Consider the following 69,304-nt stretch of genomic DNA (forward strand, 5'->3'; position numbering starts at 1 on the left):
CTGTTAGCCTGTTTAAAGGCCTATTATACTATATGCTCATGAAATAGGCTACCATGTCTACATTTTAATGGGCTTATAGGCTTATTTTTAGTTAGGCCCATCTAATTCTAATAATTAAATTATATTTTTATATACATTTTTATATTAATGTTACACATATATAATAATATTGCTTATATTAAAATAATATAATTTCAACATTCTTATATAATATAACTAAATAGGCCGGCCTGTTAGGCTTTATAGGCCTTTTAGGTGGCCTAAAGCCTGGCCTGTTAAGCTAAATAGGCTTTTTAGAAAGCCTAAGTCTGACCTGTTCGTCAAAAAAGTCTGGCCTGGCCTAGCCTGTTATAGGCTAGGTAATAGGCCCCTGATAGGCGGCCTGGCCTGTTTCCACCCTTAGGAGGAAGTGTGACATGAATGAGTTTTTTTTATTTTTTAATTAATAACATAGAACATTTTAAAAGGGGAAAATGTGAGGAGAGGTGACATGTGGCATGAAGGAAAAAAATGTGAAAAGAATATGACATGTGGCATGAATGAGTTTTTTTTATTATATTGATAATAGATTATTATACTCAAATTCATTTATACTTTATCCAGTTATTAATTGTCTAGATATAAATGAAGTGAGACCAGAATAAGAATACCAAGGTTGGGATAGGTGATTTCCCTCTAATATTACATGACTAATGTTTATTATTTTGGTGATTTTTCAACATTTATAATATATTTCGAATAATCAACGATATTTTCTTTAAATAAGAGAGATATTGTTATATTAGCCATTAGTAAATTTTAGGGCTTATTTGAAAGAGAGAAAATTGACGACTAGTTTTTAAATAAAAAATACTTAAATATGCTTTTAGTCCCATAAGTATATATCTTTTGAATTTTTCCATTTAAGAATAATTATTGGTTAAAGTCCTCATTCACTTCTTGATTTAATTTTAGTCATTGATGTTAGTCAAACACTCAAACTCTACTGTATGTTGACGTGTCAAGAACTAAATCCAAATTTCAAATACATTATAGGGATGAAATCCAAAAAATGAGGATCAAATTTACAATGATCAAATCCAAAACATAACACTTTATAATGGTCAAATCCAAAAAAATACAATGTAACCAAAGGACTAAATGCAATATAAACAAGCTTAAACTTAGTGCTGAATGGTTCGATAAGGATTGGTTCGGTTCGAAACTCGACTGAGTTCGATACGAGTTACATTTTTAGCTCGAATTTGATAAGAGTTACATTTTTAGCTCGAATTTGATATGAGTTACATTTTTAGCTCGAGTTCGACTTAGTTAAAGTTCACGGGCTATTTGGCTCATTTCGAATTGGTTCATTTGAACAACTTAAATAGTTAATTAATTTTTAAAAAATACTACAAAAGATTTTATATATATAAATATAACATTGTTTATATATAATAACAGTAAATATAAAAAATAATGCACGAATAATAATAAATATAAAAATTAGTTTATATATATATCAAATCAAATCATGAATCTAACGAATTGAACTGTATCCAACTCAAGTTTGACTCGTTTATTTAACGAGCTCAATTTCCAGTTTAAGTTCGACTCATTTGGTTCATGTACCAAGTTTGTTGAGCTGAATAACGAATTGAATTTGAACGAATACCGATAAACCGTAAATTGATTGTGGTAAGTATTAGTGTATTACTATTTATTAGTATGTATGGTAGAAAATATTTTTTTTCTGCCAAATATTCTCTCACTTTTAAGTAAAGAACTAACTCCTTCAAGGTTTATGGTTGTTCTTCCCATTAAATGTCGCTCATAGGAATCGAACCATTAACCTTAAGGATAAAGTAGATCTTGGATTTTAAAAATATACAGTGTTCCAAAAATTTCATAAAAAGTAAATTAAATTTGGCCAATTTAACATAAAATTATGATCTTTATTGTTCAAAATTATTATTAACTCTTTTATTTTATTCCAAATATTAATGTGATACAGTTTAGCTTATAGTTTTAAACTTCATGCATTAAAATTTAACCTTTTGAACTTAAAATTTTCAATTTTTTCTGGAAAGCCTCAACTCATGTTATAAAACTCATGTTACAAAGTAGTCGCATGGAGCTTGAAAAGGACTTTGCCATTTTTTTCATTTTTTGAATTGATTGAGAGAAAGATTTTTGTACTTATTTAAACGCCTAGAACCATACACGTAGTACAAGTACAATAATATACGTTACTTACATTTTACACGACATTAATATTTTATACGAATGAGTCACATTTTATATATTTTCAGGTTAACGTTATCTTTAAATTTTTCAATGAAAGTGACTCTTAACAAATTCTGTAAATTAGTTAACATGTTGAAGAGTTTGGAATAACATTTGTTAAAGAATACAAATATATAAAATGTGTATTAAAAATATATAATATTTAAATTGTCAAAATTTTAATTATATCACTTCAAATATAAATTCTGAGAACCATCAAAAAGGTTCAAAAATTTGATTTATATAAACAATACTAAAAGGAAGAAATATTCTTATTAGTAACCAAAAAAATATATTCTTTAACATTTCCATTTATTGTTGATAGCTTAGTTAGGCATGGTGTAGTAATCATGCATGACTGTCTATGTCATATCATTGATCGACATTTCTTTACAGCCAATAGTTTCTTAGAGGAGTTCAACAAATTTATGCCTTATTGTCAAGGATTCCAATACTTTCTTATCCTTTACTTAATTTTTTATTATAACAAAGAAGGATAAGAAAAGAAAAACTCTAATAAGATATATGTGCACCTACAATAATAGGTTCAATAAATAAATATTTTGAAAATAAGGAATGTAAATTGGCCTAGGGCTACTCCAAAGATAAGTTGAACGAGTGTTCCATGCCATCATCAATGGATGAAAATCAGTTGTCCCATTTATCATGTTACATTATGTCATGAATCAATTGAATATTGACACTTACATGCAAAAAAATAAAAAAATATACAATAATATTTTTATACTATTTAATAGCATATGATTGGTTTTGAACATGGGTACAGAGGATCCTGGTTCATCAACAGAATTTTCAATTGCTAATATTATCTTCAAAAAATATATTTTATTTATTACGTTAGAGTTCCAAACCCCAAAAATATCTAGTATATAACTATATATTGTTAATATTCTCTTCTTATAAAATAGGGTTATATTATATTTTAGATCCAAATATATTGGACAATTTATTGTCTTACTTATTATAACTAGTTGCTTTATGGCTATATAGCAGTAAAGTAAGTCTAACCCTGCTTAAATATAATTATATATAGTATTTAAAGTATAAGAAACTATTTATAAAAAAATTGGTGTGTTCTCCGGCATATAGTAAATGCAATATAATTTAGCTAAATTTTCTTAAGAGTTTAAATATCAAGAATCAGATTTTATTTGTTACCATAAGATAAAATATTTAAAAAAAATATGATTATAATTTATCTTATAACATATTAATAATATGGAAAATGAAGTCTGTGAAATACATTTACTAGTAGAGAATAAATATTGTAATTTTTCTTAATTTGTATTAACACCTGACAGGCATATTGCAAGCTAGCTAAGCAAAAGCTTGCTTTGGTTTGTCCCTTGTTCCCATGTTACAAAAAATGAATTAGTCAGCAAATAATTAACACATATTCTTGTTCACTCCAGCTTGAACATCATGTGCATTTTACATAAAAAAGAACATTCATGCATTTAAATAATCAATACCATTGCCACAGGAGGGAGCAAGATAGAGTTTCTTACAATTTTACATGTGTACTCAGCAAAAACAATTGTAGTTTTATGTTTTTTTTTAATTTTTATGGAATCTTGATATAGTGTGGATGCAAGGGTTACTCTTCTTAATTTAATTGTTTTTAACTAAAGGACAAATGATGCTTGAGAATTTAGAGTTGCACGAGTGGTGGTGTAATCAAATCATTTGAAGATGCTGCAATTAAATTTTGGGTTAAATTTAGACTCAACTTTTAGAATTACAACTTGCAAGCTAGCCCTAGTTTGCAAATATTTTATTGTACCAAAAAATATTATTAGTGCATGAATATAGTAGAGATAAAATGGAATCGAATGGGAAATCATTAGTTTCAGTTTTTTTCCTCACAATATAAAGTGAACATTTCCATGGAAGGGTAAAAATGGAAACATCCAATAATAGAAAATGACTTCTATTTCATCCCCACCAAGCCTCCAAACATATATAATATTAGGGAAAAGAACAAAAATCAAACCTTAAATAAGATAAATATCGTGAGGGTTTAGTTTTTCAATGGGGACAATGTTTTAGCCTTTTAGGGTTAGTATCACATTGAAATACAACCAAATGGTGTTTAAATAAATAAATAAAATAAAATTAAACCTAAAACGATGAAGAAATATAACTATACAACTCTAAAACAACATTAATTAACATTTATAATAATATAGACATTGGATTGCTAGTGTCAAGTGAGAAAAGAGCCAGATCATCATGCAGGTTCAATGATGAATTTGTTATTATGGTTATGGCACCAAAAATTTCGGCTAAGAGATTTGAAGTACAGATAATTAGAGACATATACGTATTTGCATAAGGGAATGGTGTGGATTATTGTTGTATGCCAGGATATACATATACCTAAGAGTTTGAACCTTTCAATTAATTAAGATATACTATACATGTACCCCCAAAAAAATTAAGATTATACTATATATTATGCATTTCAATGAATGTCCAGCTGTAGTATGCTGTGAACAACAGCATATGGTTGACTTAAGCAGCATTATTATTATATAAAATTTTGTCCTTTTTGTACTCACCAAAGAAAATAAATATATATGTCCTCTTCTAACTTACTTAAAACAAAGAAAACCGTCCTTTAATTAAGTTGTTTTGTAAATGATTTGTCCAAGTCCTCAACAACTATAAACTATTAGAAAGAGCCATTTAGGCCTAGCTATATGGTTGGTTGATGCATTTCATGATATATATATATATATTTTGGTGGGAATTGGAAAGTTTGGTTCTCTGAGTCAAATATGGTGGTGGAAATTAATATATGTATGTGTATCATTCAATATTTCCTTTTAATTCATGTTAATTATATTTTTATGGTCTCTTTGTAAATTTATTTTTGGAAGAGAATTCAAGATTTGAGAACAAGTGTATCATAGTTTAAGTACTGAAAAATCTACTACTTCTAGATTCTAACACTTGATAAAAAAAAGTAAAAGTTTATATGTTTTTTTAATTTTAAAATTAAATAAATGAAAAACTTATAATGTATTGAATCGTTATTGATAGTGATAAGGATTTTATGACAAATTCTTTAATTAGTAACTCCAAACAAGATTAATATCTCCATTTTCACTCAATGCACGTACACACACATAGATGAACTTATACTCAGATTATTAGGACATTTTGTCTTTTATCATCTGATCTAAATGGACTATTCCCAAGTTTATTACAAAAGTAAAATAAATAGATAACAAATCGATGTCACCGTTCAAATACTTTTTTATAAAGATTGTAGGCTGCCTCATTACCTGTCAGATTTGGCCATTGGAATTGGATCCATGAGAGTAGTTTGCAATAAGAAGTCTTATTGTGTTTTGGGTCCTTTTAAAAAGTGGGGTTTGATAAACTGGGTTTTGCAAATGTGCATAGTTGATAAAGTCATAAAACCAGCCCAACTTTTGATAGGGTTGTCTAGCCCTAAACCACCCAACCCACCAAGAGGAACTGATCACATCTGCTAGACCACAGTTTTATACCACTCCATATGTCAGAAGATGTGTTTGACCAAAAAATATTTAATAGTTATAATTTTAACTTAAATAATTTTTCTTTAACCAATTTAGAGTTAATGGTATATTGAGTGGTACAACAAAAAGTGGGACAACAAATGTAATCCCGAAGATGAATAGACTGATGCTTAAGCCCATGAAATATATTTTGATATTTTGAGTTAATGTTATATTAGACTAATAATTAATTTAAACTTACCTTTAGTTATTTTAGTTAGTTAAACTTTATTTGCATTTATATATAAGTAATCAAATTTGCAATTCAATTCATTGAATAAATGAAATACACAATCTTTTTTCTCACTCCTTTGTTTCTAAATAAACCAATCAGGTCAATAGTTATAGTGGAACATAGAAAATCAATGACTGTTCACAAACACAACTTTTAGTCTTTTCCTTATCCACTAATTTACAGCAAAGATGTTTATATCATAAGCAAAAGAAAGTCACACCCAAAAAAGGGAGTTCTAAAGCATCTACAAAGCTTTTGTCCTATAATTTAGATATCATTAAACTTGTGTGTCATAAATTTATACATCCCTGATCTATAAGTACAAACTTCAAACTGAAGGTATGTCTCAAATTCCATGCATGAAGTCTATATGAATTGGCTTCCTCTGATTATCTTCTAACACTTTAAACAAAGGCACTCCATATTTGCCACTCTTTTTCTTGTGAATTCCAGAGGATACACATGACACACTACAACATTAGTACCCGGCAATGCCTCAAAACTGCGGTCTAATATGAAAAAATCGATGTCTTTGTTTCTAACTGTTGTAGTCTAAGGCGTTGTCTTTGTCATTTTTTCCCCAAGACAGAAAATATGTGTCTACCCAAGAATTGTTGTTACCTAAGATTAACTAGGAGATGCCAAATTCAAAGTTATCTTTCCTTCCAGAGCTATTAGATCCATTACTCCTCCTAGATTGACCACTATGGTGTTCTTGTGCTCCTAATACATTATGAGAATCTGCATAGCCATCTCTTAGAGATGGTATCACCTCTATTGTTCTTGATCCTTTCCCTCCCTCATTCCTTATTTCCTCTATTCTTCTATTAGCTTCTGCCATATCTAAACGTTGGCGAGGGTTACTTTCAGTGCAAGCAACACCAATATGGATTAGTTGTTCAATTTCACCTTGTGAGTTATTCCTTGAGGTTGCAATCTGAGGATCAAGAAGTTCCAATTCCCTTCCCTCAGATATTGCTGATGCAACCCATTGCACTACATCAGTTCCACCCTTTCCATTGCTGAGATATTGAGAAGGGAATTTGCCAGTGAGTATTTCAAGTATAACAACACCAAGGCAATAAACATCACATTTATGTGAGATTTGGCCTTGTGCTGCTTCAGGAGCCTTATAAGCAAATAGTGTTTGTGTTGCATTTGCAGGGTTTATCAAATGGCTAAAACCATAATCTACTATAAGTGGTTCATAATCTGGTCCTAGGAGAATATTACTGGACTTGAGATTTCCATGTGGTAGATCAAAAGAAGCGAGCTCCATGTGAAGATAATGCATCCCTTCAGCTATTCCTTTTACAATCTTTAAACGTGCAGGCCAACCCAGTTCAGCATGTGATGGTCCCCTATCACCTGCAAAATGTATAACATAGAATGCTAACTAAATCAATGCTTTTTCTTTGTTAACATTGCAGTTAAATCTATACTAGGATTCGGCGTGTGGAGAAAACATAATCACATAGAGTTTCTTGTTATGTTCTCTTTAGTTTCACCCTTTTGGCTAAACCAAAATGCCCCACTTTTTAATCTCTTTGTTAATATACATCAAACATGGACCAGAACTCATATTCTACTCTGTATTGTCCTGGCAAGTCAACCAAATGCTACCTAGGTTTTATCATGAACTAAGAAGAAAAGTTATTCATTATAAATAGTACCTCTTTGCTAGCTTATGTATCATTTTGTATACTTATTTTTTTAACAGAATGCTTATCAGCATAATTTGATATTACTATTAATAATGACTGATATTACTATTATGTATCACTATAATCACAATTCTGCTCAATTTTTTTGACTGTAACTAAATTACATTATTTATTTTTCTATTATTTTCTTTTCCAGTTGATGTGTGCTGAAAAAATCTGGAATTGAAAAGGTTAGGAAGAACAAGTCTTACTTACCATGCAGCAAAAAGAGTAAACTTCCTCTGGGAACATATTCAGAGATCACTAGTTTCTCATCCTTTCTGTAATGATAAGCTAAAGGTGTCAAGATATTCCAGTGTTTAAGGCTTGCAAACTTCTTCATCTCAGCATCAAAGCTATCTTTTTCCAATGCATTCATTTCTCTAGTCCTTTTCACCACCACTGCAACTCCATTAGCCATCACAGCTTTGTAAGAAGATCCAAATGCTCCATTTCCTAGAACTTCTGCAGCTGCTTTCATCAAATCTGGTAAGCCAAAAATACCCTTCTCCTCATTTATCATTACAAGTTCTCCAACCCCCTTAACATGATGATGTCCGGATCCACTTTTTCGGCTAGATGTTGATTTTCTCATTGATTCAGCAGGCGCTTCTCTTTTCACTGGTGCAGTTACTTGAACTTCTACTGCATCTTCATTAGTCTCTTTTCCAATTATACCATCAAAATCCTCATCACCCTTCTTTTTCCTTGATCTCACAAACAAATAAGCAACAAGCAAAATAACCACTATGCATGCTGCTACAATGCCAGCAATTGCAGCTGTGCTAATCTTACCCTTATCTGTCTGAGATGCATTACCATTATCAGTGATGATTGTGTTTTCATTCTTTTCGGCCGGAACGGGGCTTGGTGCCTCCTTTTTTCCCTTTTCATCACATTTTGTCTCAAATTTCTCACCACAAACACCAGAATTCCCACCAAAGGAACTCTCATTGAATTTTAATAAACTAGCCGGAATTCCACCTTCCAATTTGTTGTTTGACACATTGAAATCCACCAATGCAGGGTTATCAAGATCTGGAATAGTTCCATTAAACTGATTATTCTCCAAATGTAACTCCATAAGATGAGGCATTTTAGACAATGATGAAGGAATTTGGCCTGTGAATTCATTACCATCTAGCCACAATTTCTTCAAAGACCTCATTTCTTGAAAGTAATCTTCAGGAATTTCTCCTGAGATCTTATTCCCTGACAAATAAATTGCTTTCAAGAAACCAATTTTACTAAGTTTTGGTATAGAACCATTGAAAGAATTTTTCACAAGGCTTATAGTTCTAAGAGCCTTAAGTTCAAGCAATGCATCAACATCAATTTCCCCTTGTAAACCCATATCTCCGAGGCGAATCCCGGTGACTTGGCCATTGTTGCATACAAGACCTTCCCATTGATCATCTTCACTGCAAGGTGAGGTGCTAGCCACCCAAGTATCAAGAGCTTCAGCATTGGAAAATGATTTTTTCAGACTCAACAAAGCTTCAGCTTCTGATATAGAATATGCCATTGGAAAAATGTTAATGAATATGAAAAAGAGATTTAGCTGGAGGATTATTACCCCAGCTATGGCCATTTGCTTTTCTGAGAATTTGGTTCTTTAGGACCTATTACCTACAATGGAATGAGAAAGTAATTTTTGGTTATTTTTTTCTCTGCTTGCTATTTTTTCGTTTTAACTTAATTTGCTCTAACCCCTGCATGCATGCATGCATGGTGTGAGGCTTTTTTTGTTAAGAGTGCAAGAGAGCCTCACAATGAAAGAGATAAAATTGGAACTTTGGTTGAAACAGACAAGAGTAGTTAAAAACCGTTTTAATTCTTTGGTGATAATTCTACTATGCAATTAGTATTGTAGGTGTCTTTTGTACTACTAAGAATATTTCCTCACTTTTTTTGGTAAGGAATTAATTCCTTTCGGGATGAGTGGTTGTCTCTCCCAACAAATGTTGTTCACATGAATTAAATCTTGACATTTTGATTTTTCTGGGATCTAACGAAATTTTATATTATTAGACCAACACTTTATTTATGCATAAAGATGAACTAAGGTCCTATACAAGAGCTCAGTAGACAAAAAGTATTGAGCACAAACACGAGCATGTTAAGTAATGAATATCCTGTTAATCATAACTTCTGCAATGGCCACTATGAAACATTAAATTTAGAATGGTTGATCTCAAAAAAAAATTCAATGGCTAAAAGCCTTTGTTTCAAAATTTGAATATTGTGTTGCCATATTTTTGCTATTTTGTCATGTCATATTATTGCATTGAATTATTGGTCTCTATTGGAGAATGTAAAATGTTTGGTTGATATCAAATGCCACTACATCTCACTAGCTAGGAAGACACCGCTTGATCTAAAAAGACTAAAAAATTGGAGGTTAGATTCTCATAAAGAGCAATCACACACATTCAGAAAAAATTAGTTTATTACGAAAATGTGGAGATTTAATACACTTGGTAGGAACAAATACTACTAAAGCAAAAATATGCAAAAGATTAGTTGAAGTGAGGAACTAATTTTGTTTGAGTGTGTGATTCTTGTGAATAACAATCACATATCTAAAAAAAGATTAGTTCATTACCATAAGGTGAGAAATATATTCGGTAGATGCAAAAAATGTCACCGCAAGAATATGCAAAATAAATTAAAATAAATATAAATACAAAAACTGACATGACACATGTATTGATAACATTATTAAATATAGTAAATAGTAAAGAGTGATTGTTAATTATGCGCCTATATTTATACTATATACAAAGATAAAACATAGTATAATTATTATCATTAACTAATTTTTAAATTGATATTTTGTTTTTAATTTGTACAAAAACTATATAATCATAAGTAATCATCATTAATATAATAATCATTTATCCCACCTTAAATCGGACATTATAAAAAATATAATATAAAGTACGCTCAATATAAAAAATATTATAATTCTAATATAAATTTGAATATTTAATATCATAAAATAAAATTATGGATTGATAAATATGAAATGCATATTGACATGATAATACTATTAATATTTACATGATAATACTATTAATAAAGTTTGTGATTCCTTGTTGGAGTTAATATATTTGGGAAAAGAAAAGATTGAATTCTTGAAAGCTGCAATTACTAAGAATGGAATTGGTTTTTAGAATATAGTGTAGGGTATGTAAAGAAATTTTAATCTATTCAGATTTTTTATTTTTACTTTACTGTTAATTTTATTTGGGTGCTGAAATGGTGACCAATTGAGGGCTGTCGGGAGAAAATTATATCACAGAACATATGTAAAGATATTTTTTTGGGTGCATATAAAGATATTTTTTTCAACAGTAAAAATACTATACTAGTACATGCTATGTATTACAAGAGCCAAAAAATATTGTATTTTATAAGTCATTACAACTAAACTTTATAAAGTCCTTCTAAACCGTATTTTAATATTTTATAAGTAATCCTTTATATGTATTTTATATGTGATATACATTATCACTTTTATTATTATTTAATTGGGAATATATTTGTTATTTTATAAATAGTGTCAATCCATATACTATAGTTAATGATTTGTTGAGAAAATATATTGAAGTTACAAATTTAATAATTAAATATTTTTTTGACCAATCACAAAATAGTATTACATTTTTTTTGGATAGAAAATATAAATTCTTTTCTACTCACATTGTCAATTTCTTAAACAAAACCATATTTAAGTTTGATTGGGCAATTCGTATCATATTCAGTCCAATTTGGTAGCATTGCTTATCACGTATTCACGTGTTGCATTCTTCTAGTCAAGACACGATTACCTATGAAACGTGATTCACCTGCTTATGTGGGTCCACATGCACGTTTGTAGTGTCGGCACGCAACAACGCTTGCCTCACGATGTTACCACCTTCTATGACCAATCCCTAAAATCTTTAAAATAAAAGTGACATAGCATATATTATATTGTTTGAGTTAAATTCTCATGCATTATTCCCATAAAAATGCTTAGAAGTTATTACAATACTGGTAAAAAAGTTAATTGAATTGATTAGTTCACTATCAACATATTGATTATATATCATTAATATTCAAACAATATTTATTGGAATGGGCAATTAAGTATTTCGAGAAAAAAATGATTAGTTTTTCACACTATGTATAAATAATATCCTTAAATAATGTAAAAATGTAATTGAAGTTTAAAATTAAGTTAAGGATAAAACATTAGGAACTAAAGCATTAATTGATTAATTAATTAAGTGTCTAATAAATTAGTTTCCCAGATAAATGCATGTTAAATGATGAGATTATAGTGGATTGTCTAGGACTTTGGGTGTTGCTTTTTATCATGGTATCATCATTATGTAATTTTTTGATAATAAAATATGATACATCTCTATTTCATTATGTATATGGACATGGTAAAAGATAAAAAAAAATGTATGGAGCTTCATTTGATTAACAATAATATGTTTTTTTGGTTGGCTAGAAATAATGCTATTTTTAACTCAATCAAATATTTTCTACAAAAATGCTAAATTTGTGAAGGTGAAAATCATGGTTATAATTTATAAATCAACACACAAGGAAAGGAGCGAGACTACAATAACCTATTCTTAATAAGAATGGAAGAAGTATAGCCAAAGCGAAAAGGGATAGAAAAGAGTGAGAAAATTTTGAACGCGCACTTATCATGAACAATGAAAATACCCTTTAATAATACACTAATATATGTTTATGTATGTTTTTAATAAAGCTCAAATTTTCTAATTAAATAAAATAAACTGCAAAATTATGTGTTTTGTATAAGCAAAATTTCTTCTTGATGGGGTGAGAGAAAAAGATAAATTGTGCTGTTGCAAAGTATGTTAATTTGACTTGCAGTAATGGTAAAATATTAAATATGCCTCTCCATAGTCTCCTACTTCATTCACCTATAATATTATGACATCATAGTCATTTTATCTATCATAAAACTTTACCCATGAATTGAATATACTTGACTAGTCTCTTACTTATCTAATTTTTATAAAAATATATACAAACAGTATATATATTTTATATTATTACAGCATCAATTATTATTAATGTTTATCATTAACTTTTCAAGAAAATAATACAAATAAATTATAAATAAAGAAAAAGATGTATGTAGTGACAGTATATGAGTTTTTTACACTATTATTGTATTATCATCATTAATTTTTTATTATTGTTGAATTTTCAGAAAAGGTATCCAAATAAATTGTGAATGATAAAGTGCATGTGTATAAATAATATATTGACTGTATGTAAATATTTATATCACTATTGCATCAATTTTCCTAGTTGTGAGAGTTTGAACGTATCCGACTGCCTTTTCCATCACAAAAAACACGTGTTTAAAATAAAAAGTAAATCCTTTAACACGATCATATAAAAAAGTTAATTTAAATAAATGAAAAATAATTTAATTCGGAAGATAAAGAGCACATGGCCTCACATCTCTTTGACTCAGAGCAACGCAGATTGAAGGAACATGCTTTGAACTCAAAATTGTTATCAATCATCCAAAATATTTCATTTTTATATACAATCACCTAATTTCATACATTTTTCTTTAACGGGGTTCTCCTAAAAATGACTAGTTCCCCTGACGCGGTGGTGGGTCGCCGGAGGTCCGGTAAGTCACCGGAGAAGTCCAATTTCTCTCAAACTTGTAGCCTTTTGAGTCACTTATTGAAGGAAAAGCGTAGTTCTGGTGCTTCTACCCTTGGAATTGGTGAAGAAAATGAGCATAAAGGTGATATTTTTGCCTTTTTCTTCTTTTTTTGATTTTTCTTTTTATTTGCCTTTTTTATTTTACTTTATATTTATATACATGATATGAAGTTTTTTAAGACATCGTTTATGTTTAGGTAATTGCAACTATTTAATGAGAAAAGACTTAGCCATTAATGTATTATTATTTATTTATGTATGTAAAAGTGTATGAGATTGCATTTGAAATTTGGTGATAGGATCATTAATTGTTTTATGGGTTCTGGAAATTTCAGCCAATAGGGAGGATTTGCAAAATTCAGATGGGGGTTTGAGATTAAATGCTTCAGCTTTGGATTTCCTTCCCCATCTTGTGGAAAACCCCTGCATTAAGAAGTCTAATGATAGGTGTGTGACAAATTTTGATTTCCGCATTTTAGGGTCTATTTGGAGTTGTGTATTTTGAAGGGAAAGATAATGTTCGAAAAATATAAAATATATTTGTAAGATGATTATAAAATATTATATTTCTCTTCATTACCCTTCAAAACTAAATTCGAAAAAACAAAACTTAAAATGGAAATAAATAAAAGCATAAGGTAGATATATTTTCCATGGAATAATTGAGCATGTTCTACAAAGCCTAAGCCCCATGAAATTACTGATATGCCCATGCTTTCACTGAAAAGTTAAGAATATTTATTGGGAACGGAGAGGCATAGGTAGATATTCTATATTCCCTATATACTATTGATTTTGGTGACATGACTGTTATATATATATATATATATATATGTATGTTAAGTATTTTTACCATATTCTGTATATATATATATTGAATATGATGTTTGGCATAAAAAATATATATATGTAATATAATGACAAACTTATTTTTTAGTTGAGTAAATAAAGAAATATTGTTTTTTGAAAAAATAAAATATTTTGCCATAGTTTTAGTAAATGATAAAGGAAAATTGTTGCCTATGCTAAATGACCAAAGGCAACGGTTTTCAATTGTTGGCTTTGTAAATGACCAACGACAACAGTTTTCAATTGTTGGTTTTATAAATGACCAACAATAACGGTTTTCACCCTTTCTTATAAGCAACGGTTTTTAACCGTTGGTATTAACGATGAAAGAACCGTTGCCTATTTAAATTACCAAAGGCAACGGTTTTAAAAAAGTGTTCCAAAAGTCAAAAAACCGTGGCCTAAACAAAAGACAACGCCTCAGACTACCACAGTTATAAAACCGTTGCCTATGACAAAGAGAACGGTTTTTCTACATTTGGCAACGGTTTTTAGCCGTTGCTATAGGTCAAAAATGTTGTAGTGAAAGATAACTTTTCCAAATTATCATATGTTTCACAACTATATGTGCATGACATGATTAAATATGAAAGAACCATGGGTTGAAAACTTGAAATTTCTATACAATTTATAAAATAAAATACTCACCTAATGCTACAGTGTTTAATACACATATGGTTTGAAGGGCATACTTGAACAATTGCACTAGTTAAATGGTATATTATTTAATTATGAATACTATTGCAAATAAACAGTAGTCAATATTACATTATTAATGTACCTTGGAAAAAGAAAAAGGAAATAGGTAACTATAGCATTCTCTTATTTCAACCTATTTGATCATAAATACCATGTTCTTATTCCTAGAGAACTGGTTTTTTTCCCCTTACTGTAGGACACCAGGGCCTGAAAGTCCCCAATTGACAATATTCTATGGTGGAAAAATGTTAGTATTTGATGGTTTTCAGCCTGAGAAAGCAACACAGATAATGGAATTAGCTACAAAATTGGCCTCTGATAATCCCAGCATAAAAGAAAGCCTTCCAAGTGCTCCTGAAATTATGAAAGAGTCCAAAGTGCCTCAAACAAACACTGCCTCTGAAACCCCTCGACCAGGAAACCAAGCTGTTGGCCCTGGTATGTGATTATTCTCATTTTTTCCCCTTTTATTAACCAAAAGGTTAAAGGTTTGATTTCAAGTGCAACACTTGTTAGGATAGACAGCTACACGTAGAAATGATTAATTCTGTCTCAAAAAAGGCAAGAAATACCCTTGATAATACCAAAAAAATAGAAGTTGATGGTGTTTGGCAAAACTTTCGGATAACTTGTATCCACTTATAAGAATATCTTTGTTGACATGTTTATGAAAATAATTTATATCATTTTATATGTTTTTTATATGTTTGTTAGATAAATTTATGAAAATATTTTTTATGATAAAATAAGTGTTTAATTAAGTTATTTGAGCACATCTGAATACATAGGAGACATTAATCTAAAGTCTGAAGCATTTAGAGGTTTACAACACAAATTGAAGGTTACATTTTTTGTGAAAACAGATATGAGATATCCAAGGAGAGCTTCACTCCTAAAATTCCTAGAGAAAAGAAAAGAAAGGTGAGAAGCATGTTGATTTTACTATTTTGTTTTGTCACCATTTTTTTAATTAATTTGTTCTATTTTATTTGATAGTTTATTACTTAGTTGAATCTTGAATTAATTGATACAGGGTTATGGCTAAAGGGCCTTACCAAATAAACAACCCCAACCCCATGCATGAGGGAAACAGTTCAGGGAATGGTGAACCTGAAGATCAGTGTTTAGACCTTACCTTGTAGAGGTTTAGTCTCATCATGACTTTAGGTTATACAAACTCTCCCCTTCTAACTATGCATGTGATTGTAGTAGGCTTTTGCATTTTGTTAGGTGACTTTACAGTTTATACATATTTAGGCACTCTATAATGTAAAGTTGTATCTATATTATTTATCAATGTGGCCCATTGTTGTAGACTAAACTATAGAATCTAGATGATTAGTTTAAGAAAATTCCAAGTATTTGCGTGCATGACTTTCTCATTTTTATTCAATGCAATATTTATTTCAAGGCTTATACATATGTAGTAAGGGACAAAAATATATCTACTGAGTTTGATACACTGTTACTATATCATTCATTGTTTATATGTAATATTATTTACTTTTCAGGAAAAGAAATATAAATTAAGAGAAGAAAATGTAACACTGACAATATATGAGTTTTATATACTGTCATTGTATCATTCACTATTGATATTTAATTATTGTTCACTTTTCAAAAAAATTGAAATGATGTGCATAGATTTTACACTATAAATTAACAGTAAATAATATATTAAATATATATTATTCTCGTATCATGAAATTGTTGTGTAATGACCATACAAATATAAGTTCAAATTCTAAATAAAATTTCTTCTCTTCTGATTACATATATCTATCATTTCTAATTTTCACGAGGTAGGAACTTTATTCACCAAAACACTTTTATTTTTCATTTTGGAAAGGTATAGTGTGGATGAATATTTTTAGAAGAAAATATTATTTTCATTAATCTTTTCAAAAATATTAGCCTGGCAATACTAGCATTAAATTTTGTCTTGTCTTTGGCATTTATATCATCATAATTTAGAGTAAAATGTCATATCTCTCTTTCAAATATATAATGGCTATCGAGTTGGTCTGTAAAAAATAATCAAGTAAATCACTATCAGTTAAAATATCTACCATTTTAAACTTTCATAATTAATTTGACGATCATTTTCTTTAGAGATCAGAATTAACTTAATGATTATTACATCTTTAAAGAACCAATTTAATATTTTTACCCTGCTAAATTATGAGCATACCTCATCTTAAAAGTCACATGATACATCTAAATTTAAACATTATGAATGAGTTTGATTATTGAAGTGAAATTTATTTGTATCTAGAGCCAATAAGTTTTTTCTTCTACATATATCAAATCCAAAAATCTCTGATATGAATATAATGCATTACTATACAGCGCTATTAAAATTGATTTCAGAATGTCATATTTGCCACTTAAATTTTTTTATTTGGTCTACCTAGTATACAAAATAAGTGATGCAGAATTTAAATAGAAGATACTTAAAACAATTAAGCATATAGTTCCATATTTGATTATTATATTTATGTGCAATAATTGTGCATATATAAGAATATAATATTAGAAGGAGCCTCTACATGCATCCGATCATAATATCATATTATCAAGAAAGATTAATCTCTCACCTCTTAATTGTGAGATAACTTATGAAACGAAAAATAATCAAGTAAATACATCATATACAATTTGTTGGGCTCCACTATTTTCTTAGTGGTGTTGAATAAGACTTTTTGGTTTCTAAATCTAAAATTTTAATTTTGGACCCTTTCCTCTTCTTATCTTTCATCATTACTCTCACAACCCATTCTTCCTATCAAACCCCACACACACTAATACTCTTCTCATTATCCTTCTTCACCGTCACTAGTTCACTACACACCATCTTCCCCTAATAATCTTACCAAATGGAGATGGTCTCATTTAAGCGTTTATCCGATTAAAAAGTAATACTTAATTAAAAAATAAATATTAACATTTTTATATTATTAATTAAAATTTGATTGAAAAGTAATAAAAACATACACTAACTATGTTTCTGTTAGGGCTAACAGTGAACCGAACCAACTCGGTATTCGTTCGAAACTCGAATCATTATTTCGTTCGATAAACTTGGTTCATGAACCATATGAGTTGAACTTGAGTTGCTATTATATATATAAACAAGGTTATATATATATATAACACTTTGTAGTAATTTTTTAAAATGAATTAATTATTTGAGTTGTCCAAATGAACCAATCCGAATTGAACCAAATAGTTCACGAACTTTAATCGAGCCGAACTCGAGCTAAAAATACCTCGAGTCGAGTTTCAAGCTTAATAAATATGTATCAAGCTAAATCGAGTCGAACTCTGGTTCGACTCGGTTCGATTTGTTCTAGCCCTAGTCCCCACCTTGACCGGGCTAGGGCACTCGAAGCCAACCAAAGACTAGACAACACCGGGAGGCACACCGTTGAACGAGCACGATCGCATGGGCCAATGATGGGATCGCACGTATGCTTTCCATCTATCACATTGCCAATATAGGAATGTCGTATCGCCTACATCATACCTATTGCATGCCACCTGCAACCCTCACCTAACCATCTGCTCTATGGTAAGGATAGGCCTATACTACAACTACTAAGCCTATTTTATGCTATAAACCAACTATGCATAGAATACAGCTTTGTAAGGCCGATACAACCTTGTAAGGCCGCCCAACATGGATAAAGCATCCCCTGATCAGTCAGGACAGACCGACAAGCCCAAAACGGTTAGTCATGCTAACAACATGTGTTAGAGAGTATTTCATCAACCTTCACTATAAATAGGGAGATCCACATATTGACTTGATTCTCGTATCACCTTTTTAGGTATATCCATTAGCGAATTCAAGCTCGGATCAGACACCCGAAAAAAACCTCTTGACCGACTACTGCCCCACTCCGCCACTCGATACCACACTAAAAAACACTAACATTTTTACATATAAATATGTTTTTTAGACACAAGTAGACAAAGTTTAGAATAAAGATTGAAGTTTAAAACTATCATTAAGGATTTCAAACCCTTTAACTTACCATCACCCATTAGCAAAAAAAAATAAAGAGCAAAGCTCTCTGAGTCCATCTATTTAATAATTAGAGTCAAGCTACGAAAAATTAATGGGCAAACTCTTTGAATATTTATTTTTCATTAATTCATAATATTAAAACCCATGTCTTTAACTCAGGAAGACTAAAGCTTCTATTAAGATGAGTGTTAATATTAATCAATGTTTGTTGGTTTAACTGGCCCAAGATGTTTAACTATCTTAATCATAATTTCTGAATAGGATATTTACATCCATATTTAATACTCTCTTTTTAAAGGTGAGGTTTTATAAAGAATAAAAACAATTAAAATATTAAAAAGATAAAAGTATTAAATATTTAGTTGTTTAATATATATTTAAGAAAACAAAAAAAAAATAGTGTTGATAAAAATGTAAATGTTATAGTACACAAAATTGAATATTATGATCTCATGGGAGAAAAGGAGTAAGAGTAAATTATTATTAAAATATTTTATTTTAAACTGTGATAACCGATTTATTATATTTATGAGAATACTAGGAAAGAGTAGAAAATGCAATTATAAGTTTGAGTAATGATCATCTCACACAATAACAAAATGTAATAACACTTTTATTAATTTATTTATCATAAAACTATATTTTTGTCATAAAAAATATAAAGAGAAACAAATAGTATCAAGAGGAATATTGTTGAATACAAGTGTGATATTCTTTTTTAATACTATCAAATAATCTTCAAACCTTTTTAATACTACCCATTTCAATAAGTGTCAGAATCAAAACTTAACATTTTAATCAACCTATAAATCTAATATATGATAAGACATTATACTATTACCAATTTGGTTGTGATATCTTTCCACTACTAAATTTTTTTGAGTATAATTTAAAATAGTAATTGAAAGAAGGAATAAAATGAGCCTTTTATAAATAGAGGTGGAGAGGGTCTGGAATCGAGTCCTCTGGTTCTATTAGAGGCCTTTCTCTCTCTAAGCTTAGCCATAGTTTTGGGAACCCCCTTTTGAACCCTAATCTTCACCAACACCCCTTTCAATTTCACCCAACAAAACCAAAATGCAGAATTACAGGCTTAAGCAGCAACAGCAACAGCAACAACAACAACAAGCTCTGATGCAACAAGCTCTTCTTCAACAACAATCTCTCATTCAACAACAATCTCTCCTTCAACAACAATCTCTCTACCATCCTGGTCTCCTAGCTCCTCCTCAGGTTACCTTCTTCAACTTCTCTCTTTCTCAATTTTTCGATTTCCTATGTTTTCTATTCTATTTGTTTTGTTGATCTTCGTTTTTGGCTTTTTCCTATTTGGGTTTGGTTGGAATGCTTAGGGTTTGTTGTAAAATTGATTTTTTTTTCGGAGTTGGTTGTGTGGTTGATGTTTTTGTTTTAGGGGAAATTGGGGTTTCGTAAAATTCCCTTTCAGCTTTGTCTGAATTATTTTTTAATTGCTCTTTTTTTGCTCTTTTATTATGTGTTTTAGTGTTGTCTTTGGAAAAATCATTTTTTGAAGTTAGATTGTAGCATTGTGTGCTTTGTCCTGTCATGGTTTTGCATGAGGCATGGAGAAGCTCAATCTTTTTGTGTATATCATTATTACTACATTGAAAATTTTCGCTGCATTTTCTCCCCCTCATTTAAACTATCTCTTGTGGTTAGTAATTAGTAGCCCTTAGAGTGTTTGTCGCGTACCTCACTTCTGTTTATAATAAGTCGGTTATTTACCTGAGTTAGTCTGATATCACATGGAGTGCTACAATGTGTTTTTATGGCCAATCTTTGAAAGAGTATCAACATGCCCCGTGTGTCCTTTTACATTACTTTAAGTTTTTAGGTTATGTGCCTTCTTCCTCATGATCCTGGACCAACTGTCCTGGGCACATCTGAACCATTGATGATATATTAATGAGTTAAAAGTTATACTTGTTTATTCAAAATCAATGCGTAGGATGCTTCAGGACCAATGGTCCGAGAACATGCAATAATTTCTCAGCCAGTAAATGTTTTCATACCACTGTATTAGTATAATACACAACTGTATTAGTATAATACACTAGTTTTATCTTTATTTGTCCCCTTTTCTTTTCTTTTCTTTTCTTTTCCTTTTCACATCTTCCTTTTGCAGATTGAACCAATCCCAAGTGGAAATCTGCCTCCTGGTTTTGATCCAAGTACTTGCCGCAGTGTGTGAGTATTTGTCTGACATTTTTTTACTTTCACTTCCCTATTTTTTATCTCATTTTTTATTTGCTTGTTTTATGATTGTTATGCAAGCAAGCTTAGGCACAATTATTTTATTTTTATACTTTGATTAATCCCTTTCAAATAATGGTTGGTGAGAAAATCATTTGAGTGCTTGGTCTTCCTTATTTTACTTTAAGTAGATATTTGTCACACTTAAGAACCAATTCTATTGAAATAAATGTCACCTACGTGTTATGTGTTGCTTTAATGACTAAAATTAATCACTTGTTGTCTAAATTCTTTTGTTTCTTGTCTTCTTTAAAATTGTAGTTTCTTTATCTTTGATAAAATGCAGGTATGTTGGGAACATCCATACTCAAGTAACCGAGCCGCTTTTGCAAGAAGTTTTCGCAGGTACTGGTCTGGTTGAAGGTTGCAAACTTATTAGAAAGGAGAAGGTATTTTTCTAATATATTAGGCCTGTAATTTAGTGATTTAAACTTCAAAAACTGTCTGGAAGAGCAGTTTTATATTTGATGTCTTGTACCTTTGTTGTGCAGTCATCCTATGGATTCATTCACTACTTCGATCGCAGATCTGCTGCTCTTGCCATAGTATCTCTCAATGGAAGGCATTTGTAAGTGCAGCACTTTATGTTGTGTTAGCTCAGTTTGGATTTGTATTTACATTTTAATTAAATGTACTGCAGATTTGGGCAGCCTATCAAAGTTAACTGGGCTTACGCTAGTGGTCAGAGGGAGGATACATCAGGTTGGTTCAGTGTTTAATTCATAGATATTTATGTTTGAACTGACTCTGGAACTTCGGGAGCTTTTTGCTTTGATAATAGATTAAATATTTCTTCCAATTTGCAGGTCATTTCAACATATTTGTCGGTGATCTGAGTCCTGAGGTCACTGATGCTATGTTGTTTGCATGCTTTTCTGTCTACCCGAGTTGCTCGTAAGCTTCATTATATCATCTTATGATCTAGTAGAATAACAATGATCCATTTTGTGCTTTTGAAATTGGACTGCTGTCTGTACATTCAAAATGAAAAATGTGTTTGTACTATCTTAGTTGTAAACTTATGGTGGCTCACCAACTTTATCTCTTTGCTGTTTCTAGAGATGCGAGGGTTATGTGGGATCAAAAGACTGGGCGTTCAAGGGGGTTTGGATTTGTTTCATTCCGTAATCAACAGGTCATTTTCAGTTTTAAAACATTGTTTTAGTGTAATAATGCAGTTTTGATGTTTATACCTAATCTTTTGTTTGACATTTTATAGGATGCTCAAAGTGCCATAAATGATTTGACTGGTAAGAAAATTATCATTGGCCTAAATACTTGTATGTTTTTAATAATTTAGTTTCGAGCCACCTTTAGATTTGGACAATCTCCAATGATCTTTCATAATTTAAGTTAATGTCATCTGACACAAAATTCAAAGTCTCGACTCATAAATATTGTGCATTAAGATTCTCTTGTATGAATTGATGCTGACTTTATACCATTCCCTGTGTTCCGTCTCTTTCTTTTCCTCCTTAATTCCTGATGTTAAACTGTCTTCAACGATTTTTCCCAAACTACCACTTTTAGTATATTCACTTTGTAATTGAATGTATGACACTCGTGCTCTTTCATGCCTGCCTGTATTACTGTTTGGCCAAGGAGTAATGAATTATTGATGTGCTGCCTATGTCTTTCAGGCAAGTGGCTTGGAAGCAGACAAATACGCTGCAACTGGGCAACAAAAGGTGCTGGTGGCATTGATGATAAGCCAAACTCAGACACCAAAAGTGTAGTGGAACTAACAAATGGATCATCTGGTGAGTAAATTATATCCGTTGTTCCCTAAACATTGGTGGAGATGGTTGAATTTGAATACTTTTTTATTTAGCTTCTACATTTCTTAATTCAACGGTGACCCTTCATGTTTTGTCTTTGATCCAAAATGTAATAGATAATTGGAACTTATAGAATTTACTGTGTTTGTGAAGTGTTCTGCTCTTAGTCATATTCTAACTTGCTTGTGCAGAAGATGGTAAAGAGACACTGAACAGTGATGCTCCTGAGAACAATCCTCAATATACGACTGTCTATGTGGGTAACCTTGCTTCAGAGGTGAGAAAATATCTTTGTAATTTTCAGTTTTAGGATTGAGAACAATAGTAGTTAATCAACAAAAAAGTTGTTGAAAAGTTTTCAATCTTGTTAATGCTATGCAAGTAATATTTCAGTTTAAAACTATTTGTTTGATTACTGAAACTGGCTTCGGGTAAAGCTTAGAGATGTAAGAACATTTGTTTGCTTGTGAGCTGTTTGTTTAATTTCTGCAGTAATTGCTGTACTCCCTTTTTTTTGTTTGTTTGTAATTCCCGTGGTCATTTTAATCATCACGATCTTTGGTGATTCTACAGGTAACACAACTTGATCTTCATCGCCACTTCCACTCTCTTGGGGCTGGAGTGATAGAGGAGGTTCGTGTTCAGCGTGACAAAGGCTTTGGTTTTGTGAGGTACAGTACTCATGCTGAAGCAGCTCTGGCTATTCAGGTGGGGAATGCCCAGTCCATCCTATGTGGCAAACCAATTAAGGTGTGTATTCATTGTTTTATTATTCTTTTGGGGTGGGAGTTACCATTTTTAGTTTTGTATACAAAAAGAAATTCATTGCAGAAGAGAATTACGTAAATAGGATGATAATAAACCCTCCACCCAATACCAAGTTCAACTCAGTTTGTGTTTAATTCTTTAAATATACATGAATTAAAGTTAGTTGCTATGTCGTGTTATAACCTTTACTTGGCTCCTGTAATTGAACAAAAAACTAGGGATTTGGATTAAGAATTTACATAGTGTTATTTATTGGGTATTTAGAACTTGGTAATCAAAATTTTCTTATGGTTTATAATTATAACTAAAAGCACATTTTCTGCTATTGCTCAAGCATTGATACTCAATCTACTCTCAACTTGGTGCGTGTTCGGACTTGCTTACTTGTATTCTAGATTCCAGACAGCTTATAATCGAAACTTTTAAAACTCCCAGAGCTTTCTAAAAAAATGATTGTTTCTAAAAATGTAATCGTTACGAAACATCGTTGTACTGTATGTTTCATTTTCCTAGATCTGAGTTTTTTTATTTGTTACTGTGGGAAAGGAAGGAGTTATGTTCACTTTTGCCAACAGTTTCCTTATGTCCCTCACTAGTCATTTTTAGAAATATATTTTGAATTCGGGTATTTGTTGAATTTGGTCCTAACATTGTTATTCCGTCAAAATATAGTGCTCTTGGGGGAGCAAGCCCACTCCACCTGGAACTGCTTCAAATCCTCTTCCCCCACCTGCTGCTGCAACAATGTCCGGCTTCTCTGCGACCGATCTTTTACTCTATGAGCGACAGCTAGCAATGAGCAAGATGGCTGGTGTCCATGCTTTGAATCCTTTGATGCATCATCCTCAAGGACAACATCCTCTTAAACAGGCACCAATCGGAGCTAGCCAGATATACGATGGCGGGTTCCAGAATGTTGCTGCTGCACAGCAAATGATGTACTACCAGTGATTATATCAATGCAATTCTCCTGATGATGTGGTTTAATGCTATCTTTATATGTCCTGCCTTGTGCACACATTTATTTGTGTTAAACTCTAGGGAGCTCTTTTTTTATTTTTACTTATGTTTGGTGAGGTTTTTACCCCCACCATATTAGGTATGATCAAACATTTGTATGGGTTTGTATCATGTATACGGTTTTCTAATTAGTAGTGGATGAGTGGTTATGATTAAGAGGGGACATTTGTTCTTCCTTCTCTCATTTGGGTTTGTGTTTTTGTGCCATGCAATAATTATCTATATCATCCTATCAATGGAGCTTGTTGCATAGTGTATTAAGTTTAATGCTATGGTAGGAAGGTAACAACTTAACACTTTATAGGTATGGTTGTCTTAATTATGATCAGTGCCCATCATTGTTTTGAGGCTACAATCACCTCTACAATTACAAACTGAATCTAGAAAGATGAATGTAATGTTTCAAGTGAAAGCGATGCCGAGTATAATTAAGCTAAACCTCATAAGTGAATGTAGATTCACCTTATTTCAAACTACATTTCCAATTTATTCACAAAAGTTCAGCATGAGTTAACAAAAAGTTCAGCATGCTGAAAGTTATGTAAGATATCTATTATTATTATAAGGTCTTGAGAAGTGAGGAATGGAAAAGAAGCATGAACAATTGAACACAAGGGCCATTGCATTTCTCCTCTGTACAAAGTTGAAGTGCAATGCTGAACTGAGTGAAAAGATAAATGTTGGGATAACAATTTCTAGTCATTTACAACATTATGATACTATGTACTTATTTACATTGTATCCTATCTGGATTTCTTTCCCTTTTTAATTCTATGGGTTTTGGAACATGTTTGAAAAACTGAAGTAGGCATAATTGAACTAGTAAAATGGCAAAACCTGTATACCTTAGTTTGACTGGTTTAAGTAGTTAGTATTCACTTTAGAGATTTTTGTTGTTGTTCCCAACAAATTTTGATTCCACTAATCAGGATTTGTTGGACAAAACAAGCTTATAATTTGCTGTGTATAGTTGTGTGCTTAACTAAAAGCCATATGAATATAACTATAAAAGTTTATAATTGTGTGGTTGAATTTGAATTGTTTGATAAAAATAATTGTGAAACTGACTTAAATTTATTAAATGACAATCCATTTATTTGTTTGTTTCTTATATTAACTACATAAATATGAGTTGAGTAAACAATCTCATTGGTCTAGTGATGTAAGGTACTATTTTGAATATTTATTCGATCATTTTTATTTAATTTATAAGTCGTATGATATAAATTAAATTATTAGTAAGGAACAAATAAGGTAATAAAGAATTCAACAACAAAAAATCATCGTAACGCCAGCAATCCTCATTGCAACAACTATAATGGCCGCAACCATAATTTAAAATACCGATTTTGTTTGTCACCAACAGAATGGGTGGCGTGGCCTTATAGGCTTTAGCCACCCAATAGGTTTTCTATTGAACCCGTTGAGCCTACACACTCGATTTGACCACTCTTAATGCCTACTAGGATACTAACACCGTTCACGAATCTGGCCCCAACTGAAATATCGCTCGATCCTAGACTTCTTGCTCTATGAATCTCCAAGGTTGATGATTCGATTACTAAAATCAACACTTGTTGGGAGGAACCCAAAAAGTATTAGTTCCCCACCAACCCCAAAAATTATTAGTTTCTTATCCAAAAAGTGAGGAATAACTCTTTAGTACCAAAAGAATAATAACATCATTTGTTAAAAAATTAATATGTGAAAAGTGAGAAAACTCTTACGCCTTTAGGAAAAGTTACAATATTTCTTCTCAAAAGTTACAATCTCTTCTAGTCTATTATCTATATAACAAAAAAAACTCATTGTCATGTTATCATTGACACATATCACCATCTCCTTAACTTAAGCTCTTTGTCATATCATCATTGACATATGTCACTATCTCCTTAATTGTTTTCCCTCCAAAATACCCATATATTCTTATAGTAAACTCTCACACACTATATTTTTCTTCTACTATCTTAATATAAATATATGTAAGAATAAATTGTCCAAAGAATAGCCTATTTTTATCAAATTAATCTTTCATATATGTACTCCTATTTCATTTCAATTTAGTTCTTAATTTTCTTCTCTATTCTTATTTCAATTTACTTCTTAATCTTCTCTTCTTTTGAAACTCACAAACTACTTTTACATTTTTTTTTATTTGACATATCTAATTTCTTCCATCATCAATCAAACGAGGTATGATTTTATAGTCATTTCATTTTTTCATTACTTCATCTTTCATGAATCGATATGACGAGATGTTTATTGGTAGATATAATTTTATTTCATTTTTACCAATCAAAAAGATAAAAGCCTTAAAATAAAATAAAAATTGATATAATTTTGAACATATTTCGATTATCACAACTATCATTAGGGTTTATCCACACATACTAAAGTTCTAGATCTGATCCAAAACATGTATTTTTCAAATAAATGGAGGTTTCAGTGTTGAATCCATTTTCATCACCAAATAACCTCGTAAGTCATTTTGTCATTTTTGTTATGACTTTCTTCTATATTGTTTAATTTTAATATTATGCCTATTCGATTTCGTCTAATGCAAAGCTTCAATGCTCTTATTTCGGTATTTATTTGTAATGATTAATAATGATGTTATAAACAAATGGTTGAAGTTGTGATCTTCATTTCAAGGTGTGAAAGAACTTTGTCAATTTGTGATCTTTAGCTGCAATGCATCCTTCATTTCTTGGGTTTGATACTTTCTATGGTTGATTTGTTTCTACTTTTAAATTTTACTTTCCTTTTCTGGGAAGGCTACGTGAATAATGAAGCGGTCAATATTTTGTTTATTTGCAAATCTTAATAATGATCTACAAATATATGGTCGAAGTTGTCTTCCTCTTTTTGATTAGTCATAGAATGAGTTATGATATTACAATTAATAAGGAATTTTGTTGATATTATATATCGCTTAAAAAAATAATAGATAATGAATTTATTTCAAAATAATCATTTATAATACTAATTATTAAAAAATATCTTAAAACGTTTTCAATTAATATTATTTAATTATTTTTAAAACTAAAACAGTAGGAATTCAATCTTATTAAAACATTGTCAATTACTATCATCTAATCATTTTTTAAATTTTAAAACGCTAAATAGGATATGTTGTAATTGCACGTTTAAATAGTAGATCTTAAAACGTTCTCAATTAATATTGTTTAATCATTTTTAATACTTAAATAAGGGGAATTCTTTGTTACTATTAATAGAATGAGTTATAATATTACAATTAATAAGAAAAAATATGTTGATATTCTACCTCACTTAAAAATAATAGACAATGAATTTAGTTCAAAATAATCATTTGTAATACTAATTATTTAAATAGATCTTAAAACATTTTCAATTAATATTATTTAATTATTTTTAAAACTGAAATAGTTGAATTCAATCTTATTAAAATATTATTAATTAATATCATCTAATCATTTTTAAATTTTAAAATGCTAAATAAAATATATAGTAATTAAAAATTTAAATAATAGATCTTAAAATGTTCTTAACTAATATCATTTAATCGTCTTTTAAAACTTAAATAGGAGGAATCTATTGTTACTATTAATAGAATGAGTTATAATATTAAAATTAATAAGGAAATTTGTTGATATTCTATTTCGCTTAAAAAATAATAAATGAATTTATTTCAAAATAATCATTTTTAATACTAATTGTTTAAAAAGATCTTAAAATATTTTCAATTAATATTATTTAATTATTTTTAAAACTGAAATAGTAGAGATTTAATCTTATTAAAATATTCTCGATTAATATTATATAATCATTTTTTAAATTTTAAAACGCTAAATATGATATGTAATAATTGCACATTTAAATAGTAGATCTTAAGATGTTCTAAATTAATATCATTTAATCAATTTTTAAAATTCAAATAGGAGGAATCCAATGTTACTATGAATAGAATGAGTTGTGATATTACAATTAATAAGGAAATCTGATAATATTCTATATCGCTTAAAAAATAATACACAATGAATTTATTTCAAAATAATCGTTTTTAATACTAATTATTTAAATAGATTTTAAAATGTTCACAATTAATATTATTTAATTATTTTTAAAACTAAATTAGTAGGAATTTATCAATTAAAATCATTTAATCATTTTTGAATTTTAAAATGCTAAATAGAATATGTAGAAATTACGCATTTAAATAGTAGATCTTAAAACATTCTCAATTAATATCATTTAAATAGTAAGAATTCATTGTTATTATTAATAGAATGAGCTACAATATTACAATTAATAATGAAATTTGTTGATATTCTATCTCACTTAAAAAATAATAGACAATAAATTTATTTCAAAATAATCATTTTTAATACTAATTATTTAAATAGATCTTAAAATGTTCTCAATTAATATTATTTAATTATTTTTACAACTTAAATAGTAAGAATTCAATCTTATTAAAACATTTTCACTAAATATCATTTAATCATTTTTTAAATTTTAAAATGCTACATGAAGTATGTAGGAATTACGCATTTAAATAGTAGATGTTAAAACTTTCTCAATTAATAATATTTAATCATTTTTAAAACTTAAATAGTGAGATTCATTACTATTAGTAATAGAATGAGCTATGATGTCACAATTAATAATGAATTATGTTGATATTCAATTTCACTTAAAATAATAGACAATGAATTTATTTTAAAATAATTATTTAATATTAATAATTATTTGAATAAATCTTAAAATATTCACAATTAATACTTTTTAATTATTTTTAAAACTTAAATAGTAGAAATTCAATCCTATTACTAATAAATGAGCTATGATGTTATAATTCATAAAGAAATCTGTTGACATTCTGTTTGACTTGAAAATAAAATTATTGAATAGAGTTAAAAATAATAATATTATATCCATTATATGATAATTTTGTATTATTGTTGTAACTATGCATATTAACTCTTTTTATATTTTTATTTATGAATTTATTCAAATCACAAAGAAAAGAAGGAGTTGTCTAAATGAGTAAGATATTTGAGAAATAATTTTAATGTGATAATAATTTGTCTAAAAGAATAAAATTAGCAGTCTACCCATACTAATGTTATTTTTATTTCACAATGATATTATTCATCTACGTGTATTTATGGCTTAAAAATAATACATTTTATTTGATTATGATAACAAATTCATTTCTTTTATATTTATTTTAGATTACTTAATTTCACGCCATACTCATTATGGATATAAATTTGAAACAATACTCATCATGAATATATATATATATATATATATATATATATATATATTGAAAATGAACCGTATTGAATTTCATTCAAAACAACGTATTGAAAAAGTTCACTAAAATATAACATAATGGATGTTGACAATGTTCTTTAAACTTATATACTATTTTTTTCTCATTTGAGTCTGTTTCAAAATGTTATCTTTTATTTTATCTGAGAAATATAATCAATATCGTTCATCGGAATTGAGTAGTTTTATTGGTAAAAATGTAATCATTTTATAAAATTGGACTTGCATTGGTAATATGGGTAAAACATGTCTTCTTGCGAATGTACGTGTAACATGCGTGTTTTAACTATACGAATGCGCGAGTAATATGTGTATTCTTAGCAATGTGAATGTACGGGTAACATATGTGTTTTAACCATTAAAATGTACGGGTCACATGTTTGTTCTTAACAATACGAATGTACGATTAACATGTATCTTCTTAATCATATGAATGCAAATGCAAATGTAGTATGTAGATTCTTAATCAAATGACAAAAAATAATGTCCGTACAAGACTTGGTAGTTTATATCAAACATACAAGTATACAACCTTACAAGTTTATTAGTTGGTTTAATAAGTTTATAATTTTCTTTTCTGAACCTAGACAAAAAAACATATAACCATTAAAAAAATACATAAGAAAACTCATAATTTATGTTTTATCTCCCCTTTACATTTGATGAGCTAAATGGGTTGAATGGTGCTTCTCTTAATCCTTATTTATGTCGTACCTGAATATTTATAACTCTTGACCTACTTCGGTGTACTTGTTCATTTTCCCTTTCCCGCGTTGAAAAATCCAATCAATCAAAGGCACTAACTAGGGTTTATCCTTCTTCACTCAAACACTAACACTGTGCTGTGAGATCCACAATGGACGTTGAAATGGACACTTCTCCTCACTTATTCGACCCTCACAATCTCACTACCAGAGAGAAGTTCCGCAGATACGGGTTCATCTCTCTCTCTCTCTCCCTCTCTCTATTTATCTATATATATTCCTCGGTTTAATTAATGCCTCTTTCATTCTTTATTTTTAATTTTGATTGCTTATACGCAGCATATGAACATGCATCACCATTTACTTGTTTTCATTTTGCATCGGAGACTGAGCTTCCTCTTCCTAGATTAGGTGTTGTGCATTTAGGGTTCATGGCCTTATTAGTAATGGATGCATCAGAACATGATGTAATGAAGCTTGTGTGTGTGCTGAACAGAGTGTTCTGGATAGAATAGAAGATTAATGGTGTCATTAGTGTGTTTGGGTATACAGCTTAGTTAGGTGCTAATTCAATAAGTTTTTTGAAATAAGCTAAAACGAGCTTATTTCAGAAGTTTCTCTGATAAGCTTATTGGAATACTTTAAAAAGACCTTATAAGAAGGTTATCAACTATTTTCCTGAGCTATTTTCATAAGCCGAAAAAAGCTCCATGTTCTTTCAAATACCCCATATAAAGTAAAACGTTTTGATTCCAGTGAAAGGGGTGGAGCCAAAGAGAACATACTTGCTAAACATTTCTGCCCATGCATCAAATGCTACCTTAATATGAATATGCCAAATTCTGCTACATTTTTTCGTTCTACTATTTGAGTTCTTTTTAACAGTTACTTGCTTTCTTGATTAGCCTTTGTTGTGTAGTTTTTGCAAAAAAATGTGTCAACTTTCAACAATGCAATTTATGCAGGAAGAGGCACTCAAGTTCAGGTGCTTCAGCACATGAAAATTCAGCTTCCAAGCTAAGTGAAACTGGGCTCTTTTATGATGGACAGAACATTCATAGTCCTACTAATGCAGCACTTTTTCTTGAAAATATTAAACAAGAGGTTGAAGACTTTGAAGAAAAGACTCCATATTCCTCTAGAAAGAGGCTATCTGCTGATATTCCTGGAGTCCCTGGTGTGGATGCTGGTTTTGACTCTGTACGTCACTCGTTAAAAGCTTGTAAGCAAGAGGGTGATTCGTTGGGAGATGGTGCAGAAACAATTTTCACTTTGTTTGCATCTCTGCTTGATTCTTCTCTGCAAGGTGCTGCAAGTATATTTATTTATATATATTTGCCACACTGTCTATAAAGATCTATTTCTTTCTTCATCCTTTTTTATTCTTATGTTAAATGTGGATATGAATGATATCTTCGAGGCTTGAAATTCCACACGATATTACAAACATGTATTGCTGTTATTCGTTTCAAATTTCTTAGTGTGTGATGGTTGATACTTTAAGGAGGAGATAATTTCCTTGGGACAGGGTTGTTTACTACACTAGTTCACTTGCCCTCTCTTTGGTATTTAGCTCATGGGTGTATTAGGAGATTTCCCAATATATGCAGAGAGATTGGATGGCTGTATTACATTGTTGTAACCTCTGGTGCTTTTCTGCACTACTCTTTTTTGTTTCTAGAAGCGGTTTATATTATCCTCTGTTGTTATACCTTTTTTTCCTCTGCCAGTAATAAAACTTTGCTCTACGGAGAGAAAAGGGAAAAAATCCTCTCCATTTGCATTTTAGTTGCCCCATTCCATGAAAATGGATGTTAAGATCATCTTCTGTACCCCTTGGTGTGGAAGAAAATAGTTGTTACTTTTGGTATCTTTCTCAGGAAGAAAATAATAGTGTACTTTTGATTTGGTTGAACTTATTTGCAGGATTGATGCCTTTTCCTGATCTGATACTGAGATTCGAAGATGCATGTCGAAATGTTTCAGAGTCTACCAGGTTTGTTTGTTAATTGTTATTTTTCAACATAAATATCTGTTTAGAAAAAGTCTTGTAAATTGTAATGCATGGAGTCATGGATGTATATATACCAACAAAAATTAAGCCTTAGTTCCACTAGGTGGGACATGCCTTGTGACCTGGGGGTCATGAATTCAAATTCTGGAAACAATATCTTCACTTGCGAGTGTCAGATTGCGTATGTCTACCGTCATAAACTCTACTAGATGTTAGTCTCTGGGTTGCTATTTTCAAATACAAAACCTGTTCATGTATGCTTGATGTTATACATAGCCGACCCTAAGCCCGAATAAAAGGTGAATGCTGTGTTAGATAGTCGCCAGCTAATATAAAACTTTATTGAATCTATATGCATGTATATACATGTAACTAATTTTACTTTTATCTTACATTTTACATATATATAGGGTGAGCCTTAACATAACGGTAAAGTTGCTACTTAGTGACATAGATGTCACAAGTTCAAGTCCTGGAAATAACCTCTCCATTTGTGGGGGTAGGTCTATTACATCTCCCTCTCCCGACTTCACTAGGTGGAAGTCTCGTGCATTGGGCCGCCCCTTAGGATTTACACATGGGCCTATATCTTGACGTTTGTGTCTTTTGGTTTTGGAGTTGAGAGCCTGGAAGTCATCCTTTCTTTCATTTTAGGTGTTTGGAGCTCTAGACTTTGTTATTTATTTTGAGTAGTGGGTGGGTTTACTTGGGTTCTTTGGAGAACATTTCTGCCCATTTTAGTTAAGATTATTTTAATGGTGGAGTTGTAGAGAGCTGGAGAATTTTTATGAGTTTTTCTTTTTTCTTCTTTTAGATTTATTTTGTTGGCATTGTTATTAGGACATTAGGTATATTTCTTGTTCAATATTTTTTTACCCTTCTCTCTTTCAATGGAGGTTTTGTTATCATGTAAAACTTAGTTACATTTTTTGCAGTTCATTACATTATTCTGGTGATGCCTTGTACTTCTCAGAAGCTGTCTTTTTTATCACTCTTTAGTTTACTTGTGTTGTCATGACATTGCCAGTTCACCAGAGTAAAAACTGTGAACCTTTTTACCTCGTAGACCTAATTGATTCATATATTATTTTGGGGTTCCTGCTTCATTTTTTTGTTGATGCTTTAGAAACATACAAAACTACTTTGATCGTAATATGATTGTTGCCTTTCTTACATAGGTATGGTTTGAATTTAAGGCATCGGGTGGTTGAAGATAAATTGATGAGGCAGAAGGCCCAGTTCTTGCTTGATGAGGCGGCAACATGGTCTCTCCTATGGTTCCTTTATGGGAAAGGAAATATATCTCTAACTTTAGATGTCTGATTTTTTTAAGAATTAATTATGTCTCTGTCCTCGAGTTTGTTATGATTATGATGTAACTTTAAAGGTTTCGTGTTTTTGCAAGCCTATTTCCTTTAATCAGTTTACTGTGACACACATCCTTCTCATCAATGAACTGATTATTAGGCCTCCCATGTTGATTGGTCATATTTTTAATTTTTTCAAATATATGGAAAAAATATTTTGGTATTGAGTTCCATCTTCATCGCAATCTTGAATATTGTTTGCATGTTTGGAGAATATATTTAATGCTAACTAACTTGTAACTTGCTACAAGTTAGATGAAAATCAAACTTTGCTCTGGAGGAAATAATCTACCCATATACAAATGGTCCATAAGTTGTAAAATCCCTTCTTGAATCATTGTACAAGAGACATAAAACGGAGTATGTGTGTAGCTTAAAGTCCATGTTTTGAGACTTTTAATTGTTCTATTTTCTTTGGAGTTTTGGGGATGCTCTATATCTTGATATTTTAATTGCAGCCTTTTCTGACAGTTTCCTCTTTTTTTTTCTTCTTCCAGTTACTGAAGAACTATCTAAAGATCAAATACTGGTAATATGTGGGTGATGCTACTTTATGTGACCACATAATCTATCTCTCTCTAGTCTTTGGAATAGACTTACTGAAATCTATTGACTTATCATAGGTGTCAGAAACCTCTCATGTAGTGGCTTGTGAGTTTGTTGCAGAGGACCATACAGCTCAGTTAAGCCTTCGGATAGTCCAGTGGTTAGAAGGCTTAGCTTCTAAAGCACTTGACTTGGAAGCAAAGGTGATTTGTTGCTATGTTTTCTGCATGGAACATTGATTTGTTCACAGGATTATTGTTTAAATGATAGCATGGGCACAAATTTTATTACCTTAAACACTGCAGCATGCTACTTTTGATATTATTTTCAATAAAAATATTATTAGAGAGTAAACAAAAAAGCAGAGCCAGGGAGAGAATTAGATCTCCTCAAACAATGAATTAGGGATTGCGAAAAGAAAATCAAGAATGCAGAAATGCTAACCAGTCTCTTTACACATCAGAAATGCATGCTCCTTTGAGGACAAAGAAAGTTCCTTGAAAACGCAAGCATTCCACTCCTATAAAATGTACCAAAGAATTGGAAGTAAAAATCGTAGACTGCCATAAATACTTTGCTTTCTTGTAATAGTGAAGAAGTACAAGTGTTACTGTGCTAGTGAGATTATAATTATGTCATTATTCTGAATTAAAGTAGAAATTTTGCTTTCTATGTGAACTTACTGATTTTTCAGAATAATTAATTTGTTGTGTTTTACAGTCAGTACAAGAATGAGAACCTTTCTTCCCTTTTTGTTCTTGCATAGCTGTACAATATAAATATCCATAAAAATTAAACCTGATGCACTGCATTGTTAAGTGGTATGTTTGAAATAATTTTCAACACATGATGGGTTCAGTACTAGAATGAGTCCACCTTTAATAAGTATTGGAGTTCAGTTGCAATTTTTTTTCTCTTTCCAGAAACAAATCAAGAGAACAATGTGTTTTTTCACGAGTTACTTGTATTATTTTAATTTGGTAGTTCTATATCCATATTTTTGCTTCATTAATTTAATGTTCACTGTTTTAGATTTCTTCTACATATATGCAGGTGCGTGGATCTCATGTTGGTAGTTATCTACCCAGTTCTGGAGTTTGGCATCATACTCAGCGTTACCTAAAGAAAGGAGCTTCCGACACGAATGTTGTTCATCACCTGGACTTTGATGCCCCAACACGTGAAAATGCAAATATTCTGCCTGATGACAAGGTACTTCACACTTGATTGCTTTGCAACTCTTTTACAGCTATCTATTGGCTGCAGGAGTGATCTATATTAATGGGTATAGTAATTTATTTGTGTTTCTTGTGTATTTTAGTGTAACCCTGGGTTTTAATTTAAGTAAGCATAATTATTACTTTTCAAGTTTCAAGTTGCACATTTGTCATAAACGGATGGGCCATCTGTCTGAGCGTGAGAATAGTTTTATGGGTGCATATAGAATTGCCTTCGTTTACGTTAAATTAGATGAGTGAGATTGCACACATACACCTATGTATATTTTAGTTTATCAGTGACAGTTTTTGTTTTTGATACAGAAACAAGATGAATCTCTTTTAGAAGATCTGTGGACTCTTTTAAGGGCCGGAAGACTAGAAGAGGCATGTGGACTTTGTCGTTCTGCTGGACAGGTGAACGTAACTTTGAAATGATAATTCTTTGGACTTCATGAGTCTAGGCTTCCTGCTATTTATACGAGTATTTTTGCAGCCATGGAGAGCTGCCTCTCTATGCCCATTTGGCGATTTGAACCAATTTCCTTCCATCGACACTCTGGTGAAGAATGGTAAAAATAGAACTTTACAAGCTGTAGAGTTTGAAAGTGGCATTGGTCATCAGTGGCATCTTTGGAAATGGGCTTCATATTGTGCATCAGAGGTAGTGTTTTATGTTAACACCGATTTAATAATTCTCTTCATTTTATTGGGGTGGGGTCCTTCATGTTATGTTATCGATGTTTGTGTTGTTAAATTGTTCATTGACTGTTTATATAAAATGAAACTTCTTTTTTGCACCTTTGTTTTGCAGAAAATGGCAGAGCTTGGTGGGAAATATGAAGCAGCTGTATATGCAGCTCAATGTAGCAACCTAAAACAGATGCTTCCACTCTGCACTGACTGGGAGGTCTATTTCCCCCCTACAATTGCAAAAAATATTAAGAAAATGCTTTTGTGATGCATGCTTTCTGCAACTATTTTTAAAACTGACTGTTCACACAATAGAATTCATTAGGAAATACAGACATATAAATGGACTTCTTTAACTTATTTTACTTGGATTAGTGTTATAAATTAGAATCCTAATCCTTTGGGGATTGTGTTGTCTACTACTAATAAACTCTGATTGGATACCTGTACATAAAAATTAAACCCAGCAGCACCCAATTTAATAATTAACCTTATGAGTTTTTGGTGATTACATTTTGGTGGTTTGGGTAGAGAAACAAAGAGGCTAGTTTTATAGTAATGTGCGATTCTTTGGATCAATGGTTGAACTGGGATACCATTAGACGATTGACTTCTATATGGTATAAAGCTCATGGTATTTCTAAGGGGGTTTCCTTAGCAGATATGTAGATGCATCAGACTTTATAATTAAACCCAGTAGCGCATAACTCCATAGTCAATGTTTTCTTTTTGTTTGATACTTTTTTAGAAAAAGAAAGATAATTAGAAAAAAAAAGTACAAAGAGAGAGGATAAGGTATCCTCACAAGCAATCCAAAAGAAAAAAACAACTAGAACGTAAGAAACCTTGTCATCCAACAAAGCATGCCTATCTTTCTGCAACTCTGATGAAGGTACACAAGTAAAGAGGCCACGATCAGAGCAGCAAGAAATAGAAAACTGCAGCAAGATCTGCTCCATCAATGTTCTCTCATTTCCCCCTCTTTATTCTTTATGGTGGATCTGTTGTCTTGTAATTTTCTTTTATTCGTCTTAGGGAATTTTTTTTCGATGATAAAAATTGTATTAAACAGAGCACAAGGGGTGCCCACCCAATACAAGAGGAGATCAATAATTGATCATTTTACAAGCTAAGTCAATATAGTACTTTGGATCAATACATCAATTTGCAAGTCAAAGAAGATAAAGTTACAAAAGAAGATAACCAGATCCAAGATCTAATCTGAATCCTGTCCATTACATGAATATAGTTCACTTCTTTCTCCATAAAGATAACTTTGTTCCTCATGTTCCAGATAGACCACACCACAGCGAACCATAACAACCTCCACAATTTAGCAACCTTCATCTTAGGAAATTTCTTCTATATATATGTTTGCCTGTATGTATGAAGCAAATTGAACGGAATGTTCAAAGATTTTGTTATGAAATTAATTGTTCTGGATGGATGCATCAGCTTGGCCGATTTTATCTCAATAAATATCTCTATATTTGATCAAGTGGCATTAAAATAGCCATTTTGAAGATTCTCTCTTTGTGCTAGAGGTAGAAGCTTAGTTATTAGAATCTGTTTTGTATTACTCCCCCATCAAGTCTGTAAAACTAATATATTTTCCATTCTTTTCATCTTGGAAGCTTGATTTATTGTGTAACCCTTAACATATGCAGTCAGCATGCTGGGCAATAGCAAAGTCTTGGCTAGATGTTCAAGTGGACTTGGAAGTCACTCGTTCACTGCCAGGGGGAGTTGATCAACTTAGAACTTTCAGCGATGCAATTGATGGAAGCCATGGACTTGCTAATGGTTCCATTGACGCTTCAAATGGACCTGAAAATTGGCCAATTCAAGTTTTGAATCAGCAACCACGACATATTTCATCTCTTCTTCAAAAACTTCATTCAGGGTAGCTGTATAATTTTTATCACAAATGTTGTTATTGTTATGTTATCTATTAAAATCCTGTTTCTTTTCAATTCCAGGGAAATAATCCATGAAACTGTTACTCGACAGTGCAAAGAGCAACCGCGACAAGTTCAGGTATCTCTATAAATATTATTTTGTTGCTTTGTGTTTTTTTATCATAACTTTTTTGAAAATTTCTCATTTTAGAGCATTTCAACTATCATAAAAATTGAAAATGAATGACAGTTTGCAATTTTGATTCCGAATATGATGTAAACCTGTTCTTGGTCTGTAGCTTGATATTTTATTCTTATTGTCTTCCTGACAGATGGCTTTAATGCTAGCGGACATACCACATATACTAGATCTTATATGGTCATGGATAGCACCTTCAGAAGACGACCAAAATGTATTTAGGTAAGTGCTGTTACTACTCAGTCTTTCCCTTACTCGTAGTTTTGTGCGTCTTCAGATATAATAAACCTTGTAATGTTTCTTTATATGAACCAGATTTTAAAAGTTCAATTCAATTACTACACAAATGGGGTCCTGCTGCTGCATTTAGAAACATGCACAACACTACACTTTTTTATATTTTTACAAGTGTCCCTGTAAACATTTTATATATCTGTTTCTTTTTAGTTATTTTTGGCTATTATTTGTTGTCATAATATTTTAACCTATAATAATAACATTTAGGATTTGTCATTAAAAGTTTTCAAAGTTTTCCCCAGTTTATAAGTATGATTTACTTGAGTAAAATCTCAGTTTCATTTTACCTAACATGAAGTGTCAGATGAAAATTTATTTTATATATCGATGCTGTAAATTTATTTTCCTTGTCCTTTCCATATGCGAAATCATCTATTTAAAATCAGTAAATACATATTACATTATTATGTTGTATATACAGTAAAGAAGTGTTTTGTAGATTGTGAAACATGGAAAACATTAGAATATTTCTTATCTGGAAACAATTAAGAGGTTAGACAAATCTCAGGGAAGGGATGATGATAGAGGTGAGGAGATTAAGGTTTTTTATTGTTTATAATGTGTTTGGTGCATTTGGTTTGAATATAAGGCAAGTATTACTCTGTTCCTTTACTTTGAGTTTGGGTCAGTTAGGATTTTGTTTCCTTGTTAGATATGCTGATGAATTGGAGGATTTGTTGTATTGACATGCCAATCGTTTTGCTTATTTTTTTTATATTTTGCTTTACTTCAGCACATTATCCTCCATCCTCTTACCCTTCACTTCTTTATGTTACAGAATTTTCTTATTTAATGAAATAAGTGAAGGAAAAGAAAGAACATAGATGCTTCTTCAAATTAAAGAATCAGTGCTGAAAAATCCTCCTAAGTCCTACCTTTTGGATATCTGTAAAAGAACCTCTCTAAGCAAACCCATGACTATATACCAAGGAAATGCTAAAAGTTTTTTTTATCTAACAGTACAAGAGGTGACAAATTTTAATTTTCTGAAAATCAGGTGTCCATAGTGATTAAAATGTTGCTTTGTAAAAAGTAAATATCTTTCCTTGAAAAAAGCATTGTAGTTGAATTGTTGAAAATTGATTTGTTAACAAGGGCAGTTACTGCATTGAAGGTAATGCTTTATGGTAATTATGGAATTTAGATTAAATGCCATAATGTAGGTGCAGTTTATTTGTTTTGTTAAATGTTATGTTTTTCGAAGTGGGACTTAGTTGGTGGGGGAGCTTCCAATTTCTGGTAATCAATTGACCAAAATTCTTTGTGTTATCTCACAGGCCCCATGGAGATCCTCAAATGATACGATTTGGTGCACATCTTGTCCTTGTGCTTAGATATTTACTTGCCGAGCAAATGAAGGATACCTTCAGAGACAAGATTCTGAGTGTTGGTGATAACATTCTGCACGTGTAAGTTATTTTATATGATTAAGTAATAGAGTGAACAATATTATTAAAGCGAAAAGAGAGCGAATTTCACTTAAAAATTAAAATGCCCACTCTGCCTTCAGAAGACTGTCAAAGCTTTCCTTTTTGTTGCATGGCTTACTTGTCCATGTTAAGTAGATCATGGGAGCTAAAAATTATATTGAGTGAAAATTTGCTACATTATTCATTGACTAAATTGGATAATATCAGGTATGCTCTTTTTCTCTTTTCGAAGGAGCATGAAGAGTTGGTGGGCATATATGCTTCTCAGCTTGCAGCTCACCGCTGTATTGATCTTTTTGTGCATATGATGGAACTTAGGCTGAACAGCAGGTATCCTTGATTCTGCCCTTCCAGCTACTTTTTTGCAGTAGACATTTTACTGTCTGATAGAGGATCTAGATTGATTACAGCTAGGGCATAAGTTGACTGATATATAATCAGTTTTATTTATTTGTCTGTGATCCCTGTATTTGTTTTATGTTCAATGATGATTTTTTCAAGTGAACTACTTTGGTTGTTTGCGGCAAAGTAGAATCATATCCCATCAGTGGATCATAGTTGACATGTAATATAACATTTGGAAGTTGACAACTGGCAAGCATGTTATGCTTTGCTTGGTCATGAAATCTAGAAAGTATCAACAGATATCTATTTTTTTAACATTCTTAGATAAAGAGTTCATTAAGAGGGAACTGGAAAAAAATATACAAAGATAGAGCGGGCGGACCTTGTAAAGCAGAAAAAACAATAAACAATGGAAGACATATTGTCAATATGGTAAACCTCAACAGGATCATGAGTTTTTAAACCCGCAATGGCTAAGAAAACAATTTCTTTCTTCTCTATAGGCAATATTTTTGACGGGGAGAGGGGAAATGCGAAGGGAAAGAGTACTGAGTGCATAATGATATAGGATTACTCTCCATCCAAATGCACCAAATACCATCCATATATTACACTTGTAGAATGTCTATATGGAAATCTTATGTCATTTCTTTAATTCAACAGCATACATGTCAAATACAAGATATTCGTTTCGGCTATGGAGTATTTACCATTTTCTTCTGGGGATGATTCTAAGGGCAACTTTGAAGACATTATTGAGAGGTATGTAGGGTTTTTATTTAGAAACAATAAATTTTTTAATTCATAAATGTTCATGTGGAGGTGAAACTTCTGTATTTTATAATAAATCTATTTGAAACAGAATTTTGTTGAGATCTCGAGAAGTCAAGGTCAGCAAATATGATAACCTGTCAGATGTTGCAGAACAGCACAGACTACAGAGTCTTGAAAAAGCTAAAGTCATCCAGTGGCTTTGCTTTACACCACCATCCACAATTACTAATGTCAAAGATGTTAGCGAAAAACTTCTTCTCCGAGCATTGGTACACAGGTAGGTCATGTGTCAAACTATGTGCCTCATCATATTGGATTATCTGATAAACTGTGCTTCTGAAAGTCAGACCAACAAAAGTGATGAAACCTAGGAATGGTGTTGGACCTTTCACCCTTAATTATTGTATAAATGTTTGCCATATCTTGTCAGTACACTATTATTGACTGCCTATTCTCATTTTGTATTCGACATTCTGGAATCTGAAAATGTGAATTTCCTAAGTTTAAATAAGACTGATCTTTGTAATCCTCATGTTGCTAATTGGTGCACATATTTTTGACTTAGCAGAAAATCTAATACATCCCTGCCACTTTGCTCTTGCAGTTTAATTTTACCTCTACTTCTGAATTTAACATTTTTTCTTTCCATTTAGCAACATACTTTTCAGGGAGTTTGCATTGATTTCTATGTGGAGAGTACCAGCAATGCCTATAGGTGCCCACACAGCACTTGGTTTTCTTGCTGAACCCTTGAAACAACTTTCAGATACTCTCGAGATCTCCGAGGATTATAATTTTTCTGAGGATCTGAGGGAGTTCCAAGACTGGGTATGCTAAGTTACACTTACGTTTTCTCAGTCAAATCATTTGTAGCTTGATCATGCTTAATATTGATATTCACTCTGGATTTAACTAGCGTGAGTATTACTCCTGTGATGCAACCTATCGCAATTGGCTCAAAATTGAATTAGAGAATGCAGAAGTTTCTGTCTCTGAGCTGTCAATGGAGGAAAAGGAAAGGGCCATATCAACAGCTAAGGAAACACTGAATGCATCTCTCTCCCTGCTAGAAAGTGAGTTTAGTTGACAATCTTACCCGAAAACCGTGCTGTGCATCAATCGTTAAACTTTTTGTTTATGTGAGTGAGTACAATGACATTTTAGCTATTAACATGTTTCTGATTCTATTTCTTTATGTAGGAAAAGAAACACCCTGGTTGATTTCTACAGATCATATATATGAATCAGCTGAACCTGTTTTCCTCGAACTTCATGCCACTGCAATGCTCTGCCTGCCATCTGGAGAGTGCTTATGTCCAGATGCTACTGTATGCACTACACTGATGAGTGCCCTCTACTCTTCAGCTGGTGAAGAGGTTGTCTTAAGTCGACAACTAATGGTATGGCCCACCATTCAAAACTTAATCCTGCAAACATGAGATTTTTACTTCAACTATTCATTCATACTGAATTGTTGTAGAATGTCTACTTCAATGAAGTATAGTCAATAATATTTATTCTTGTCCATCATGGTTCTAAATTTGAATCACTTGACTTTCTAAGAATGTTTGTAGGTGTTCCTAGCAGGTTAATATGGTAAATGTGCAGAGAGATTGGCATGCTTTGTTGCATGTCCCTTTTGTTTAGTTTCTAGATATTTCTTTTCGTCTTGGAGGATTTCTTATCCTCTTGTATTTTCTCCCTTCTTTCTAATAACATTTCTTTAAATATAAAAAATGTTTTTAACTGATATGGAAGCTACTTTTTAATCATGTAGTTAAGGTTTAATTAATCTATAACCCCCTGTACTAGTTGTGAATTTTTCAAATTGGTCCTTAAGATTGAATTTTTCTAATCATATACTTAAGATTTAATTAAATTTTCAAATTGCAGCTTATTCAAATTGGTACTTATGGGAGCTTACTTGAGATTGAATCCTTAGAGGCTAGCTAGACCTGTAGCTCTGTCCTTTAAAAAGTTATCTTAACTTGAATCTTTTAGTTTAAGTGATTCTTTAAATTACTACAAGAAAAAATATATAATCCAATGGATTTAAATAATGATTTTAAGTACCAAACTAACAATAGTGCTAGATAAGGTATTAGCTCCAAGTTAAAAAGCTGAGGCAATGATTTAGATATAATTTATTAGTTAGTTAAATAAAAGTGTGCTGTTTTATTATGAACAGACTGCTCTAAATGTTTATAATTTGATTTATAGGACTCCAGATGACATGAGGCTGGTCTCATTTAAAAGCTAAAAAGGGTTACTATCTTATGTTAAAATTTCAGAATTTTTACTCAATTGGTTCAGTGCCAGTTTTATCTTCTGAGAAATTCATCACGTGAAAACCTTGTGAGTGTTGTGAGATGGACATAGTTTTAGGGATAACTACTATTCAGGGATTCTTTTAAAATTAGGAAGATTTAACCAAAGTCAGAAATAATCGCAAATTGATATTCGAAGAATGACTGTACTGTACATTCTTACTGATATCTTTTATCTCAAATAGTATTTCTATTTTAGCATACAGTTTTCTCCTTTTTCAATTGCACTGCATATTAAACAATGAAGCTCTCTTAGCAAAATCATATGCTGAACACCAAAAAACAGGTCATAAACATAACTTTATCTCAAAACATATACAATTTTCAAAATGTGACCTTTGAAGTGTGTGCATTCTCTCTTAACCAGATACAAACAGCAGCATAGATCTCAATTTGCCACAAACTTCCCTCAGATTGTTATATTATTTTGATGATTTCCTTCTATTTCTGTCATCCATTTGCTTATTTTTCTGCATCTTTCGATTGAGCTCCTTAGTCCTTCTCTAGAAAACTACAAAGAGAAAACTATGAAAGATAAGGGACAAACTTTTCTGTAAAAAAAAATATAATGCTCTGTTTCTTTAAGAGAGAAAAAATTCTGAGAAAATAATTTAATTAAAATTTTGCTTGAGTCAGAATTAAACTTATCTAATATGTTTTTCTAATTTGTCATATGTTGATGGTAGTTTTGTTATATGGAAGGACTTTGCCAATCTTACTCTTGATGCATTATTCTCTTACATAATTCATTGTCTTCGCTTACAAGATAATATTTTGCAGATTAATGTTTCGATATCTTCAAGGGACAATTATTGCATTGACGTTGTTCTTCGTTGCGTAGCAATAGCCGATGATGGACTTGGACCAAATGATCTCAATAATGGTGGTATTCTTGGCACAATTATGGCTGCTGGTTTTAAAGGTAGCAATGTTATTAATGTATACTATGCTCCTTTCCTTTGAACCAAATAATGTGTGTTAGTTTTGGTAGTATCAAAGCCGGTAAAGTTATTTGCAAAGTGCACTGGATTTGGGAAAAAAAACTTAGGTGGTTGGGTTCTGTATGTGCAAAGCACTGCACCATATTCTTTGAAGGGAGTTTCCCTAATAAAATTAGTAGAAGACCCAGTAAGTAAATTTATTTCCTTTGCAGGTGAGCTTCCTCGGTTTCAAGCTGGAGTTACAATGGAGATATCTCGATTGGATGCTTGGTATTCTGACAAAGATGGCAATTTAGTGTGCCCAGCAACATACATTGTGAAAGGTCTTTGTCGTAGGTGCTGTCTCCCAGAAGTCATTCTTCGCTGCATGCAAGTAAGTTAAAAGGACTTATATTTACTTTTTTATGGAGAAAATTAATATAAAAAATCTTGATAAAGAATTCGATGTAAGAACATCTAACCACTCAAGAATAGTTAACTAATCAAGTGGTTAATTGTTTCTAAACTCTATTTTTAAAACAAAAGTATTTTTTTTCTGCATTTTTCGGGAATCTACTCAGATTTATTATTTGCAATTTTTGTCTCACCTACAGGTTTCTGTCTCCCTCATGGGATCAGGAGTTCTTCCTGATTGCCACGATAAGTTGATTGAACTGGTTGGCAGCTCTGAAACTCACTTTCTTCACTTGTTTAGTCAACAACAATTACAGGCAAGTTAATAATTTATTGTCTCAAGCAATCTTTGGGTGTTAATCTGTTTTAAGCTTTTTCGAAGAGTCATGACAAACTGTATTCTTTTCATTATTGTCTTCTCTATTCTCACTAACATCGTAGCCGTAAACCAGCAACACAGCCTGCAACACACATAAGTAACCAAGTGAAACTGACTGGAAATATCTGTGCCAATTTTATAATTATTTTGGCTACTGGGTTCAGGAATAGCAACACAATGTATCTCAATTTTAACTATTCAGTTATCAAGCCACTGGGGCGGGATCTATTTACATGGAAAACTATTGGGAGGGGATGTGCATGTTAGCTGATGATGAAAAATCAATCTACCTCATACAAAATTGGAACTTGGATAATGCATATTTTTATGAATTTAAGCACTGACTAGATGTTTTCCTTTTCACCTGCAGGAGTTTTTATTGTTTGAGAGGGAATACTCAATCTGCAAAATGGAACTTGCAGAGGAATGATTTTTATTCCTTAGCAGAACTTGATCCTGTGCTTTTTCTGTTGCTGAAGTTTTTAAAGGATTGACTACCTTAACAAAATGCTTACACATTGTTATATAGTCAATTAGTATTTTACTTTTAGTCTAAAAGGAGGGAGGGTGAAAGTGCCTTGAGCTTGTTGCACAAAGCATGTGTTGTGAATTTTTTGTATTACTTTGTCTGAAAAAAAATCATTTTCTGTATATAATTTCCGTATTTATATCAGATTTTTAATTTTTTATCATTATTTTAGGCATTTCCTCTGCTTAACCTTGATCTTCCCTTGAATATAGCAGCCATATACAATGGGCAACTCAATATGCATGGTTGTTATTATTTTCAACATGTATACGCCTAAAATTATATAGATGTTAGTTGTACTGTTGTATTCATATATGAAAAAAGGTTATTGGGTAACCATGGGGTCCACTTTATGCTTGATGGTTGATAATTGGTGAGCCGAAACTCCTATAAAAGCATACAATAGAAACTGAAACGTGTTTTATAGCATAGCATTTTATTCCTGCAAACTACGTGCATGAATGGGGAATTAACAAGATGTGTCGTGGGTTAGAATTCATTACAAACATGGTATAAATCATTCTATAGTAGAAATTTAAATACCCTACTAGCATCATTGAGTTTTCATTCACCCTTATCACAACGTGTTAGTATATGGGTAAAGAATTATGTCACTAACCCTTATAAGCTTCAAAGAAATAAATGTCACTAATTCACCCTTATTATCCTTGCAATAGTTGGGATCAAATATGCATGCTCCTCCACATATGATACATCTATGTGAAAGGATCCACAACTACATTCATCGCAACCCCAAAAAAGTGTACAAAAACTCACAAACACATAATCAAATTAGGACCATGTTTGTTTATATTATCAATGTGTCAAGATTTGTTTTTTATAGGTAAATGTTAATATGTTAGTTTTTTGTGGTGGATGAAATTTGAATTACCAATCAGCGACACGGCTTGGTGAGACAAGATGGGGCAACTGCCCCCAAGTTTCTTTTTCAATTTTTTTTATTTACTTTTTTAAAATATATTTTGTTACCTTATACAATTTGTATTGTCCTTCTAAAAATTATAGATAATAGATATTGGTATCACTTATAATGCTTTTACTTTATTTGAATTCATAATGATTTTATATTTATGAAATATATTATAGAGGTTGTTTTTGTCAAACTTTTCAGCAAAAGTTCTCAAATTCTATAGATTTTTATAAATCATTTAATATTGATAACAAATATGCAAAAATTATACCCTTTTGATTTCAATGCGACTAAGAAAAGATTGTTAATTTCAACATTTTATTATTAATGTCTTAGTCATTCATGTTTGAAAAACTCTCAAGTAGGGTTGATAATGAACCGAACCAACTCGGTATTCATTTGAAACTCAATTTATTATTTAGCTTGATAAACTTGGTTCATGAACCAAATGAGCTGAACTTGAGCTAAAAATTGAGTTTGTTAAATAAACTAGTCAGACTTGAATTGGACATAGTTCATATCATTAGGTTCATGAGCTGACTCGATATAATTATATATATAAAAACTAATATTTATGTTTGTTATGACTCATATATTATTTTTATATTTATTTTAATATATATATATATATATATATATATATATAGATAGATAGATATAGATAGATAAACAATATTATATTGATATATATAATATTTTTGGAGTACTTTTTAAAAATGAATTAATTATTTGAGTTGTCCAAATGAACCAATTTGAATTGATCTGAACAACTCGTGAAGTTTAACTAAGTCGAACTCGAGCTAAAAAATAACCCGTATCAAACTCGAGTCGAGTTTTGGGCTAAGCCAATCCTTATCGAGTTGAACCGAGTCGAACTCCTCAATTCAACTCGTTTCCAGCCCTACTTTTAACCATCTCTAAATTAAGTATAACTTTGATGATACAGAAAAATGAATGTATATTATTTGTTTGATCAGTTATTCGTTTTATCTTAACTATTTTGATTTAACTACTACATGAATATCATTTTGAGCATCAAAGACAACCAAATAAATGAATTGAAGTCTTTAACAAAAAAGATATATTTTAAATAAATGCATATTTTTCTTTGATGTCTTTAATTGTTAATTTTTATTATTTAAAATTAATATATTATTTTGATATTCCACAATTGAAAGTTGGACAATGAATAAAGTAAATCAGTCAAACAAGAAATGAGAAAAGGACGACGAATTTCTATAAAAGTAAACGAGGAAATGATGAATAAAGAAAAGAAAATATTAGGAAAAAAATATCAGAAAAGCGCTTTTCCTTGAATAAGAAATTGAGTAAATTACATCGCCATCCCTGAGTTTTAACGAAATTATATAAACCACCCCTAATTTTTTTATACTTATACAGACCCTCCTAATTTTTATACTTTCATTACACTGACTACCCATGCATGAGAAATAAATGTAATTTTTTAAATAAAAAATGTGATAAATGCAATTAAGTTAAACAAAACATGGAATATTGTGGAGACAAGTCCAAATAATATATGAGTTGATATCTCTTTATTATTTTTGGTTCGTTACGATATAGTATAACAACAATTCAAACAATATGTCTTTAAAATTGTTGATGCATTTTATAACCAAAAATAATAAAGATACATCGGTTTGTATATTATTTGCATTTTTCATCACAATATACCATGTTTGGTTTAACATAATTGCATTTATCACATTTTTTGTCTAAAATATTACACTTATTTATCATGCAGGGGATGATAAGTGTAATGAAATTATAAAAACTATGAATGTTTATATAGGTGTAAAAAAATGAGAGATAATTTGTGTAATTTCACTAAAACTCAGGAGATTCAGTGTAATTAACTCTCAGAAAATTGAATTGAATCAAATGGGTCTTCCGTGTACTCTGTTCAATATACCTGATGAAAAAAATATTTAATTATTATAATTCAACTTAATTTTTTTTAACTAACCATATATAATGATATATTGAGTGATGCAGTTTTTGAGTCAGTAAGCAGTAAGCACATCTAAGTAACCCCAACACAATTGTGTGTCTTATTTATTGAGTTGACAGCGTAGCAAAAAGTCAACGTCGTTCCTTCTGTGCTTTTTCTAGGGTTTTGCGTTCTTCCAAAAATCCAAAGAAAACTGTAATGGGGTTGTCTTTCAAGGTGTCAAAAAATGGCACCAGGTATCACCCCAAGCCCCTTTCTCTTCCTCTTCCACCAGACACTACCGAATCCCAAAATTCAAAGTCCAATTCACGAGAGCCCCAGGTAACAAATCTCCAATTCAGCTATAATTCACTTCAATTTCTAGACTAAAACCATAAATTGAATTATGGGATTTTCTCTTTGATTTCAAAAGTTTATTACTTTGCTGTTACATGCATGATATTGTTGTTTGGAGAGAGAATTGTAAATGGTGAATGCGGTATCTTAATTGTGTTGAACCTTCGCTTCTATCAATATAATTTTCTTTGTGACTAAGATTATGACACACCACAATATGCTAGATGCACTAGGGTAGTTATGAGGAGGAGACTATATGTGAGGTCTGATATATTTAAAAGGTTTATTTTTTCATTTTGAAATTGTTTTCTTATATCACTCAAGCTTCTAAATTGCGGCTAAAATATTGTGATTTTATGGCGTTGATGGCATTTACCCATGCCGCATTTTCAACTAACTGCAATAGTATAGGCAATTTAGAACGTTTCGTTGATCTTATTTTAAATTTCTCATACGTCATGTTCTTTCGTGTAAAGTAAGTGCAACCGTATCCGCAATACAGAACCTATCAATGATTTTTAATTTCTACCATATTCTTGTGGCTGAATATAATGATAATCAAACATAAATCTAACTAGTTTGAGTCGTCTTTATGGATCGAGCATAAACATTAATGCCTAAATATTTCTTAATCATTTAACCTATGGTTTTTTCTTGGCCTCCCCTTGCCTTTAAAATTGGACTATACTTCATTTGATTTGCTCTCCTTATTGAGGCTTATAATGGCCTCCTCAACACATGTTCAAATAGCCTAAGACACAATTCTACATCTTTTCTACAATAGAAGCTACACCTACTTTCTTGCTTATGCATTAATTCCTAATCCTGTCTTGTCTAGTGTGACCACTTATCCAATGTAACATTCTCATCTTTGTTACATGGAGTTTGTTCTTTTGTTGACATTTTACCATCCAACATTCAGTGTCATATAACATTATGGCTCTTATAGTTGTTTGATCAAATTTCCCCTTAAGGTTCAGTGGTACCTTTCTATCACATGACACCTGAAGCACTCAAGTGAAATCCATTGTTTTTTTAATGTTGTGGTAGTGTCAGAGTTTAAAGGCAGGAAAACAAATTGCATAGACTGACATAGGAAGGGCATATACAAATATCCAACTAATCCATATCACTTATTCTTGTGGGGACGAGGTTTAAGAATATATAAGAATTGAAGAAGCCCATGGTGTTTTGAGTTTAATTGGTGAATAAGATGACGAGGTTGGTAGCTTGTTATTTTCTTTTGCAAAGGAGTGTGTGCTTTATCTTATATTTGAAATCAGCTGCCACATCATCTTTAATTTGACTAAGTTCAATCAAAATGTCAATGCAAACACTGGGACTTGTTCATGTAAAGGGATAAAACTGACGAGAGAGAGAAAGAGTAAGAAACTAATTTGTGAAGTTCTCTTCTCATCATGAAAGCTTAAATGATCCTCAGTAGAATGAGGTCTTATACAGTTAACATGAGAGATGACAGTTAAACAAAGTGTGATAGCGGTAACATAACAGCTGTGCAATAACTAACTAACTAGCTAACTCTCTGTTATTATCTTAACTGCTGAACCGTAAGCTAATCTTCTATTCTCCCTAATCTCTAATTCTCTAATGGTTCAATATTTTGGTATTTAGCTCGACTTCTTGATTGATTTAAGTATCCTTTTTATGCAGAGTGATCTTGTTGAGGCTGGTGAAAACATTGCTCTGAATCCCAATTCATCTGAATCTCTGCCATTAGCAGGTCAGTCATCAAAGTATATTGGCTACTTAACTTGTGTATAGATCCTGATTGTTATGGTGTTTTCTTGTGTTGGCAGAAGGGGAAGCTTCTTTCACTTTGAACCTGTTCCCAGATGGATATTCTATTGTGAAGCCCTTTGTGGTTAGTTAAAACAAGTTAAAGTTGAATGACTTACCTAAGATAAACAATCTTCTAGCTCCTTCTTGTATGTTTCTAAGTTATTTAATCTGTAAATTTCAGAATGAGACAGCAAATCAGTCACATTTTCCAAAGTTGTTAAACCCATATGATAGATCATCCGAAAGCCTTTTCCTGGTAAGTCTCTCAGTATTCTATAGTTTTCTTGTTCTTTCAGTTTTGATTTTTACTATCACGCGAAACACTTTCTACATGTATAAAAGCAATTGCTGTATGTAGTTGAGAAAAGTCTCATACTATGTTTTCGAGGTTGGTGGCATGGCTCAATCAATGCTAAATTACTAGCGTAATTGAGTGTCTTAGTTTGAGTTGAGCGTCACTGGCCGGAGCCACTTCTTTCCACCAATACACTGTATACCTGGATTCTGAAAATAGAATAGGGCCAGAAACTGTGCTTTTGTCTGTGCCATTTCCTTGGGTGGCTTCAAATTCTTTGATATATTCATCATCTTAATTAATTTGTTAGCATTTTTTGGTTTGTCTACATATGTTAAGCATTGCATGTGCTTACCTTCATGTTTTTTTATAATGTTGTATTTTGGAGGCCATTGAGTCAGGTCATTTGCCTGGAGATATTCTGGATGACATTCCTGCCAAATATGTTGATGGAGCACTTATATGTGAGGTGAGCTTTATTTGTTTTTGTTATGCTTTACTATTAAAGGTAATTTTTAAATTTCAATTTATTTTCTTGTAAAACTATTACGGGCACTTTCTTCTGGTATTTGCTTTGAGATACATTATTTACTGTTCATGAAGATAGCCTCTGGGTAGTAATTAATACTCCAAGTGCCTGAGAACCTCTTTCGTATTGACATCTCTTTTGCTTTTCTTGCTTTTGATTGTGGAAAGCTTCTATGATTTATGTGCCGTTTTGTATTCTCGCCATCCTTTTTTCTTTGCAAGTTGCTTGTTCTTCATGGAATTTTTCCATTCTTTTCTTTTAGCAAGTTGCTCCCTCTCCTTCTCCTTTCTTATTTTGGTTTCCTTTCTTTTGTTTACAGAGATCTTCATGTCTTCCATTTTGCATTCTTCCCATGTTTTTTTTTTGTTTTATTTTTACAAATTTCATCACCATTCGATATCTACTTCTATTGGCGTTGTCCTGACTCTGTAACTTTCCAGGTGCGTGATTACCGAAGATGCTCTTCTGAAAGGGGGGCAGGTGTTGTGTCTGCTGACAGTTCTCCAACTGTTAATAAAGTGTGCCTCAAGATGTCATTGGAGAATATTGTGAAGGACATCTCATCAATTACTGATAAGTCTTGGACATACGGTGACCTAATGGTGAGTATCATCTAACATGGATGAAATGTATTCCTATGCTTATGATTTCTTGGGAATTTATGTCACTTATCTATTCAAGTTGATAATAGGAAGCTGAATCGAAGATAGTGAAAGCATTACAACCAAAACTTCATCTAGATCCTACTCCAAAGTTAGATCGGCTATGTGAAAGTCCAGCTCCTACTACGGTATAAATAATATAGATTCTCTTGATGAACTTACTGTTTGGCCATATGCATCTTAATGATTTGAACTTCATGTTGCAGCTCAGTTTAAGTCTGAGTAATTCGCGGAGAAAGCGATTAAGGCATATGCCAGAGTTTTCTGTTACTTCTAGTAATAAAAGTCATGGGAAGAAAGTATGCATAGATAGAGTGCCTGAAAGCTCAACTAATAGGTTGTCTGATTCGGGAATCCCTGCACCTAATGCTATTGTGCAGCAGACTTTTGCAAACTCAGTTATGCAAAATTTTAGTCCAAGCATTGCAACGGATTTTAGACCCAGGAGTATATTACCAGATTCCTCTGTCCCAAGCTATTCCATGATGTCCAATCAATCAAGTTATCAAATGGAAGCTGGAAACCCAAGAAGTGTGCAGGAGCATGGATCAGTTTCTGCTACGAAATCATCCGTAGCTTCTCCTACTGTGCAGGATGTCATGGTTTCATATACCAATAATGCAAACTCAAATGGATTTCTTCTTGAGAAAAGGGAGAATCCAGATGGACAAACATCACCTTTATCCAATATTGCAAAAAGAATGAAGCAGGCATCTACAGGTGTTGATGCAATGCAACAGAAGCAAGTAGGATCACATGTTGAAGCTCTTAAAGGGTCAGATATGAATTGGCAGAGCACCCTGTTACAACAGCAAGCAATGGCCAGAGGAATTTATGGAAGTGGTTGCATTCAGAAGTTTCCTCAGCATGTTTTTGAAGGGGGCATAAATCAAGACACAGGAGCTATTCAGTTTACTTCTAGTAAGCAGGGAATGAGATTAGTTGCCAAGGAAGAACAGTTTGAAATGGAAAAGTTAGATGCTGCAGAGATAAACCGCAATAAAAGTGAGATGAAAATGGAGACAAGCAATTTGGACCCTCAACAATTACGGTTTCAGCAAAGGTTGCCACGGGATGGATTCATGAGATCTAATTTCTCTCAGACAACATGGAATAATGTGGGTCAGCATATGGAGAAAGAAGCAAGAAAAGATGATCAGCTTCAGAAAAGGAAACCAGTACAGAGTCCCCGCTTATCTACTGGGGCATTACCTCACTCCCCGTCATCTTCAAAATCAGGGGATTTTTCCAATGGCTTGGTTGGACCATGTTTTGGACCATCTTCGGTGACTAATGCACCTGGAGTGACACAAAAGGAGAAGACAGCAATTTCCTCAGCTCATGCTGCTATTGGAGCTCCATCTTTGCCTTTTAACACTAATGATTCTACACAAAGGCAACACCAGGCACAACTAGCTGCAAAACGGAGATCTAATTCCCTTCCGAAGACCCCAGCTGTAAGTGGAGTTGGTTCTCCTGCTAGTGTTAGTACTGGTGGCACGTTGAATGCAAATAGTCCCTCACTTGGGACCTCAGCTGTGGTTGATCAAGGTCTACAAATAATGCTTGAAAGGTTCTCAAAAATTGAAATGGTGACAATGAGGTATGTTTTAATTTTTTAGAGGTGTGCAAGTCATTATCATTTTAACTTTTTATTTAATATGATTTATTTTTACATGTTAGCCTTTTGCTACCACTTTGGTATGGATTGGAAGTCTTATCTTGTTCTGTTTCCAAATTTCATGAAGTCTAGTTTTCTGTTCTTACATATAACATATGGACTTCTATCAGGCATCAACTTAACTCAAAGAAGAACAAGGGTGACGATTATCCCATGAGAAAGCAGAATACCTATTCACAGCAGCATTTGGTGGCCTGTCTCTCCAATGCAATGAATAGTGATGGAATAATAGATGAGACAGTTTCTTTGTCAAAGTCACTCATAGGTGGCAGTACAAACGTGTGCAAAACGAGACACTTAAGTTTCTTTTTTCCGGAGCGTGTAGTTCAAGGTTTATTGAAATTTGTACTTAGTCTTTTTGTTCTTGCCAATATAAAGTTCTCTTTCTTTGTCGTCAAAAGTTCTATTTTATTCTGCAGGAAATGTTGTTTCTGTAGTTCCTAGGTTGCGAACTAGGATGATAATGTCTGAGAAGCCATTTGATGGTACTGTGGCTATGCATTATGGGGACATTGATGATGATGATTTTGTTGATGCAGAGGATCATCTTCCCACATTACCCAACACTGTAAGTTTCACTGTAGCGATAATCTTTTTCCTGATAGATATTAAGGATTAACATTTGAAGTTAATTCAATGCATAATGCTTCTATGATTTGAGCTATTGTTCACCTTTTATCATATTATCCTCTGTTAAACCATTCAAATATTCATTTCAATATATCATAGGTTCTTTTCTTTCTTTAATCAACTTTTTAAATCTTGTGGCTGGGACCTTTTTGGTGGGATCCTTTGCCATTTTATCCCATTGCTACTATTCCTTCATGTACAATTTAACCTTCTGTTACTGTCATATATCAACATTGAGTTTCATTTCCCCAGCACACTTATCTTGTTCATCTTCTACAGCCTCTAATTTTCCCTAAGGCACAACTGTAATCCCCGTTGTTATTTTGATTTGGAAAGATTGTTTTTGTGTGGATATTTCCTTTATTTTTCAGCATTGACTTGGCGTTTTGGTCATCATGGACCAATAAATTGCTAATCGCTACTAAAAGTTTTTGAACTGTCAGTTAGTATCATGGGTATTTCATTTTCCTATCATTGAAATACTATATAAGAGAGTTTCTGAAAGTTTATTGCTCTAACTTATTTTGCCAATTTGTGGATTAGCATGCTGCGGATTTGCTTGCTGAACAGTTCTGTTCACCGGTAAGTTTATTTATCTGAGTTGGGACCACGTTAAGAAAGGTCTTTGTCTATTTGTTTCCTTTTCTTAATACTTTAATCTCCCAACTGCAGATGGCACGTGAAGGATATGTGAAGGAAGATGACCAAGTCCAAGTCAAACAAAACCGGGTTAGCCTTCCGTCCGGCAATCAATCTAGTCTCCCTGCTAATAACTCTCTAGGTGAAATGCAGCAGTATGGTGAAAGATTTCCAGGTCAATCTTCCAATGAAGTTGGAAAAGCAGCCAGTGCTAGTAATGTTTCTTTAAACATGCCTCAGAATCTTGTAGCAAACCAGAGGATGTTGCCACCTGGAAACCCTCAGGTCTTTCAAATGTCTCAAGGACTTCTCGCTGGTGTTTCAATGGCGTCGAGGCCGCAGCAACTGGACTCGCAACAAGCAGTACAACAACAACAGCAGCTGCAACAGAATCAACACAATCTCCTTCAACAGCAGAATCCCCTCCAGAGATCTATGATGCTTGGGCAGAATCAGGTTTCACACTTAAACGCAGTTGGGCAGAACTCCTATAGTCCATTGGGTAACATGTTCAACAAGCCTTCACCTCTCCAGCTTCAGATGTTACAGCAGCAAGGGCAGCAACAAATGCAGAGGAGAATGATGATGGGTCTTGGAACAGCTGTGGGTATGAGCAACCTGAGAAATGGCATAGTTGGGCTTGGCCCAATGGGCAATCCTATCGGAATTGGGGCTGCAAGAGGATTAGCAGGAACTGGAATCTCGACACCAATGACGTCTATGTCTGGCATGGGAAGTATGGGTCAGAACCCAATTAATCTTAACCAGGCTTCAAATATTTCTAATGCATTAAGCCAACAACTTAAATCCGGAACCATGACTCAGTCACAGGCCGAATTATTGGCATCTAGGATTAGAATAGCACAGAATCATGGAAGCATGTTGGGGTCACCTCAGTCTAGCATAGCTGGCATCTCAGGGGCCAGACAAATGCATTCTACCCCTGCTGGTGCTGGTTTTTCTATGTTGTCCCAGTCTCTGAATAGGGCAAATATTAATACGCTGCAGCGAGCAATTGGACCTATGGGTCCACCAAAGCTAATGGCAGGGATGAATCCTTATATGAATCAACAGCAGCAAGATCAACAGCAGCAAAACCAACATCAGTTGCAATTACAGCAGCAACAACAGCATTTACAACATCATTTGCAGCAGCAACTACAACAGCAAGAAAGAAATTCACAGTTGGATGCAGTTGTTTCGACACCACAGGTGGGATCACAGTCTACAATGGGAGTTCCACCAATGAACCAACAAGTTCAGCAGCAAGCAATCCCTCAACAGATGAGTCAACGAACTCCGATGAGCCTGCAACAGATGAGCTCAGGAGCAATTCATGCCGCCACGAGTGCTGGTATTCCGGAACCTTGTCCAGAAAGTCCACAGTTGAGCTCTCAGACCTTAGGTCCTATTAATAACATAACAAACTCCCCTATGGACATGCAAGGCGTTAACAAGAACAATTCTGTCAGCAATGCACAATGAAGTTATAATAAAGCCTAAAAAGTCCTCAGATCACCCTGCCAGCAAAGTTGTTGAAAACTCTGCCGAAGTAAATGGTGTTGAATAGTTATGCACCAAAATCACCTATAAAATGACTGAGTCTTGAGATGAGATTGAAAATAAACATATAAATAAAGTGTTTGGTGTGCTAATGCGGCTACTGGTATACACTGTGTCAAATTATAAATAGCATGTGGTTGTTAACATTAGAGAAATAAGAAGGGGAACTATATGGGTAACCTGGTAGTGAACATTAGAGAAATTTTGGGATATTTAGGCCAACATTAGCATGTGCTTGTGGATATTTTATGATGAGAACTGCCGGAGTACAATTTATTACTTTTTATACCTCTTGGATATTCTCCATCACTTATGCATCTTTAAATACTCTTGGTTTTATTGTAAACAAGTGGGTTGATGATTTTTTGGTGGGTAGAGAAGTGTATGAACTTTGAATCGGACAAAAATTGTAGCACCTTTTTAATTGCTTTAATTAATTGATCTAAATACTTTGGTAACTAAACTGGAATTTAATTTTAAGATAAGATTGAAAACACAATAATATAAGGATTTAAATAAGGTAAGGACCAACAATGTGTGGGTTTAGTAGTGCGAGGCTTAGCTAGATCTCAATGTACATCAAAAGATCAATGATTTGATTTTTGTAAGCGACATTTATTGGGAGGGATAATCATGTACCTTGAAAATAACTAGTTCATTGTAAATAAGATGAGGAGTTACATCGGTTATACCAAAAACTCATGTGAATAAAGCTTTAAGATTTTCAAACAATATAACTTATACTAGAGCATTATGACGTTGTTCGTTCAATGTATCCAACTCTTTATTGAAAAAAGAATTTAGTTATTATTATTATAATAGTCTCTTATGTTTTGATTTTCCTCTTGTAACTCCCCAACACACATAAACACACTAATAACCATGTCACAAGTCAATATAATGAATATGTCATTAAGTACTTATCACTGAAGGAATTATTCACTTTTTAAACTATCTAAAAAAATTGTTTAGCTATGATAGCTAATTATGTATTTATACAAATTCTAAGTAAGTCTAAGCCAATAAAAAAGTAAGAGAAAAATGGATACAAAGAGGTGGCAATCAAGCCGTGAATCTCTTCAGCTTGAGAAAATGTAAAAATTATGAGGGACCACTTCAACAACTTTTGTGGGTTGTAGGCTACAGTTATCTTTTGTTAGTCCAATTTGTTTGATATTGTATAATATTTTATAACTTACAATTTTACAAAGATATAGAATAGCATTAAATTGTAAAATGTGTTGGCTTAACTAATTAAATTGGTATAGACAATATACAATTTTAGATTGATATTACTCGTTTCCTCTGACATAGTACAACATTCATTAGTTTTAATATTTTAATTTTTAGGTTTAAAATGTATATATTTTTATACATTTAGCCTATATATTTATCGACCCAAATCATTATTAGGTGAACTTTAGTAAAGTCAAAATGGTGTTTAAAAACATTTATTGGTCAACATATTAGATTAAACTTACTATATAGTAGGCTTAATTTATATTAATAAACATATATTATGCTTAATTTATTTATTCTTATGAAAGCATCTCCTCAATATTTCATTACATATGTATGTAAAATATTGAATTCAAGAAAACATTTCAAGAAATGTTTTCCCTAACATTTGAAGATAACTTTGAATTTATTCCATTAACCGGACATATACAATAATTTGAAGTGCAACGACAAACATAAGCAATCAAAATCGGATTGACATCAAGTCTTAAAATTATTATTTATTACGACTACATCATTAGTTTCATAATTCAAACCTGTAAATGCATCTCATTAATATAAATAAATCACAACAAGATTTCCAATCCAATATGATTTGTAACTTTTTTTTATAAACAAAAATGTATTATAAGAGAGCATATGGATACTCTATTACCAACAAATTGTTGGTATAATAGTGTAAGGTCCCATTGGATTCTCAAGGTTGAGAGTTCAATTTCTGGGAGCAGTACTTGTTGAGAGGGACAATCACGAATCCCAAAAGATATTAATTCCTTACCCAAAAAGGTAAGAGGATATCATTGGTAATACAAAAAATATGGATATACTCCATTCAATTATAAGACATCAACATTAACCATTACTCCAAACACATATTAGCATTGAAATTTATTAAAAACAAACAATCCTTAATTATGTTAATGAACAACTCAAGGAAAATACAAGCATCCATTTCCTACATTTATAAAAGTTTTATATAACTCGGTTAAAATAAGAATGTGATGAAACTTTGATAGCATCATTTGTCTGAGAATAATTTAAATCATAATATATAAATAAGACATCACATGAAGTTTTCAACGAAAAAGAAAATTACTTGAAGCGCATACTAACAGAATGGCAAAGAAGCTAAGTATAACAAAAGACATCTTCATATATTGTTGGTATAGTGATACTGTTTTATTATCAGCGTTCTCGTGTGAACTTTTATAGATTAAATAATACATATGATTTGTGGGACAAAACTCATTTATTGAATAAATTTAATATGCATGAATCTACACTATATTTGATGCTGAATTATTAATTAAATACAATGCCTCAATAATTTATTATAACTTTTTCCGGTAAATGGTATCATGTCATCTTTTTGGATAATGAACTGATCTCTCTCTCAGGATGAGTGATTGTTCCTCTCAACAAGTGTTGCTTCCGAAATCAAACCTTTGACCTTTTAGTCGCCATAGGGATCATGCGGGGCCTTATTGCACTAGACCAATACTTTGTTAGTATAATTTATTATATCTAATGGTATATATTAATTTTGTTTGACTCATACATTAAAAGGAAATAAAAAAGGAGCTGAAAAGAGATAAAATCAGATCTTTTTCTATAATAAGCATATATACTTTCATCATATGGGTATGAAACTAATATCTTCAGGATGTGTAACTGTCCATTTCAACAAATATTGTTCTCAATAAATAGATCTTTGATCTCAAACTAGTATAATTCATGGGGATCTAGTGTGACCTTACAACATAAGATCAACACCTCATTGATAAATGATACTTAACTATTAATTTTGATTTGTGAATGAGTTAAAAAATTTACAAGGAAAATATGACAAATAGTTAGTATTTTTAAGATTAGATATATTATCATTTATTAGCAATATATCATTTCAAAATTTATTTAATATGCTTTGAAACAAAATCTAAATAACTCGATGTATGAAAAATAAATATGGTATGATTTTGCAATTGTAGTAGAAAATTAATGTATTTTGAGAATAATATCAAATTTGATTTGGTAGATAGTAAAGAATAAGAATTGTGCCATGAATGACAACCATAAATACACTAGAACCTAGTTTTCTACTTATACAACCATAAATTACAACCAAATTTTCTACTTATACAACAATAAATAACAACCAAATTTTCTACTTACACACATAAAAATGCACTAGAAAATATTAAAGAACCTAGTTTTCTACTTATACAACCATAAATGACAACCAAATTTTCTACTTACACACATAAAAATATTAAAGAACCTAGTTTTCTACTTATACAACCATAAATAAATGACAACCAAATTTTCTCTCTAAAAACTCACACAACCAATCCATATTAGAGAGAATAAGAATTGCACTATCATCCATGTTCAGACTCCTATTGGTATGTTGGATTCCCCAAGCTCTATTAACCATGCTGCCAATTTTGTGTTCCCCTAGTATTTGTCTCTCTTGTTCTTTGTCAATGTTATTTCTATCACGATATGTAACTTTTATTCATTAAAATGTAAAATCAAATAAATAACAATATACTCTTAACTAATTTTAAACATATGAAACGTAATAATCATATTAAGGATGAAAGAGAACTCTTACATATTTACTTCTTTTCTTCAATTCATCTTTTGAATGAGTAATAATCACATTAAGGTGTAGGAAATTCATAAGTATTTTTCTTATTTTCCTTAACTCATAAGTGTATTTATATTACTATATAAACAAAAATATAGCTTTTAAAATGAATAAGTTCAATATGTAATATTATATTAGTAATTACAAAACATTTTTTAGTATATACTATATGTGAGTTTCTATTTAATATTTATAACATAAATATTATAGATACTACTGTGTTAATATACACTATCATGGCAGTTAACCCATATTTCTACTATTTGATATTGAGTGTAGAGTATGTTAGAGATATTTAAAAAAAAAAATCTTTCAAAAAAGAATAAGTCAAAAATATTTGGTCTGAATTTGTTTTAATAACTCTCCAAAATTGTGAATTTTTTGGGTCAGAAAGTTGGTGGGAACTATCATTGCACTGATTGTTTTTTTTAATACATTGAACATGAATGTAAGATAGGTTTTGGGTAATTAATAATTAGTTTTTCATGTAGTAATGTACTTTGCATCCTTATCTTCACTCGTGGTCATCAAACCTCTTTTTATTTATACAGACTAAGAGCGTGGATGAGACTCTAGAAGAAATGAAACATAAAGAAAATAAATGATATATCCTAAGTTAAAGCAAAGAAGATAGTAAGTGACTAAGTCCAATTCAATCACTGGCAATCAAACGAATATTTAAAAGATAAAAAAGAATAGAATAATATAAAAGTATAATAATGAAGAAACAAAGAGAAATTAATTGAATGACATTTATATATGTTTTCCCTTTACATAAATTTTTAACATTTAAAAAGGGAAAAGTTGAGATATATAAATTATACATGTTCAATTACTTAAATGTCTTATATTTATTTAGGCATGTTTTATTTTTATATTATAGTATATAAATATCTATGTATAAAAATTGAGTCATTGCATGAACATAATGAGTTGAATTATGCTTAACTCAATTTTAATTTATTATTTAACAAGCTAAATTTCTAGCTCAATTTTAATTCGAGTGATAAATTCATTTCCAATCCTAACTATAGCATGTACATGATCTTTAAAAGTATTATTAGAGTCCGCCAGAAAGTTAAAAAAAAAGTTAGCCCTACAATACAATTTAGTGTTGGTCTTGCATCGAGTAGGCTGATGCTACTATTAATAGTACCTTATTCTCAATGCTAATTTTTTTGGGATCCAATTCATGATTTTTAGCATTGGGTAAAACTTCATATATTATTTTTTTGTATGACCTTTTCGCATGGACAATGATCCATTCTAATTTTTTGCAATAGTAGTGACAAGTCTACACAAGGTTGTAAATGTTTTATAATTTTTAATCCGCGTGGGATAATGAAACTCACACCAAGATAAATGAAAGAGTAAATATTCATTTTAGTCTCTAATATTTTTTGACTATACCAGTTTGATCCCTTAAAAGTTGAAAAATCTAAAATGATCCTAACTATTTGAAATGTGGGTCAAGTTAGTCTTTTTAATATGTCTTACAACATTTGATAGAGACTAATTTGACTCACATTAGAAATTTTTAGAGACCATTTGGGGGTTTTTATTTTTTGAAGGACCAAAGTGGTAAGATCGAAAAACATGAGGGACAAAAATTGACATTTACTCTAAATTAAAAAAAGTAATGTTTTTTTCCAATATGAAACTGAAATTAAACAATGTAACCTTGTGTAAAAGCCTTTTCCACAAAGCTAACTTAGGTGATTCACATTTTTTGATACTATCATGGGTATCCCCTCACCCTAGAAATAAAGAACTAATTCCTTTCGGTGTGTGGTTGTTCTTTCCAACAATTGTTGCTCAAAGGAAAGTGATTCACATTTGTTGTAGATGGTAATGTGACTAATATTATATGGCCTGTAATAAAACAAGAGTTGGGATCTATTCATAGTGAGTGCCAAATTTTTTCTTACACTAAATCTCATCATTTAATTTTATTTTCTTTGAATGGATGATATATATTCACACACAAAATTAAACTTCACATGTATTAAGTGCCAAATTTTAAATGAAATGTACATGAATTTGGGGTACTTAGTGTGTAGTAGGGTACAAATTGTGTACAACTCCTTACAACTTAGTCTAATTTTATATTGTTTAGGAATTTACAAATTTTTATGTCAATTGCAGAATAAAAAGTATGAAAAAGAGAAGAAAATGGAGAAGTTTGAAGTTTCTGAACACTAACACTCTACCTAGCACTCGGCCAAGGGAGGAGCCTCACCCAAGCAAAAAGGAAGTCCCTCGCTCAAGCGAGGGACCGTCGCTCAAGCGGGTGACTGTCTCTCAAGTGACGAAGGAAGAAAGAATATGCTAATTCTATGGCTGCCCCTCGCCTAAGCGAGGGAGGCTCCCTCAAGCGAGCTGTTCATGATTCAAAATGGTACCTCTCTCGCTCAAGCGAAAATCTCTAGCTTGAGCGAGAGACTTGAAGTTGGAACATATATAGGCAGTTAGAGACTAAAAAGTGGGGGTAACACCATCATTCTACCAAGCTTTTGTACGAAATTAGAGAGAGAAACACTAGGGAGTAAGAGAAAAGTCTTGGGAATGACTTAGATCGATATTTTCTTGTATTTCTCATGAGATGAATGTTGTAATATGAAGGATGTTTGGCTAAATCTTCAGTGTTGGGATTGAGATGTAATCTTCTAACTTTTGTTCTCCTGGATTCAATTCTTAAATGCATTTTAGTTATTTGATTTTGGAAAGTTTATCATGTGTTTAATGCATGAAATTACTTTGCTACTGAATTCATGATCTTAGATCTAAGTTTAACTGGAAAGTTGAACTTTGTAACAAATCTGGATTATCTTCCTTGCTACATCACTGTTCTAAGAATGAGCAATGATGTAAGAATTGCTTTTACGTTGAACTTAATTCTAGATAATTAGTTAAGTATCCAAGGAATTGGAATTTAAGTAATAATCTAAGGATTTTGTACTCATGGAATTGATACAAATGATTCGAAGAAAATGTGCATCAAAATCTATAACTTCACAAGTTATATGAAATTGAATCTAAGGATTGCAAAGGGAAAGAAAGATGAACTTCAATCCCAACACATTTAATTTCATAGTTTAATTTTTACAGTACAATAATTATTTTTAAAACCCAAATGATCATAAACACCAAATTTTGTAACTACATGTTCAATCTACGTTCTAAGGAATTGATCTAAATCCAATCTCCTCTCTGAGGACGATATCCCGATATTTACCGGTTATTACTTGAACAATATAGTTTACTTGCCGTACAAAAATAGTTAACAAGTTTCTGGTGCCGCTTCTGGGGAGCAATAAGCTGTTTATATTAGTTCAATAGCGAGTTTATTGAGTATTGTTAATAACTATTTTTTATTCTTTGTAGTATAATTAACTCTTGTGCTAACCCTTGCTGTAGTCTGATATTTATGCTTTTGTGAGGTAAGACTATTGAAGAACAAGTATAGTACAATCCAGAAATCGAGAAATCAACCAAAAGCAACAGTAAGAAAGAAAAAGAGAAGAAGCAAGGGACTCAACAAGTAAAGGGTAGCTCTGAAAAATCAATACAGTCAGAGTCTCAGTTAGAGAAAATGGAGAATACCAATCCTGCTACAGGGAATAATGAGTGGCCTAATCCTTGAAGGAGGACGTTGGGTGAATATTGTAAGAACATGATTGCAACTAAGGGGGGGGGGGGTGAATTAGTTGACTTAAAATTTTAGTAACTTTTTCTGCAAAATGTAAGAGTTAAAGTACAGCGGATAATATTGCAGCGGATAATATTGCAGAAAATAAACAAGTAAAAAGTAAAGAGGAAAGGGAAAGGAGATAACACAAGTATTTTATACTAGTTCACCTTCTTGTCCACCGAAGGCTACGTCCAGTACTCTTGCAACACAAGAGATTTTCCACTAAATATTAAGAGTTGTAATTACAATATCTCACCTCGAGATCTCTCTGTTCCTTACACACTTACTAATATTTATACCTTGGAAAAAATACTTTCCACGTCACTCTATCCCCTTTCTATTCACACCTTGTGAAAGAAAGATTGTTTGCAATGAATGAAGAATTACAACAATGGCTTTGGATTGCCTTTACAAGTATGAAATATTATATCCCTTGCAATCCAATTAACTCTCTTTATATGCTTTCTAATAATGCTCAATATATTTGTGAAAGCTTTTGAAGCAATTACTCAGAATAAATTCTCTATTGAAAGTTTAAGAGCTTGGTGCAAAAATGCAGAAAAACAGTGAGAGAATTTATGAGAGTTATATGAAAGTTGTGTGTAAGTTGTATTTTTTATGTTGTGAGAGTTAGAGTCTTTATATAGGCTTTCCAAACACCCAAGGTACCTTTATGAAGTTTTAAGAGTTGTTTGGAGTGAAGAGATTTTGTTTGGAGTGAAACCATTTCGTTTTGAAATCTGAAATCTCATTCAACAGTCCTCACTAATCGATTACTGAGATTGGGTAATCGATTACCCAAACATACTGTCCACTTGATTTTTAAATTCGAATTTGAGTAATCGATTACACCATTTGGGTAATCGGTTACTCAACTTTTGTAAAACTGGTAATCTGTTACTCAATTGCAGTAATGGATTACTCTGAGCAGTTTTAAGTTGGATAACTCTTTTTCTCTCACATGTAACTTGTTACTTGAATTAAGTAACCCGTTACACATCTTTTCAAAAATTGTTTTAAGTATTTTCAAAGTGTTTCATTATTCTTTAAAAATGGTTTTGAGCATTACTACTTTGCATAAGTAAGAGTTTTAGGATAGAAGTACCTATAAAGACTTAATCTAATCTTCTTGAAGCTTTATTCTTCTTTGTCTTTATAAGTATTCTTCCTTTTCTTCTTTTTGATGATTTTGGTGTCTTCATCAAAACCGTGCCAAGGTCAGGAGCAAAGATCTTCTTCACAATCTCCCCCTTTTTGATGATGACAAACCAATATCTTCTTGACAATGTAGTTTTCTGAATTTACTGAGAGTAGCATAGTTTGTGATATATCTTGACTTGTCATGAGTATGCTCCCCCTATCTTGTATGCTCCCCCTTTCATTTGGAGTTAAGTACATGGAATAAAGTTTGACAGAAAATACACTCTCCCAACTTTTCTCCCCCTTTTGACTTCATCAAAAAGTAGAAAAGCCAAGAGTCCAACACAAAGATATATAACATATATATTATACAGGATATATAGCACAATATATGAAAATTAATGTAGTGCATAGTTAAGATGTTTTAAACAAGATAAAACATAAAGCACCAAAACATAAATTTGTCCAGCAACAAGAACATAAAAACAAGCAACAACCAAGTAAAAATGTGTTCGAGATTAAAAACAAATACAATCAGAAAAATCCTTACAATAGGTATACTAAGATTCAGGCTCTGAGTTATCTTCATCTATATCCATACTGTCCATCCTTGAGGAGAGGCAATGAAGTTCATATCAGATTTGTTGATTCCGAGAGTCGAGATCATCCATCCGGTTAGTGATATAGCCTCGGAGAGAAATCAACTCATCCATAATCATTTGGTTTGAGGGCATGGCAGTAGATGAGGATGTTTGAGCGTGAAACTCAGATGGTTGTGGTTCAGGAGGATTAGGAGCTTCAGGTTCAGATGGTTCAGCATCAGTGGTCAGCTTGTCGGTTCTATGAATATAAGTGCGGGTTCTCATGTCTTTGGTAAATCCCATTTTGTGGATTACATCTACATCAATGTGGCTTTCTCGAAGATTCAGAGGCGTCTTTATTTCACCAGATATAGAAACTCCGAAATGCTGAAGAATTTTGGTTATAAAGATAGCATATGGCAAAGGGCTTTGAGTACCTCTAACGGTCCACATTTGTCTCATTATCATGAGAGTCCAATTGATTTTGATATTAAACTTTATGGCATACATCAATTGGAGTTCTATGTCACTTATTTGAGAATGATTTGAAAATTTAGGAATAATGACATAGCTCAAGAAATAATGAATCAAACGTTCCTCTAGTTTGAGATATCCAGCAGATAGGATGTCTCGGTGTTTGACAGTCTCTCCAAAGCCTTGTTGCTTACGCATTTCTATTTCCATTTTCGAAAGTCGACATAAAGAGAGATAAAAATCCTTTCGATCATAAGTATCCCATTCACATAGAAGGCCGAAACCTGTGATGTCACCTTGATAGGGTATGTTACATAACAATGAACTGAAAGTTTTTAGATCTAAAACAATGTCTTTTCCTTTAACATATGATGTAAGATGATTTTTCTGAAAGTTCATGTTACAATAAAATACTCTCACAAGTTCGGGATAAATGTTGTTTGTTTGAGAACAAAAGTCAAAAAGTTTTTGTTGACGTAAGAGATAAGGGAAAAGAAAATCTTCAAACTCAAAATTATCAACATTACCATATTTAGGAGTAAAAATGGTGCGACCATGGAAGTGTTCCTCAAATATCTTGTGTTGCTCATTGTTAGCAAGAAGCCTTGTTAGATCCAGAGGGTTGCGTTCCAAGGATGTTGTTCCTTGACTCCTTTGAGTAGTATTGGATCGTTGTTTCTTTGATTTAGAAGAGGAAGCCATGAATTTTGGATTTTGAAATTTTAGGTTTTTGGTTTTTGGGAATTTGGGGTTTTTTGATTTGAGCCACTAATCAGGAAAATGGTTGGTTAGAAGTGTTTAGAACCAAGAATGTGATATAAATGGACACAAAGATCACTCAAAACGGATCAAAAACATGATTTTTAGAGGTTGGGAAGCTTTAAGAAGAAGAGAACACGAGTTGAGTGAAGAAGATGATTTGAAAAATGCAGAAATTATATATATAACAGCACAGAGTAATCGATTATCCTCTTTGAGTAATCAGTTACTCAAAAACAAATTTTTTAAAAATTTCAAACAACAGCTTTGAGTAATCGATTACTCACTTTTGGTAATCGGTCACTGAAACATGCTGTTTCACCCTGTAATCGGTTACTCTCCAGTGTAATCGATTACTTACCCCAAAAAAACTTATTTTTAGGCAAAATTAAGTTATAAGCATGTTAAGACAGGTAAGCTTCATCAAGAATACCTAATTCAAGTCTAATTTTGTCAAAAATTTCTTTTGCCAAGGGTTTAGTGAAAATGTCTGCAAGATGGTTATGAGTATCAACAAATTCTACGGATACATCTTTCTTTTGAACATGGTCCCTTAGGAAGTGATGTCTTATATCTATGTGTTTGGTTCTAGAATGCATAATGGGATTCTTTGTAAGGTTTATAGCACTAGTATTATCACATTTCAGCGGAGTGCAGCCTAAGTCTAAGCCATAATCTCGTAATTGTTGCTTAAGCCACAACACTTGTGCACAACAACTACCTGCTGCTATATATTCAGTCTCAACAGTGCTTAGCACAACACATGCTTGTTTTGTTTCTTGCAAGACCAAGAAACTAAAGCATTGCCTAAAATGTGACAAGTATCACTTGTACTTTTCCTTTCGGATTTACATCCGACAAAATCCGAATATCCAACCAGTTCACAAATACTTCCTTTAGGATACCGTAGTCCAACTTCAGTTGTACCTTTTAAATATTTTATAATCCTCTTAACCGTAATTAAATGTGATTCTTTTGGTTTAGACTGATAACGTGCACACAAACATACACTAAACATAATACCAGGTCCGCTGGAGGTTAAATATAGAAGAGATCCGATCATACCTCGATACTTTGATATTTCAATACTTTTTCCACTTTCATCGGTATCGATGTATGTGCTAGATCCCATAGGAGTTTCTATTGGCTTGCAATCATCCATATCAAATCTTTTGAGTAAATCCTTGCAGTACTTGGTTTGACTCTCAAATATGCCATTATCAAGTTGTTTGATTTGTAATCCCAGAAAGTAGTTCAACTTTCCCATCATGGACATTTCAAATTCTCATTGCATCATTTTGCCAAATTCACTACACAAATTTTCATTAGTAGAAAAAATAATAATATCATCTACATAAATTTGAACTAGTAAAGTATGATGATTTATTTTCTTTATAAATAGAGTAGTGTCGACCTTCCCTTTGGTAAAACCTTTTTCTATCAGAAAAGTTGTTA

The 69,304-nt window shown here is 31.8% G+C and overlaps 6 protein-coding genes across 7 annotated transcripts in view; 5 read left to right on the top strand and 1 right to left on the bottom strand.

Moving 5' to 3' along the window:
* Window positions 1-2,281, top strand: part of LOC109360545 — a 15,714-nt gene extending 13,433 nt beyond the window's left edge. Inside the window, exon 6 of the mRNA XM_019605512.1 lies at window positions 2,271-2,281. The gene's annotated coding sequence lies outside the window, so the exon portion shown is untranslated. The remainder of the gene's footprint in view (window positions 1-2,270) is intronic.
* Window positions 6,234-9,558, bottom strand: LOC109359481 (pollen receptor-like kinase 3). The gene is made up of 2 exons (XM_019604163.1): window positions 7,989-9,558; window positions 6,234-7,437 (listed from the first exon to the last, which is right to left on the bottom strand). Exons 1-2 carry the CDS (start codon window positions 9,361-9,363, stop codon window positions 6,701-6,703), a joined length of 2,112 nt encoding a protein of 703 aa, XP_019459708.1. The 5' UTR covers window positions 9,364-9,558; the 3' UTR covers window positions 6,234-6,700.
* LOC109360371 (protein TIFY 11B-like) lies at window positions 13,265-16,406 on the top strand. The gene is made up of 5 exons (XM_019605208.1): window positions 13,265-13,569; window positions 13,823-13,934; window positions 15,232-15,473; window positions 15,899-15,956; window positions 16,069-16,406. Exons 1-5 carry the CDS (start codon window positions 13,407-13,409, stop codon window positions 16,175-16,177), a joined length of 684 nt encoding a protein of 227 aa, XP_019460753.1. The 5' UTR covers window positions 13,265-13,406; the 3' UTR covers window positions 16,178-16,406.
* Window positions 20,011-25,089, top strand: LOC109360370 (oligouridylate-binding protein 1B). The gene is made up of 12 exons (XM_019605207.1): window positions 20,011-20,298; window positions 21,212-21,273; window positions 21,626-21,728; window positions 21,831-21,907; window positions 21,980-22,041; window positions 22,146-22,233; window positions 22,399-22,474; window positions 22,559-22,589; window positions 22,980-23,099; window positions 23,309-23,394; window positions 23,691-23,867; window positions 24,558-25,089. Exons 1-12 carry the CDS (start codon window positions 20,143-20,145, stop codon window positions 24,834-24,836), a joined length of 1,317 nt encoding a protein of 438 aa, XP_019460752.1. The 5' UTR covers window positions 20,011-20,142; the 3' UTR covers window positions 24,837-25,089.
* Window positions 30,956-46,539, top strand: LOC109360369 (nuclear pore complex protein NUP107). 2 transcript variants are annotated; one of them, XR_002109167.1, is made up of 25 exons: window positions 30,956-31,160; window positions 31,894-32,234; window positions 32,855-32,924; window positions 34,121-34,236; window positions 34,807-34,838; window positions 34,933-35,058; window positions 35,909-36,067; window positions 36,397-36,489; window positions 36,569-36,736; window positions 36,887-36,982; window positions 38,433-38,668; window positions 38,745-38,802; window positions 38,996-39,084; window positions 40,437-40,568; window positions 40,797-40,919; window positions 41,598-41,696; window positions 41,797-41,985; window positions 42,362-42,536; window positions 42,625-42,781; window positions 42,909-43,108; window positions 44,816-44,957; window positions 45,189-45,349; window positions 45,570-45,686; window positions 46,119-46,266; window positions 46,336-46,539. XR_002109167.1 is itself a non-coding variant. In XM_019605206.1 (24 exons), exons 1-24 carry the CDS (start codon window positions 31,081-31,083, stop codon window positions 46,176-46,178), a joined length of 3,219 nt encoding a protein of 1,072 aa, XP_019460751.1. In that variant the 5' UTR covers window positions 30,956-31,080; the 3' UTR covers window positions 46,179-46,539. The 2 variants fall into 2 exon arrangements, 1 of the variants encoding a protein (XP_019460751.1); XM_019605206.1 differs by having other exon boundaries at window positions 46,119-46,539.
* LOC109360597 lies at window positions 49,299-57,606 on the top strand. The gene is made up of 12 exons (XM_019605599.1): window positions 49,299-49,501; window positions 51,188-51,257; window positions 51,334-51,398; window positions 51,498-51,572; window positions 52,000-52,080; window positions 52,581-52,742; window positions 52,832-52,930; window positions 53,009-54,405; window positions 54,594-54,814; window positions 54,903-55,051; window positions 55,657-55,695; window positions 55,786-57,606. Exons 1-12 carry the CDS (start codon window positions 49,379-49,381, stop codon window positions 57,235-57,237), a joined length of 3,933 nt encoding a protein of 1,310 aa, XP_019461144.1. The 5' UTR covers window positions 49,299-49,378; the 3' UTR covers window positions 57,238-57,606.

This window comes from Lupinus angustifolius, chromosome LG11 (genome assembly GCF_001865875.1).
Source record: "Lupinus angustifolius cultivar Tanjil chromosome LG11, LupAngTanjil_v1.0, whole genome shotgun sequence".
NCBI lineage: Eukaryota > Viridiplantae > Streptophyta > Magnoliopsida > Fabales > Fabaceae > Lupinus > Lupinus angustifolius.

What these genes read in the sequence shown, in the direction of transcription:
- LOC109360370 (XM_019605207.1), top strand. Translation starts at nt 20,143, where the DNA reads ATGCAGAATTACAGGCTTAAGCAGCAACAGCAACAGCAACAACAACAA. An exon ending in TCTCTCAATGGAAGGCATTT is followed by an intron (nt 21,908 to 21,979) that starts GTAAGTGCAGCA and finishes AATGTACTGCAG; the next exon opens with ATTTGGGCAGCCTATCAAAG. An exon ending in TCTGTCTACCCGAGTTGCTC is followed by an intron (nt 22,234 to 22,398) that starts GTAAGCTTCATT and finishes TGCTGTTTCTAG; the next exon opens with AGATGCGAGGGTTATGTGGG.
- LOC109360371 (XM_019605208.1), top strand. Translation starts at nt 13,407, where the DNA reads ATGACTAGTTCCCCTGACGCGGTGGTGGGTCGCCGGAGGTCCGGTAAG. An exon ending in TGAAGAAAATGAGCATAAAG is followed by an intron (nt 13,570 to 13,822) that starts GTGATATTTTTG and finishes TGGAAATTTCAG; the next exon opens with CCAATAGGGAGGATTTGCAA. An exon ending in AAACCAAGCTGTTGGCCCTG is followed by an intron (nt 15,474 to 15,898) that starts GTATGTGATTAT and finishes TTGTGAAAACAG; the next exon opens with ATATGAGATATCCAAGGAGA.
- LOC109360369 (XM_019605206.1), top strand. Translation starts at nt 31,081, where the DNA reads ATGGACGTTGAAATGGACACTTCTCCTCACTTATTCGACCCTCACAAT. An exon ending in GGTGATAACATTCTGCACGT is followed by an intron (nt 40,569 to 40,796) that starts GTAAGTTATTTT and finishes GGATAATATCAG; the next exon opens with GTATGCTCTTTTTCTCTTTT. An exon ending in TCATTCTTCGCTGCATGCAA is followed by an intron (nt 45,350 to 45,569) that starts GTAAGTTAAAAG and finishes TCTCACCTACAG; the next exon opens with GTTTCTGTCTCCCTCATGGG.
- LOC109359481 (XM_019604163.1), bottom strand. Translation starts at nt 9,363, where the DNA reads ATGGCCATAGCTGGGGTAATAATCCTCCAGCTAAATCTCTTTTTCATA. An exon ending in TTTACTCTTTTTGCTGCATG is followed by an intron (nt 7,438 to 7,988) that starts GTAAGTAAGACT and finishes TACATTTTGCAG; the next exon opens with GTGATAGGGGACCATCACAT.
- LOC109360597 (XM_019605599.1), top strand. Translation starts at nt 49,379, where the DNA reads ATGGGGTTGTCTTTCAAGGTGTCAAAAAATGGCACCAGGTATCACCCC. An exon ending in ATTGAAATGGTGACAATGAG is followed by an intron (nt 54,406 to 54,593) that starts GTATGTTTTAAT and finishes GACTTCTATCAG; the next exon opens with GCATCAACTTAACTCAAAGA. An exon ending in TCCGGAGCGTGTAGTTCAAG is followed by an intron (nt 54,815 to 54,902) that starts GTTTATTGAAAT and finishes TTTATTCTGCAG; the next exon opens with GAAATGTTGTTTCTGTAGTT.